At 32.8% G+C, this 72,089-nt stretch overlaps 6 protein-coding genes and 1 long non-coding RNA gene across 12 annotated transcripts; 2 read left to right on the top strand and 5 right to left on the bottom strand.

The window, feature by feature from the left end:
• The first annotated feature begins 3,289 nt into the window (after positions 1-3,289).
• Positions 3,290-5,095, top strand: LOC107949670 (uncharacterized). Its single transcript, XM_016884398.2, has one exon. It carries the CDS (start codon positions 3,597-3,599, stop codon positions 3,765-3,767), a length of 171 nt encoding a protein of 56 aa, XP_016739887.1. The 5' UTR covers positions 3,290-3,596; the 3' UTR covers positions 3,768-5,095.
• Positions 5,096-6,220: 1,125 nt separating this feature from the next.
• Positions 6,221-8,776, bottom strand: LOC107949668 (putative glycerol-3-phosphate transporter 1). 2 transcript variants are annotated; one of them, XM_016884397.2, is made up of 3 exons: positions 8,620-8,776; positions 7,087-8,164; positions 6,221-7,011 (listed from the first exon to the last, which is right to left on the bottom strand). In XM_016884397.2, the coding sequence occupies exons 2-3, from the start codon at positions 8,099-8,101 to the stop codon at positions 6,446-6,448; spliced, it is 1,581 nt and encodes a 526-aa protein (XP_016739886.1). In that variant the 5' UTR covers positions 8,102-8,164; positions 8,620-8,776; the 3' UTR covers positions 6,221-6,445. The 2 variants fall into 2 exon arrangements, with proteins under 2 accessions (XP_016739886.1, XP_016739885.1); XM_016884396.2 differs by having other exon boundaries at positions 7,087-8,172; positions 8,620-8,763.
• Positions 8,777-22,626: 13,850 nt separating this feature from the next.
• LOC121215422 (uncharacterized) lies at positions 22,627-23,097 on the bottom strand. Its single transcript, XM_041089899.1, has one exon. It carries the CDS (start codon positions 23,095-23,097, stop codon positions 22,627-22,629), a length of 471 nt encoding a protein of 156 aa, XP_040945833.1.
• Positions 23,098-33,868: 10,771 nt separating this feature from the next.
• Positions 33,869-37,003, bottom strand: LOC107949671 (uncharacterized). 2 transcript variants are annotated; one of them, XR_001697847.2, is made up of 3 exons: positions 36,832-37,003; positions 36,040-36,131; positions 33,869-34,343 (listed from the first exon to the last, which is right to left on the bottom strand). XR_001697847.2 is itself a non-coding variant. In XM_016884399.2 (3 exons), exons 1-3 carry the CDS (start codon positions 36,530-36,532, stop codon positions 34,328-34,330), a joined length of 399 nt encoding a protein of 132 aa, XP_016739888.1. In that variant the 3' UTR covers positions 33,869-34,327. The 2 variants fall into 2 exon arrangements, 1 of the variants encoding a protein (XP_016739888.1); XM_016884399.2 differs by lacking the exon at positions 36,832-37,003 and adding an exon at positions 36,242-36,532.
• LOC107949672 (uncharacterized) lies at positions 36,836-41,103 on the top strand. Of its 4 annotated transcripts, none has more exons than XR_005911371.1 (6): positions 36,836-37,014; positions 37,257-37,551; positions 37,635-37,996; positions 39,354-39,422; positions 39,544-39,821; positions 40,396-41,103. It is a non-coding gene; the product is annotated as an uncharacterized lncRNA (long non-coding RNA). The 4 variants fall into 4 exon arrangements; XR_005911373.1 differs by having other exon boundaries at positions 36,874-37,014; positions 37,175-37,551; XR_001697848.2 differs by lacking the exon at positions 36,836-37,014 and having other exon boundaries at positions 37,314-37,551; positions 40,396-40,436; positions 40,821-41,103.
• A 3,945-nt stretch (positions 41,104-45,048) lies between these two features.
• Positions 45,049-52,751, bottom strand: LOC107949673 (structural maintenance of chromosomes protein 2-1). The gene is made up of 21 exons (XM_016884401.2): positions 52,609-52,751; positions 52,170-52,522; positions 51,331-52,011; positions 51,007-51,150; positions 50,603-50,893; positions 50,338-50,523; positions 50,095-50,259; positions 49,943-50,002; positions 49,713-49,775; positions 49,437-49,528; positions 49,096-49,192; positions 48,838-48,954; positions 48,504-48,722; positions 47,966-48,106; positions 47,725-47,892; positions 47,464-47,648; positions 47,222-47,315; positions 47,057-47,145; positions 46,675-46,900; positions 46,042-46,116; positions 45,049-45,494 (listed from the first exon to the last, which is right to left on the bottom strand). The coding sequence occupies exons 2-21, from the start codon at positions 52,485-52,487 to the stop codon at positions 45,375-45,377; spliced, it is 3,531 nt and encodes a 1,176-aa protein (XP_016739890.2). The 5' UTR covers positions 52,488-52,522; positions 52,609-52,751; the 3' UTR covers positions 45,049-45,374.
• Positions 52,752-54,433: 1,682 nt separating this feature from the next.
• Positions 54,434-57,351, bottom strand: LOC107949674 (cell number regulator 6). Its single transcript, XM_016884402.2, has 5 exons — positions 57,096-57,351; positions 56,904-57,005; positions 56,033-56,147; positions 55,463-55,728; positions 54,434-54,889 (listed from the first exon to the last, which is right to left on the bottom strand). The coding sequence occupies exons 2-5, from the start codon at positions 57,003-57,005 to the stop codon at positions 54,668-54,670; spliced, it is 705 nt and encodes a 234-aa protein (XP_016739891.1). The 5' UTR covers positions 57,096-57,351; the 3' UTR covers positions 54,434-54,667.
• Positions 57,352-72,089: the final 14,738 nt, after the last annotated feature.

The following is a 72,089-nucleotide window of genomic DNA, read 5'->3' as shown; positions in this document are numbered from 1 at the left end:
TTGATCTAATTTAAGTATAAGTCTACTAATTTTGATAAATAGTTAGAGAAAATAAAATATTTTAAAAGCATTGAAAAAAATAAGTGGAAACATTCAATTTTAAAATATTAAGTAATTAGATAAAATAGGGTATTATTCGAATATGACTAAAAATTTCATCAACAAACAATCATTAATTAATAGTAAAGAAAAACATTTACAATTTTTTAAGCATTATTAAAATCTAATAATAATAAAACTAAGGAATATCAAATTAATAATAAAAACTAAACAAAACCAAATAATAATGAACATCATACGTTTTTAATGATGGAAACAAAACATATTGATTAATATTAAAATATTATTTTTATTAAATTTTTAGATGTTATTTGAATGAAAAATGTTTTGTTAATACATATATTTATAGTGATACATATTAGTTTTAATTTATATATAACTATAGCACTCATTAAGTAATTATTGATATAAAATAATTAAATTTATAATTAAATCCAATTAAGTGATAATAATTATCAAAAAAAAAATGTAGATAACAAAATTTGACCTTTATTATTTATCGATGAAACATTGATAGTAATAATGACAAGTGGTTTGTTTGAATGAATAACCTCGGTTTTTTTTATTTATGACATGTTTATATTTACATTAACAAAATTAAAATAAAAAAATACAATCAATGGTGTCGTTAGGGAGAATGTGTGCCATAAGGCGATGGATGGCGGTCGTGTGGAAGATTTTTACGTATAACCAACCGTACCACCGGAGGTGCATCTAGAGGTGTCGGCCTGTAGATTTCCTCCTCTTCGTCATCATCGCCTGAGTATGTAACTAGCGCGGCCCCCTTGGGTGATTGTATCTTCAGCATCGACACCCATCATCATCTTCTTTCGTGATCGATTGTTACGTCGTCTTCGTCTACCATTGTGTATCCGCCACTCCCTCGTCCACTAGTTGGGATGACGAGCCACCCCCATAAAATAGTGATGCGCAAGTTGTTTGAGTCACTATAGGCGTGAAACCATAAGGTGCCCTAAATCTCAAGTACGCTGGAGAGGTACTGGGCATCGACATCGTCATCGACTGCTGCATGGGAACTTGCATCGGTGGCGGTGGGTACGTTGGAAACTGTCCCGACACTAGGTTTGGCATTGACATTTGTGTAGGGGTGCAGTATGCGGAGGACGTCAGTGGAGTGAAATATGTACCTGCGGGAACAGAAGAATCAGCCATGTGCAACGGTGGCCTGTAGAGCGGTAATGCTTGTGAAAACACATGGTTAGGTAATTGAATGGGAATACCTGGAGGGAAGTGGCCCGAACATTGCATAGCCATAGTCGGCGCATCTTCTACTGGAGCAAATGACTAACCCGTCTTACGACCGCATCCCCTCCTAATTTGCTATGATGGTTGACGTGACCTCTTCGTCCAAATTTGTCGACTCCTCTCCTCCGGTGATAGCAGATACGACTTATCGACGATTCTAAACCATGCCAAGTAATCATCAACTGTTGCTGTGTCCGCTGAGAAAAATTGTTCGCGAACGGGTATGGATTGCATCCTATGATCCCACGCTTCGATGTGCTCCTCATGCCGCACTAACCAGTCGATGTTGTCCTTCCTCTGCATGTCCACCTTATGCAGATCCTTCAAGTCTTATGGTGATAGTGAAATTTGTTGCCTCCACTCGAACTATCGCAACATTCAGTCTATTTCGTACATTTCCACTGTTGCATACACTATCAACGACACCTTTGCGTCCCACATCTATCGATTGCACAACACTTCTGGTGGGATGCAAGATATGACATCAGTGTCGGTGTACGACATCCATTTAAACTGATAAGCAACATTGTAAATATCGTTATTTATGAATTTTTTACGAATAATTACGTAATTAATATAGGTTCGAAAAAATAGGTAATTAACCTCCACTTCCAACCGTTGATCTAACAAAAACTTAATATCTTCTAGAACCTCAGGCAGTCCCACGTAACTCGGCCCATGGTTCCACTTGTATAAGTGATATGTTAGTCGAAACGTATGATAAAAAATTATTGTACAAACTACGTATTTGTTAATAAATGATGTTTACCTTGTCACCAACGAGAATATATATGAATCGGTCACCTTGGGACGTAGAAACGGTAGTCGCCATCAGACTCACGACTGCAGTAGAAGCAAACAACCGCCGATTGACGCCGACCTCGGGTTCGTGGCCCGACACATCTCCTAGTATAACATGGACAATATGGCAGATCTCCAACTTAGTTTCCGGCAATCATTGAAGTCCACTAGATGTAGTAACCACCTTACGTGCACCAAATTTTGAGATTTGTCGGGTATTAAAATGCCCCCAATTAACCTTATGATGTATTCATGGACGTATTATTGTATCACTTCTTCCGTTCGGTCTTCAAAGTCTTCAGGGAGCTCGTTGAAATTACCCTTCAACCAGTTTATCAATATCCGACCACCTTTGAACTTATTTGGGACATTGCCCAATAGTGATCAGCAGAGGGTCACTTTGCTCGAAACAATCTTAAATCCCGTTATAACTGACCCATCTACTGGCAGACCAAGTTGTAGCGCTATGTCTTCGGGTGTGATTGCACACTCGCCGCATGGAAGGTGGAAAGTGTGTTTCGGGCCTCCATCTTTCCACCAATGCGCTGATTTGTTGCAAATTGAGTTTATAGCCCTCGGGCATGCTAGACGCATGCAAGAATCCAACTGCTTGCAAGTGGCCATGAATTTTAAGAATGCTTTCCTATATTATGGATGAAGCCTTCCAGAACACCATCATCCTTATACTTACAAAAATATATATAATTATAATAATAATTAAATTTAACATTATTGAAATTAACGAAATTTAAATTTCAATCTTACCATTACTAATTGGGTGGCGAAAATATTCTTATCGTCGAAGCAAATTAGAGAGGTGACCATTCGTGAGAAATCGATTTAAAAGAATAAAAACGAGATAATTAAAAAATAATATTTTTAAATTAAAATATCAAAAATTATTAAAAACGAGAGAGTTGAGAGACTTGAGACAGTTTGAGAGAATTTGAAAGAAGGATGTGAATGAAAAAAAAATTGAAGGGTATTTGTAGGGTAAAAAAAGTTGTTGGCAACAACGTTCAAAAAGACGTTAGGATTTGACCGTTAGCTGGAAGACGCGTCCAACTAGGCTTGCTTTCCATAAAACTCATCAAGCTAGACGCACTTTACAACAAAATTGACTTATATCCCTAATTAAAATTAGAACATACCCAAAACCCTAATTTAGAAAAAAAAAATCTGCCAATATGCCTTATGTTGCCAAAAAATACAATAACTGTTATAAAAATTATGCCAAAATTCTTTAAAATAATCATGCACTCAACAATTGTTGTTGAGATGCTTAAGAGTATTTACATGTTTTCCCGTCACAATTCCGGATGCTTCCAGAAACTTATTAGTTCAATCTGTAATAAAACCCTAAATCCCTAAAAAACCGATTCTAATATTCAACCCCAGAAAATCTCCTATCTCTGGCCCTTTTACTCCTAAATTTCGACCGCTCTGCATCTCAAATTTCAGTGCAGATCATGGGCATAATAAAAAGCAGTTTTTCGTTCATCGTAGGAACAGTTTGCGGGGTTTACGTTGCCCAAAATTATAACGTTCCGAACATCAAAAAGCTGGCCGATACCGCCCTCTTCATGGTCAAGCATGTCGAAGAGAAGTACCGTAAGCCGAAGAACAGGGACGACGATTAGCTCCACTATACGATTCACTTTTCTGAAACTGGTAGAGTCAGCAGGTTCTATTTTATTTTATTTTTCTCTTCAGGGAAACAAAAAGGAATTATTTTGTCGGATCAAATACCATATTGCGATTCTGTACATGGGGAAAAGAGAGGATAAATTAGTGACAAATTTGGTGCATAATGATAACTTAGTGCTCTTTCATTCAATTGGAGACGCCTAAACTTACATACATATTTTTTAAAGCGTTACGTTGTTCTTTTTGGCTTTTGGAATCTTATGTTCATTGTGATTCTGGGACTATGTTGAATTTGGGTTTTTTCTTTCTTGAAGGAATGAATGCAACACCGCTAAAAAAACTCCTCGAACCTACCCTTATTTGATCGTGCGTTTGTTCTTTTCACATATTGAAAAATCAAAATGTTCCATTAACTTTGGTTTCGGGCTTTGCATAATTGGCTATTTTGTTGAATGATGGAGTTATCTTGGGTTTGAAAATGGAAATTGTGTCGGCCTTCTCCATTGCCCGTGATCATACTTTTTCGAATTAGCAAACTGTTGATGAGTTTTGAATCGTTATGTAATGCAGCTGCCATCTAGGTTAACCACTTTGACGTAGTATTAGTTTTAGTATTTTTTCTCTTTGGGCCTTGCTTAAATTGAAGAAGGAAGAATCTTACCTTAATTTATAGATGTGAATGGTCATTGTTTCTTGCACCTGCATGCTTGGTGGTTAATACTGCGTCTTAATATGGCTTTGACATTTGTTTTACAATTTTCTCTATATTGAAGCGGATTGTGTTGTTCCAAGGTCTCTGCCATAGCTTCCATGTTGTAGTTGTCAAATGTTACATGGAAGCATTTATATTTTCTGAGTGTTGTAGGCGGAGAGATCTAGTATGGCTTTCTACTAGCTATTGACATGATTTACAGATAGGTGGATGGTATTGCTTTCTATTTCAAGTTATGTGTTTGTTCCATGAAAGCTGAAACATTGGGCAAATCTATATCTACTTGAATCTTTCTTCTGTATGTCGACTCTACCTAATCTGTTTGCAATGAAACAATTAATATAAGTAGTGTTGAAAATAAATTGCCGTCAGCTGCCTCCTGGTTCAGTATTGGTAAAGAATGAGGAACATGGAAATGCTGCATGTTGAAACTTGAATGTTTGGCAAACCCATGATTGTTGTGCATTTTTTGTGAGTACTTTATATCAATCCTTTTTGTTGTTGTAGTAGTTTTTGGTGTCCTTTCTATGGTGAACACCACACCAGGGAATTAAGAGGAACATTGGAGCCTGAGATTATTTATTAGGGGTCAATATGCTTTTGTTTATAGTTTTGGTTAGTTAAGCTATCCATACTCTTGAGATATGTTCATTGATATTTCCAAGTTCTTGCATTTCATTTACTCTCTGTTGTATTGTCATCTAATTTTTATTTTCATTCCTAATGAGTTGAGGACATAGTTCATATTTCAGAAAGTTCTTTAATGCTGTAGATTTGAATTCTAAAAATAATGGATTTGAATTTGGACAAAGTTAATTTCAATCTAAAATTTGCCTGAGCTGTAGTTTTGGGTAATGTTTAAATTTTGGTGAAATTGAGCAGGGTTTTATAGTAATTAAAAAATTATAAACTGTTCTATTATCAGTTTTTTTCCCTAATGCAATGGTATTAATACCCGTTTTGAACTGAGTTTGAGTTCATATTTTTTTTAGTTATCGCAAATTACAATATAAAAACATATTATTAAGTTATCAAAAATTGTGTAAGCATATATATAATACAAAAATAGAGATAATTTTTAGATGTCCAGAAAAGAAATTGTATTTTTCATAATCAAGTCATGATATAAAACTAGAAACAAGACCCAGAAAATGGCTAGCAATATATAGATTTTTACTTTAAAATGGAATTATTAAAATTTGATGTTGGACTCAATCAAATACAAATTCGATATCCAGACAAACCAGGTACTAGTATAAGAAGTAACAATTGTAATCAGCAATGAAATTGCAGGGGAAATTTTGATTTAAACAATGGTGGGGTGCAGCACCCTTTTTTTGGCAAATCTGATTGATAGCAACCATTTATTTGTTTTATTAATGCTTAGCGCTGCAAAACACAAGTGGGCTGGTCCTTTGTGAAATACATGGTGGATAACTTAAAAGCTATTTTCAGTCGAGTTCCTGTGGACCAATTTTCTTTCATTTCATCTCTTTATTTTCTGCACATTTTCTATCTATTCATGCACCTCTGGACCGGGTTGTGAGATTGGGACATAACTTTCTTTCGACCAAACCTTGTTTCTTTAGAATTACTCAAGATTTCGTTTTCTTGAATCCTGTCACACAAACAAGGCAACTCTTCTTCACCGCAACCTGCTGGATATATGGTTTCTTTTGGTTTTACTTCCAATTTTGTTGGCCTATAGGCTGTGTCTGAACAAAAAACAAAAACTAGTAATAAACTATGTATGATTATAAAATATATATACATATATAAATACAGTGGTGGTCACTCCATGGTAATTAGCATCATGAAGAAGGCTACAAAAATCTTCTAGCCCAAGCTATGATTTAAAGGTATCTTCCTCTTCATCTTATAATCCGAGGTGAAGAAACACTATGAAAATCATACAAGCTTTATACAACTGCAGTTTCTGTTGCTTCCCCTGCAAGTAAATCATACATTTAGTTCCGGTTCTTGAGATCTTGATTGCGATCTTCCTTGTGATCTTGTTTCGGAAATCCTAGCAGCTACCTCGGCTACTACAAGCCTTGTCAGTAGCAGCCCTGCAACTAGAGCTGCTGCCATGAGCATCGTAAAAACCGCGCTCCAGCTGTTGGCAGAGATGTAACCGGTTAATAATGGTCCAATTGCAGCACCAACAGAACCGGTTCCGTCTATGATTGCTGTCACAGTTGCCAATGCCTTTGAGTTCTCATTTAATGAACTATGTGTTCCCAAATCGGCTGAGACGGCAGTTGTTATAAGAGCATAGGGGCCATTTACAAACATGCCACAGATGAACATGAGAGCTATGTTCATTGCCAAGGAAATGTGTCCGTAACTACGATAGAAATAGAGGGCAGGGATAGCACAATACATAAAAGTTGCTGCTGTTATGGCTCTGGCATCTAGCCGATCCGAAATGTGTCCTGCTAAGATTCCTCCAAGCACCCCTCCGACATCGAAAAATGTCGACAAGTTCCCTGCTGTCTCATCGGATAAATATTTTCCCTCAATAGCTGCAGATTTATGAATAGAGAAGAGAATCAGCAATGAGTCAATGAGTATTAAAAAGTTGAAATAAATTAAAATACCTGTATGACTAATGTAGTATGGAAGCCAATAGAGAAATGTGTAAGCAACTAATTTGGCAAAGAAGAGGCAAAAAGCAAAAGGAGCAACCCCTGGGATTCGCCATGCTTCTATGAACCCCACTGCATTTTCCTTCATCTCAGTATGTGAGCCCAATAGAGGCTCTGTTACTCCCTCTTTCTTCTTCTTAGGGGAATCTACTGCATCATCTTCTTCTTCTTCTTGTCTATCAGCTCCAACTGATTCAGGACTAACAGGAAGAAGAAGACAAACCAGGATGCCCATGAAAGCAATAAGCAAACCAGGCACAACAAAGGACCAACCCCATCCATAGCTCAATAGTGTTGAAGCAATCAAAGAACCAGTAATGTTCCCAATAGACGTGTGGGCATTCCATATGCCCATAATTAGCCCTCTTTTTTTCTTCCCGAACCAGTTACCAACTACTGCAACAACCGAAGGCCATCCTGATGATTGGAATAGACCAGCAATCATTTGTACTATGAGGAAGTAGTAAAAGCTATGGATGTTAGCCCAGTACCCAACACCAAACAGTGAAGTAAACAAACCAGTTCCAATCATTCCCACCGTTAGAAAGATCCTTAAATTCATTCTATCACCCAAGTGTCCGGAGAAGTACATCCCAATAGCATAAACTGCAAGAAAGGCCACGTCGAGTTGACCAAGCAAGGCTGTCCCATCGGATCCATTAAACGGCGCCCAACCATCTCCTAGAACCCATGAGCGTCTTTGGGTTTCAGCAGGTGAGCTAAGGTATGTTATCCTCCATGAGAACTTGAAGCCTGCAGCAGATGACTGGGGATCAAGGGCACTCTTGACAATGCTGGTGGTTTTCCTTGTTGCATGATAGGTAGTATAAGCGAAAAATGTTATAATCAAGACAACTGCTTGATGAGTTTTATAGGAAAGCTTTGCTCTCTTAATGTATTCCCAGCATCGAATCCCAAGTGGCTTGCTACGGCTTCTCTCAGTAGCCAATTCAGATGGTGAAGCCATGTATTTTGATTCCCTCGAGAAATTAGAGCCTCCAGCTTTCTCCAACAGGCCAAATACAACAATCTGGACAACTATGAAACCAATAACCAATGTGAGACTGCAATTCTATAAGCCAAGAATCAACAAAAGTATTAATTGAAAAAGAAGAGCAGATAAGCAACACATCATCGAAGAGAAGATTGCATAAAATTCGTCGAATTCAAGGCACAAAGCCGATGCGCTATTGTTTCCAGGGAAAAAGAATTGAGACCCCAAATTACTCTCTATAGAATAACTACAGCAAGAAAAGCTAAATAGTGGGTCAAATTGTTGTCAAAGTTGAATACAATTCCAAAGGTGAAAAGGGGATTCAGAGTTGAGAAACAACTTGAAAAAAGAAAGAGGCTTCTTCAGTTAAGAAAAGGCCCCAGTTTGTATGGAAGTTAACTGAATCTTGGAATAGATTCATAATAAGAAAAGAAGCAAACAAAAGATGATGGAAACAGAGAGATGAAGAGCAAGAAAAAAAGATTTATTGCCTGTTGCTGAGTTGAGCTTTGATATGTAAACAAAAGTGAGAAGCCAGTGAATGGAAACTGTTGGTTTTCTTCTCTGCTTTTTATTTTTAAAGTCGTTAACCAACCAAAAGCTTTCCAATCCCAGCGGGAGGATGACGATAATAATTTAAAGACTTGAATTGCCAATCATACCCTTACGTAATTTCTCATTTCTATTTGGCTTAAGATGACTTAATTGCCCCTTTACAGTTGACACCCAAAGCATCATTCTCAATGAATTGGGTCAAGTCTAAGTGTTTTGGACCAAATTCCCATCAACACCCCTAACCCTTGATTATTTTGCTCATCATGTTGGATTATTATTTATTTGTGTTAAATTATGTGAATGTTAATAAAAAATTTAGGCCTTTTATTTTATTGAATTTAGAAATTTAGATCTTAAATTTTTTTTCTTAAATTCATTGATCTAATATCTTAAAGTTAAAACAATTAATTTGATAATCTTGTAACAATCAAAATAACATTGAAAATGTTTATATGAATTTTTCTTTTAAAAACATTTATTCGAACTCATCATGATAATTTTTTGTTGGAATATTGTTCTTAAGAAAAATTGACGTCAACAATTTTATTGAAATAATTAACAATATTTAGAATAACTAATGACATTATAAAAGTAGAAAGATCAAATTATGTCAAAAAATAAAATATATAGATTAAGTTTCAAGTTTTAGCATAGTATAAGGCTAAATCTAAAGTTTGATTATTGCCTTATAATGTCAAAAAAAAAAAAAGTTTGCACCAAGTCAAACCTAAAAGAAATAGAAAACTACTTACCCATCTCTAAGACCTTTAGGGAATTAAATTATATATAATAACGTAATATTTTCATCGAAAAATTAATGGTATTAACTATTTTGACTAATTAATAATAGTGAAAAAATACAGGGACCAAATTACATTAGAAATTAAAGTGTAGCAGTTAAATTTCAAATTTAGACATAATAGAGATACCAAAATTGAAATTTAATCATTTTTCTAAAATTGAAAAAAAGGGTAAAATGTACGCAAACCTAAAAGAAACAGAAAAAGTATTCAAATTATATATAATTGAAAAGTTAATGTTAGTAACTATTTAGACTAATTAATAACATTATAAAAATATAGGAACCAATTTATATTAAAAATTAAAGTATAGAGATTATATCTTAAATTTAGACATAGTAGAGAAACCAAAACTAAATTTAATCATTTTGGTAAAATGAAGAAAAGAGAGAAGAAAGTGACCATAGTTTGGGTGTGCCACGTGTAAATGTCATGGCGGCTAAAACTTAAGTCTAGCAAACTCTTGAAAGATACAAATTCTCCCAGAAATTCTCTAAGGCATTGAGATAAGGTAGAAGCAAACTCAAAAGTGAAAGAGCAACGAAAAAAAATTGAAAAGAAACAAGAAAACAATGCACACCAAGCGTTTAAATATATAAAGAATATAGGGGTTGAAGCATATTTTAATCTATGTCAAGACAAAGAAAGAGAAATTTATAACCTTGTCTTTTGACGTGGATGACAAATTTTGAGCTGACTGTCATAGGTGATATAAGACTAAAAGTTAATCTAAAATAATAAAATGTGTTGTTAAACTCTATAAGAAAAGAAAAAGTTGTTTATTCCAATACTGTAAGTAGCATTATATATGTTATGATTTGCATAAAGTTATGTTAATCCTCATTAAAAATATCTAATTGGATATGCAGACATCTATTAAAGATGCAATTTACATCAAATGAATCTATTTCCATATATGTTTTCTTACTTTAAAATAGAGGCGTGTATAACATTATCTGCTATGAATGTTGAATTTGTGGCAATTGTTCTTAAGTGTTTGGCATAAATTTTTTTTGAATTATTAGGGATTTAATAGATACATCAAACATACTGATGAAGTACCATTCTAAGCTACAATTGCATACACAAAGGATCCCAAATATCATTCAATGACCAAACACATAAATACCAAGTATAATCATATGAGAGACATGGTTACACATAAGACAGTCAACATGTAATACATATCTATGCATAAAATTATTATAGATTGGCTAATGAAACCAATACCCAGAGATTATATTATAGACATGTTATACCTATAAGAATCTATTCTATTTGCTAAAGTGTTCAAGTTTAACAATGTGTACTTATTTTATGGGTTAATATGTAGTTTGCCCCTTGAACTTGTCTAAAAGTACCTAGTTGGTACCTACACTTTTTTTGTACATAGTTGATACCTGAACTTGTATTCTGTCATCTAGGTTGGTACCTCTGCGCTAATACTGTTAGTTTATGCTAACTAGAGGTACCAACCTAGATGGCGAAATACAAGTTCAGGTACCAACTAGAAACTTTTGAACAAGTTCAGGGGGCAAACTACATATGAACCATTCTCTTATTGTTGATATAGAACTTTGTTTCATAAGAGCATACACATGTGTAAATATATATATGTTTACTACATATATAAGATTAAAGGTATGTTGGAAAGATGATTAGCCTTCTCAAACAAACAATCACCTTTATGGTTTAGTTTTAGATAGAGATGAAATTAGTTTTAAGTTTTAAAATTGAGAGCTTGAACAAGATAATGTATTAATATGAGGTTATATAGTGAAGAAATTATGAATGAAAAACAATAAGAGATTGCCAAGTGAAAATCATATTGTTGAATTTATTAAGAAAGAAGATTTATGGACTCAAGTTAGATACTAAAGTATCTGAACTATCATATGTATAGTATTGATATTATGATAATTATATGCACTCTAAGGGATAAGGGAGAGTAATATTGTAGCACGTGTTTCATACTAACGTGCATTTTTTTTATTAATATGATTAATTGAAGAATTGATCTCTGGTTCAAAGTTGTCTGAAGCCCATGAGATTAAGTAGGATCTTTGTTTAAAACACTTACGACCTTTAGTTGTTTCTTGAAGTTTCAGTTTAATGTTAGCTATCTTAAAATTTTATTAATGATCATCTATGATTGATCTAACCAAACATATTTGTTAGAGTTGAGTGACTTGAATGCTTATTAAAATAAAATACAGTGGTAAAATAAAATAAAAGTAAAATCCATATAGAATTATACTTATTTTATTTTATATTGATTAGAATAAGGTTTTTCAACCTTACTACACTTCATCTATTTGACATTGATTAGAATAAGGTTTTTCAACCTATAAATAAATGTAGTCTAAAAACCTCTTGTATCATTCGAATTCGACATTAGTAAATTTTCTTCTCTTCTGTCCGTGGTTTTTTCTAAAAGGATTTTTCACGTAAAATCTGTGTGTTTTCTTTTTCTTTTTCTTATTTCTTTGCTATCGTTCTATATTGCCATTATCAATGTTAGTTCTACAAACTGGTATCAGATCTTTTCGGGTTACTTGTCTCAATTACGGTAATAGTGACAATGAAGTATGATATTTCGCTGTTGGATCGCAACACCATATTCGCGTTATGGTATGTAAAGATGCAGGCAATTCTTATACAGATGGATTTGGAGGATGCCCTACTAGGGTTAGATAAGATGCCTTCAACATTGACGAATGAAGAGAATAGGCATAAAGATCGAAAGGCTTTAAGGAGATTACAACTGCATCTGTCGAATGAAATTCTATAGGACGGGTTGTAGGAGAAGACCGTCGCTTCATTATGGAAGAAGCTTGAGCAACTGTGTATGTTGAAAACCCTAATTGACAAGCTGGAATGAGGCAGCATCTTTATGCTCATCGTTTGGAGGAAGGTGCGTCTATGCATGAACACTTAATTGTGTTTAAAAAAATCTCTTAGACCTAAAGGCCATAGAGGTTCAGTATGATAAAGAAGATTTAAGATTAATTCTACTTTATTCATTACCCCCTGTCTTATTCAACTTTTAGATATACAATTTTGCATAGCCATGAATCTCTCACAGTTGATGAAGTCTATGCTTCATTGACTTCGTATGACAATATGAAACATCTCATGGTTGGGTCCGACTCTCTGAGAGAGGGTCTCATTGTTCGTGGGAGACAAGAATGAAATATTGATGATAATCGTGGGATAACACATGAACAAAATCCTTACGTTAAATCTAAGGGTAGATGAAGATATTCAAACAGAGGTAAAACCTATAACTTCTGCAAGAAGAAAGGGCACATAAAGTTCAAGTGCTATAAGTTGCAGAACAAGATCGAAAGGGAGGTTGCGAATTAAAAGGGAAAACAAATAGAACAATTCGGTGAAGCTGATGTAGAAGAAGACTACAGTGATGGTGAACTTCTAGTTGTTTCTGTCGATAACTCTAAAGTGAGTGAGGAGTAGATCCTCGATTCTAGTTGCACGTTCTATATGAGTCTTAACCGGGACTGGTTTACAACATATGAAACTATGTCTGAAAGTATTGCTTTGATGAGAAATAATGCTTCATGTAAAATCGCATGTATTGGCACGATCAAAATTAAGATGTTTGATGGAATCGTTAGAACACGTAGTGACATACGGCATGTACTATAATTAAAGAAGAATTTGATTTCATTAAGTACTCTTGATTCAAAAGGGCACAAGTACACAGCTGAAAGTGGAGTTCTGAAGATTAGCAAGGGTTCCTTCATTATGATGAAAAGGAAGAGAAAGAATGCCAAGCTATATGTGTTGTAAGGTTCAACTATTATTGGTGATGCAACCGTCACTTCTTCTTCCTTATTAGATGATGATGTTACTAGGCTTTGGTATATGCGTCTAGGGCATATGAGTAAGAGCGACATGACAAAATTGAGCAAAAAAGGACTTCTTGATGGACAAGACATTAGTGAACTGAAGTTTTGTAAGCACTACATTTTTGGGAAAAAAAGAGTTCAATTCATTAGAGGAATCCATAACACAAAAGGAATACTAAATTATATTCATTTTGATATTTGAAGACCATCTAGAGTGCCTTCGAGGGGTGGAGCTAATTATATGCTGATGATTATTGATGATTTTTCCAAAAAAGTTTAGGCATTCTTCTTAAAGCAGAAAAGTGATGTGTTGTCCACGTTTAAGAATTGGAAGATTATGATTGAGAAACAGACAGGAAAACAAATAAGCATCTCCGCATAGATAATGGTTTGGAATTTTGTTATGATAAGTTTAATGAATTCTACAAATCAGAAGGGATCGTGAGACACTTAATAGTTCGCCATACTCCACAAAAAATGACATTGCAGAACGAATGAATAGAATAATCATGGAAAAGGTTTGATGCATATTGTCGAATGCTCATTTACCAAAGTCGTTCTAAGCTGAAATGACCTCTACAACATGTTTTTTATTAATCGGTCTCTATCTGTCGCCATTGGGAAAAAGACTCCACAGGAGGTATGGTTTAGTAATCATACTAACTATTTTATTTTGAAGATTTTTAGGTGTCCTGCGTATGCTCATGTTGATAATGAGAAATTAGAGCCTAGGCTTATTAAATATTTTTTCTTAGTCATAAAGCTATTGTTAAATGGTATAAGTTATGGTGTCTTGAAACGAGGAAAGTTGTAATTAATAGAGATGTTATTTTTGATGAAACTACTATGATACTTAACTTATCTCTTAAAGACTCTTCTAATAAAGTCCAACAAAGTTTAAACATACATGTGAAGTAGGTAGGGCTTCAGATTAATTTAGGATCTACAATAGATTCTACTTCTCAGGTTAAAACAGAAACTTAGAGTAGAGTTTCTTCATCACCACAATCAGTACCACAATATTCTATTGTCAAGAGCAAACCTAGAAGAGAAATTAAACCTCCAAAAAGGTACATCGAGGCTGATCTAGTTGCTTATGTTTTAAATGTGGCTGAAGATATATGTGCAAATTAAGAGCCATCTACTTATTCCGAGGTAATTAATTGTGAAGATTCAGAAAAGTGGATGTTTGCCATGTAAGAAGAGATGAAATCGCTCCATAAGAATAGAACATGGAACCTAGTGAAGTTTCCTAAGGGTAAAAAGGTTGTTCGAGGTAAATAAGTGCTCAAGAAGAAATAATGGACTCCAGGAGTTGAAGAACCCAGATATAAAGTAAGGTTGGTTGCAAAAGGTTACAGTCAGATTTCAAGTGTAAACTTCGCAGATGTGTTTTCTCTAATTGTGAAGCATAGTTCGATTCGAGCATTGCTTGGTATTATGGCCATATATAATTTGGAGCTTGAGCAGTTAGATGTAAAAACAACATTCTTGTATGGGGAACTTGAGGAAGATATTTACATGCAACAACTAGAGGGTTTTATAGTATCAGAAAAAGAGGACTAGTTTGCTTGCTGAAAAAGTCCCTTTATGACTTGAAATAGTCACCAAAGGCAATAGTACAAGATGTTTGATTCATTTATGACTACTCATGATTTCAAAAGAAGCAGCTTTCATAGTTGTGTTTATTTTAAGAAAAACAATGATGATTATTTTGTATATCTACTCCTTTATGTTGATGATATGTTGATAGCAGCTAAAGATAAATAAGAGATAAGAAAGGTTAAATCCTAGCTTAGTGAAGATTTTGAGATAAAAGATTTGAGAGCAGCAAAGAAGATACTTGGGATGGATATTCTCAGATATAGAACAGTATGTAAATTGTACTTAAGCCAGAAATGGTACATTGAGAAAGTTCTTTGCATGTTCAATATGCAGAGTGTCAAGCCTATTACTACTCCATTAGCAGCCCACTTCAGACTTTCATCGGCTTTGTCTTCACAATTAAATGATAAGATTAACTACATGTCACGTGTTCTATATTCTAATGCAGTGGGATCTCTCATGTATGCTACGGTTTGCTCACATCCAGATTTATCATATGCAGTTAGTACAATTAGTAGATATATGACGAATCCCAATAAAGAATACTGGAAAGCAGTTTAGTGGATTTTCAGATACTTACGATATACTATTGATATTTTCTTACAATTTGGAAGAACTAGAGATGGAGTCATTGAGTATGTTGATTCTGATTTTGTTAGAGACCTTGATAAAATAAGATCTCTCACAGGGTATGTCTTTACTTACAATGTACTACTGATATTTTCTTACAGCTTGGAAGAACTAGAGATGGAGTCATTGAGTATGTTGATTTTGATTTTTTTGGAGACCTTGATAAAAGATCTCTCACAAGGTATGTCTTTACTATTGGGGGTTGCGCAATCAGTTGAAAAGTCACTTTGCAAACTGCAGTTGCTTTGTCTACTACTGAAGTTGAGTACATAGCGATTACTGAGGCTTGTAAAGAAGCTATTTGGTTAAAGTGACTCTTTGGTAAACCCAGTAAAGACCTTCATATCAGTACAATGTTTTGCGATAATCAAAGTGCCATCTTCCTTTCGAAAAATCAAATGTTTCATGAGAGAACAAAGCACATTGGTGTTTGGTATCATTTTGTGCGTGATATTATTGCTTGTGGAGATATTGTTGTGAGCAAAGTTAGTACTCATGAAAATCCTGTAGATATGATGACTAAGTCATTTTCTACAACCAAGTTTAAGTTGGTGTTTATTGTTGAAGAACACCCCTTAAAGGGTTTCGTGGAAGATGTGAAGAACTTGTTTGTTGAGAATTCATCTATTTTATTTTAACAAGTAGAAGATGTTAGAAAAGTTAGGCATGCCATTTTAAATCGTGAAAATTGACAAAGGTAGTTACAAGCAATGGTGTTTAAATAATATCAGAATAGTCGGTTGGACAGGGACTGATCGAGGTATTGGTCTGAAGAATACTATTGAATTGGTTGGACTAAAACCCAATACGAACCGATTGAACTAACTAAAAAACCGATTAAACTGATAGTTGAACTGATTTTTTTATTTTTAATATTTTTATAATTATTTAATTGAATTGATTAGACCAATGAACCAATGACCTGATCAATCCGATTACTAATCCAATTCTAAAAATATTGATTACAACTTACAAGTGAAAAAGAGAGAGGAAGTTTTAACTTCCTCGTTAACAATAAAAAAGGAGTTAAATATCTTTCTTAAAAAAAATACTGACTAACTAAAAAAATAGAAAGTTTAAATAATTTATAAAAGTATCGTTAGGCTCAGGGGCGAAGTTAGAAAATTTTTTAAAGGGTCGAAATAAAATTATAATTTTTACGATAGTAAAAATATAATTTCATCATTTTAATAGTCTATATTTGTATAATTTTTAAATGACTAAATTAATTTTTTATCAATTTTTAAAGAATCAAAGCACAATTTTATTTTTACTAATTTAAAATTTAAAAAATTAAAAAAAAATTCTGTGGCAACCAACCCGTAGCTACCCCACTGGTTAGGCTCATTGTAAAGAAGAAAATGACAGGCAAATTAGCGGTTATCCATGTATGAGATTTGGCCATTAGTATATAAAATGATGGGATACCATCATTGATGTAATGTGATGTTCGGCCACGTCGGAAAGAAATTGTCAGGTCGACATGAAAATCACAAATTTGAGAAAACAAGGCTCCCCATTTTTGAAAATATATTTTTCATTTTTTTTCATTTTTAAAAATATTTTTTATTGTTTTTGAAAATTGAAAAATATGTTAGGTAATGAAAAAAATTATTTTTAATAATGAAAAAAATTAAATACTTATTTTTCTATAATAGAAACATTTCTTATTTTTAACAAAAAATGTTATAGATTCACTAATTTACTAATTTAATTATGTATTTATTATAATTGTTATAGATTATTACTCCACTATTAAATAAATAAATCATAAAAGAAAGAAACCCTAGCGGGATTTAATATTAGTAATATACAAAAACATATATAATAGTATTATTATTATTAGGATAAATTATCAAAATAGTCACTTTTGTTTGCCTTAGGTTACATTTTAGTCACTTATGCTTGAAATATTACGTTTTAGTCACTTACACTATTGTGTTGTAACATTTTAGTCACTGAGCCGTTAATTATCATTAACGATGTAACAGTAAGTTGATGTTACATTCTACAATTGGTCCCTATATTTTTCTCATTTTGAGCAATTTAATTTTTTTCTTTTATACTTTTAACTTTATTTTTTATTTTTTATTTTCCATTCTCTTATGCTTCTCCCTTTGTTTTCCTTCTTTCTCCATTTCTTTAATCTAGTTTTTCTATGTTTATCATTTGTTAAAATTAGTCCACAAGCTTGCCTCACTCAAAAAAAATTAAATTGTTCAAAAAACAAAAGTATAGGGATTAGTTTTAACAAATGACAAACATAGAAAAACTATGTTAAGAGAATTGGAGAAGGGGGAAAACAGAGGGAGAACCAGAAGAGAATGGAAAAAAAAAAGGAAAGTTAAAAGAACATAAAAGAAAAGATATTAAATTTCTTATAACGAAAAAATATGAGGATCGATTGTATAAATTAACCTAAAATTTTTGTTTGAAATGATGATTTAACGTGTCACATCAGCTTACCATTAACGACAATTAACGGCTCAATGACTAAAATGTTACAACGCGATAACCTAAGTGACTAAAACGTAACATTTCAAACATAAGTGATTAAAATGTAATATGAGGTAAATAAAAGTGGCTATTTTAATAGTTTACCCTTATCATTATTATGTTGTTGAAAATGGAAAGGTATGGTAGAAATGAAGAAAGAAAAGGAAGGTATTAGTCTTAGGGTATTTTTCGCAATAATTATAGCAAAGACAATAATAGATAGCAGCCTAGCTGTCATGTTGAAAAGCCAGAAATAAGTGAAAGTGAAAGTTGGAAAATAACATTTGTATGTGGCTATTACTTCTCTTTGTATGCTTAACAATTATAACTATCGCATAGTGACGAGTCCACACTAGAGGTGCTCATGGGCCGGGCGGTCCGGCTCGACCCGACGGCCCGTCCGAAATATGGGAGGGTTTGGGTAAAAATATAGGCCCGAAATATGGGCTTGGGCAAAAAAACGAGGCCCATTTAGAAAATGGGTCGGGCCTCGGGCACCACTTTTTTGGCCCGGCCCAGCCCGGCCCGATATAATAAATATATTTATTTTTAAAATTTTTTTAATTTTAAAATACTTTTAAAATACTTTTTAAATTTTTTTTAATTTTAAAATATTTTTAAAATACTTTTTTTAATTTTTAAAATAAATTTTTGGTATTTATTAAAAAAATGGGTCGGGCCGGGCCCGGGCTTATGATTTTTTTCTCGGGCCAGGCCTGGGTAAAATTTTAGGCCCATATTTCGGGTCGGGTCGGGCCCGAGCCTAGGACCCCGATCGAAATTTTTTATGGGCTCGGCCCGAACCCAGCCCGGCCCGACCCATGAGCACCTCTAGTTCACACGCAGTTGGGAAAGTGTGACCTCAGCTACACTTTTTGTGTTCTGCTTCCACTAATAAAGAGCAGCAAGCAAGTAGGTCTTTGTTTTCTGCAAAGGCACAGCATTGCATCTATTTTGGGTGTTGGAATATATGTGTGGTTAAAGAAGTTTTGAAAAACGAGGAGGGATAGCCGACTGTGGGGTTTTTTTACGAAAATAATATTAAAAAAATAAAAAAATATCAAAATAGTATAATTTTTTTATTTACAAAAATGGTACAAAATTAAACAAAACATAAAAGTTGAAAAAAAAAGCTGAGGGTTGAAGTGACAGGACTCTGGAGGAGGGCCTGCCAAAGGCGGCACCAGAGGTGCCAGTGGCAGAGGCGACACCAAAGGTGCCACTGCGACAGGCGACACCAGCCTCTTATATTGGGGGGACCAATTCGGCTGAAAGAGAAGAAAGAAGGAGAAGAAAGAAAAAGAAAGAAAAGGAAAAGAGAAGAAGAAGAGGGAGGGAAGGAAAAAGAAAGAAAAAAAATAAGGAAAGGTAATTTTTTTGGGTATTATTTTAATTTTTTTGTATTATTTGTGTAAAAAATCTATGTTATGTACATTGTATGTTTTATTATTTTATTTAGCATATATTTTTTTATGAAATTTATTTAGCATGAAAAAACCCATGTTATGTACATTCTATATTGATTAGATATATTTTTTATGAAATTTATTTAGCATGTTGTAAAGAGTTTTTTTTACAAAAATAGCATTAAAAATAAAATAATAATAAAAATGTTTAAGAAAAAATAAAATACGAAAAGAAATAAAAAAAATGGAAATAGTATATTCATTGAAAGTAATAAAATCTGAAAATAAGAAAAATACGAACAAATGGCCAAAATAAAGGTTTTTTTACTAAATTTATATAAAAACACACTAAATTAATACATTTCAAACATAATGTACTAAAATAATGTAAAATAAGAAAATAATATGTTTTTTGAAAGTAATAAAATACGGGAAAAAATACGAACAAAGGGCCGAAATAAGGGTTTTTTACTAAATTTATTTAAAAAACACACTAAATTAATACATTTCAAACATAATGTACTAAAATAATATAAAATTAGAAAATTAGAAAATAGTATATTTTTTGAAAGTAATAAAATCTGAGAAAAAATACGAACAAAGGGCCGAAATAAGGGTTTTTTACTAAATTTATTTAAAAAATAAAATTAATTCATACATTTCAAACATAATGTACTAAAATAATGTAAAATAATAAAATTAGAAAATAGTATATTTTTTGAAAGTAATAAAATCTGGGGAAAAAATATGAACAAAGGGTCGAAATAAGGGTTTTTTACTAACTTTGTTTTGAAGTTGCAAGCATCGCAATGGCTCGATTGATTAACGACGATCCTCACATATCTGATGTGGCTAATAATATGTCAATATATTATTATTTGTTAATCACGGGTTCTATTAAAAAAGGATATACGTAATATATAGAAATAAATCATGTTATCCTAATATTTATTTTTTGTAATTTAACACTATCAGGGCTCGTACCGCGTATTAAGGGGCCAGGTGAATGGTATAGGATATCCCCCGGATGAACGATTGATGCCCTACTTGGAGCAATCTAGATACGGGTCAGCAACATTGATCCGGACGTTCGACTTGCGGTACGATTTAATATCTGCACTAGTGGAGTGGTGGCGCCCAGAGACCCACACTTTTCATTTTTCATGTGGGGAGTGCACAGTGACCTTAGAGGATGTTGCACTGCAGCTTGGGCTCCCAATCGACGGGAGTCTCGTAACAGGAGTCAGTGCATTTGCTGAGCTGGCTGCACTATGTTATCAGCTACTAGGAGACTCGCCAAATGATGATGAGTCAAATTTTACGGGCTTCAAATTTACATGGCTGAAAGGCAAATTTGGACGGTTATCAACTAATGCCACTGAAGGAGAGTTGGTTTGCGCTGCTCGAGCGTGCATCATGCATATTATAGGAGGAGTACTGATGCCCGATTCAAACAACAACAAGGTTCATATCATGTACTTACCTCTATTAGCTGATTTGACTAATGTTCGCTCGTATAGCTGGGGCTCCGCAGTTCTGGCAGTGTTGTATCGGGAGCTTTGTCGGACGACAAAGCCTACTGTTGTAGACATAGGCGAATGCCTTACATTGTTGCAGTCCTGGGTACTTTATCGGATGCCATTTTTGACATCGGTTACTCACCAACCATATGTTTATCCACTAGTTAACAGGTGATAAAATATAACTTGTCATTAATAGCAAGTATACTATATTAACTGATGTTACCAACCATACTATATTTGTTTTTGTAGATGGAGTATTTATCTAGGTACCGGGAGGTCGTACACTGTCCCGAAATATCGACTGATGATCGAACAGCATGCCGGGGAAGGGGTAATCTATTCTAATATTCGTGACATGTTACTTTCTATATCTTACTCACACCGTGTTAAATTATAACCATGTTATTAATCATGCAGTTTATATGGATGCCATATCGTAGACCGGAAATTGCAGCTATGATACCCTCGTCTGCCTACGTTCATTCTCAAATGTGGTACACTAACGCACCAATTATAAATTTCAATCTAGTCGAGTGGTACCATGGGGATCGAGTGCTATGACAGTTTGGTTGCGTCCAATATATCTCGGATCCGCCATGCGATGTAAGGGTGGTTCACGGCATCAACAAGAGAGGAAAACCGCAGTTGAATTGGGGGTTAAGTACCAGAAATTTGTTGCGCTGTGGAACAATCGGATGGGTCGAATACCTCAGATGGTTATGGCTTCCGATTTGCAACCATCATTATAGTACATACAATGGTACTCTAGTTGCGGAAAGCCATATCTACTTAGAGGGCAGTCGACTGTAGTCCCCCCGCACATACAGCGACCTGAGGCATACGAGCCAGTGGCTAATATGGAGGCGGAGCCTGCGACAGATCCTAATCCCGAACCAGAACCCAAGCCGGAGCCCAAGCCAGATCTCGAGCAATCACATTCACATGGGGATTGACATTGCTATCATCCAGATTTGGCGGGCAATAACTATTTTTCGAGCTTGTCAGAGGGCGAATACCATTACGAGTTTAATATCTTTGGATCGTACCCACCGCAGTACAGCACTCCCAGCCCATATCCACAGCATCATGGGACTCCTTCCGGTTTAAGTTCGTCGATGTCGATCGAGTCACATGATTTTTCCTCTATGTTTAGCACACCCCCACCTGCGCCTAATGAGGATGTTGGTTGTCGCGATCACCCACAACGTGACCGTCGACCTCCGCATAGGTATACCCCTAGGACCACATCATCGAACCATCAATTTTAGGGGTTTCTTGCACTTTTTTATACATTACAAAATTTGTACTTTTTGTATAAATTTAATTATTCTAATTTTAGGTGTGCTTACTACGGAACTTTTTTTTCCCTTTTTGCATTATATTAAAGCTGAATTTAAGGTTAAATGGCTTCATTTTGGATATAATTTTAATTATTCCAAATGAATTATACTTTTTATAACTTAATTTGGAAACCTATAAATAATTATACTTTTTAACATTATATTAAAGTTGAATTTAAGCATAAGCATAAGCATAAGCTGAATTTAAATTAAGGGGTGTTACAACAACATTGCAACATTACAACATTACACATAACAATTTTATAGCATAAGCTCAATTCCGACCCGATCCTGACGATTGTCCAACATGATAGTTTCGTTGAGGGCATTTATTCCGATTATGACCATTTAACCTGTATAATCCACAACGCTTACCGTCAGATTTCTCCCTAATGTTCATTTCATTATGGATTCTGGATGATTGCGGACGACTTCTTGGATTCCTGCGTATCCCTCTGTCTGGGACAAGCTTGAAAGTCGTTAGAGGCACCTTCCACGTAGACAGGTCAGGCAAGACGGGGAACTCATTTTCCCAGACACGCAATGTGCGTTTGAGCGTGTATACATCATCGACAAATTGTTCAACATTAAGGTTCACTTTAGCACACGCTGCCACGACATGCGCACATGGATAATGAAGTGTTTCGAACCTCTTATAGTCGCACCGTCTATTCCGGAGATCAACTCCATAGGACCTAGGTGGTATACCGGGTCGATGACCGATGGTCTCAGTAACTCGAAACATTTCCAGACGTCGTTACAACCATTGCATCCCTGACATCTTCGACAAACACGTGTCCCGCCTCCATCTGGTCAACTTGTTGCTGACCTATTCTTGGCATCAAGATAGCCAAACTGTAAAATGTAGCCGAGAAGACAGATGCAATCGGAAGATATCGTGTTTTCAACAACACAGCGTTGACCCCCTCCACTAAGTTTGTGGTCATTTGACCATAACGAAAACCCTCGTCAAAACTTTAAGCCTATTGCCACGGCTCTATTGTACCCAACCATTGTTAGAAAGATGTGTTTGTTTGACCCTCCATGTCACTCTCAAGTTGAATCATTCTTTGGCGCAAAATATGTGGCTCTAACTCGTACGCTGTATACATATTAAGAAAAGATAAGTTCCAGTAACTCGATAACATAAAACATTACAACTTATATTGAAAAGATAATGTTATCATTTACCTATTGTCACTACTTGTCTCTTTCAGTTTGCATTTTTATAATCTTTATGGAAGTTAGCCGCAATGTGATGGATGCAGTAAACGGATCTCTATGGCACACCGGAACGCCTAATTGCTGCAATTAAACATTTCCCTCTATCGGAGATGATGTAAATATTATCGTTGCTAATAACATACCACTACAGGTTGGTAAGGAAGAATTCCTAATATTCCAAGTTCTCCTTATCTACGATGGCAAATGTTATCAGGAGCACGTTTCTATTGCCGTCTTGAGCAACCACAAGAAGTAGGATCTGTGTATATTTTCCATATAGTCAGGTTCCATCCACCTGCACAAATGGCTTGCAATAGGGAAATGCCTGCACACATGGATCAAACGTCCAAAACATCCGATGGAAAATTCTTTTTCCCGGCTGTGATTGGTCGTCGGGGACGTAATAAGGTCTTGTCTGTAACTCAATCACAGTCCCCGGTACATACTTCCGCATAGCAGCTATCCATCCTTGTAGCTCGTTATACGACGAATCATAATCCCCATACAATTGCTCAATTGCCATCTATTTAGCTATCCACGCCTTTCGATATGATACTTGATACTAGAATCGTGCTTGCATTTCGGCAATCAGTACCAAAACTTTAATGGTCGGCATGTCCTTCACCATTGGCATGATACACGTACAGATAGTTTTCGAATCAAGTTTTCGATGATCTTCTGTCATACGTGTTGATGTGCATGTATGAGGCCCAACAAATTTTCGTATCTCACACATCTGCGAATTTTGAATAAATGCATCTTGTACCCGCCAATTGCAGCCTTCCGCTGCCTTCCAACACTCTCCAATATATATTGTCGGTTTAGACACTGCAACTTTATAATCCACTAATATGTTCATGTTATACCGTTTAATAGCAAGTACGCACTCTTCTTTACTTTCGAATCTCTAGCCTACGAATAACTCCTCATGATCAGAAATTACGGCCAGCCGGTGAGCAGGAACTATTTCAGGTTATTCCGGGAACTCAGCTACATGCGCTGCGTCGGGGTCTATGAGCGACATGTGTGGCCCAGGATTATTGTGTATCAAAATACGTCGCATCTGGTTCCCGACCGAAGAAGTGCTAATGTTTCCATCGTTATTCACATATTTATCGTCAATATCATCAGATACATCATCCACATCGGGATCACTGTCACTATTGACCTCTTCATCATAATGATCGCTACCATCGTATCCATCATCACCAACCACATCAATATCAGGTGTAATATTCAGATCGATACTGATCCCATCTATAGTCAATTCACTATCAACGTACGATATGGGAGCCACCATGCACGATTTTTGAGCTCCGTGTTCTTCACCATATGCATTGACATCTTTATTTTGCTCCATACCGGCTTACTCAGCAAATAAGTGAATCGGTGCATTTTTGTCACTCCCATTCCCACAGTAAAGAGCGATCATTGTCTCCACGTCTTCGTCGTCTACAAGTTCCATTTCGGTGAATTTGATCGGATTTGTCGAAACTGGAAACTTGTAGAAAATTTTTGATATCCTTCTCCCACAACGTCTAACAATTTTTGCATTAATGATTCCCTTCATATCATCCAACGAGACATTTCTATTAAATCTCATTGCTATTTGTTGCCGACATTCAAATATACATCCAACAGTTGTTGTCAAGATGATTCCATCGAAATAAACGCATACAAAAAACTTATCATCCATATTCAATATCCAATTTGTCAAAAATAAACAAAATTTCAAAAAACAATCTCGAACAGTAAATAAATTACTTAAATAAAAAATTTAATGTTTCAATATGCAATTTTTTTCATTCTTAAGCTCATACTATTTCAGTTATCATTTTGTACATGAACAACGTTTAACCACTAATCCTAATAACTAACACAATAATAATAATAATAATAGTTTTTTACTCAAAATAATACTAACTAATAATAATTAGGGTTTTACTAAAAATAATAACTAACAATAATATAATGTAAAAACTAACAATCATACTAACTAAAATAATAATTAGGGTTTTTACTAATCCTAATAACTAACCATAATAATAATATTAGTTTTTGACTAACAATAATACTAAGTAACAATAATTATTAATAACTAAACCCTAAAAACTAACAACAATAATACTAACTAAAATAATAATTTGAGTTTTTATTAATCTTAATAACTAACAATAATAACTAAACTAACAACAAAAAACAATAAAAATTATACAAAAAAACATAATAACAAGATAATCCATTATGTTTTAAAAAAATACCTTATTTTTTCTATTTTTTTTCTTCTCTTTCTTTCTCCTTTCTCTCTTTTTTTTTCTTTTTCCGGCACCACCTTCTTCTTTTTCTTCTTCTTCTCCTTCAGCTGAACTGAATCGGACCTATTATAATTGAAGTGGTGTCGCCTCTGCCACAGGCACCTTTGGTGCCGCCTGTGGTAGGCCCTCCACCAGGGTTTCAACTTCTTTTTTTTAACTGTTTTTTGTACTATTTTTGTAAATAAAAAAAGCTATACTAGTTTGGTATTTTTTTTTAATTTTTTTGTATTATTTTAGTAAAAACCCGCCGGCCGTGGGTTGTTTAATATTACAAAAGGCGGGTGGCATATCCAACAAATATTACAATTTTTTAAGAATTTTTTAAAATATATAAATTAAATTTTTATTGAGAGATAATTTAAGGTTTTATAAGTAAATATGAATATAAATTTTTTATTAATTTTAAAAAATTTAAAATACCCTCAAAATAATATAATTTATTTTAAATTTTAAAAAATCATTTTTATAATTTTACTATTATAGCTTAAATAAGAAATATAGATTGTATTATCATAAGGTATATTCTTCCGGCCTCTTCCCCTAGCTTTGAGAATGTGGGCCACCGCAGCTAACTCTCGCTGCCAAATTACGGATTAGTATGAGTGGGGTTTGACGTCGAGTTGTTGGTTCCAGGTTCCCCCACCAGCTTTCCTCCTCAAACTCACCACACCAATTAGTGGTTTGGTTCGAGAGATGGTGTTTGAGTTGTTAAAAATTGCTTTTAAATCTGATGATAAACGATCAAAAAATCGTAAATTACACATTTAATTACTCGAGTTCATTTATGTTTCTATTTTGTTCATTATTTAAAAAATTTGTTATTTTAGTTACTCTTACTAGGTAAGTTATCAATGTCAGTCACTCTCATCAATTAAGTTGTTAGTTTTAGTCACTCTACTATTAAAACGGGTTTGATCACCAAACAAAATACTGACATAGTCTGGTATAACAACAAAATTAACTTTTAATGTTTACCCATTTTATTAATTTAATTTTGATTTTGAAAAATATGACAAATTTAACCTTTAATATTTGCACATTATACCAATTTAGTTATGGTTCTAAAAATTAAGAAAATCTAAATTAAAATTCAAAAATACATATAAATTAAAAAATTATTAAAATTTATAAAACTATATAAAATACTCAAAAATTTATATAAAAAAAAATAGGCATTAACCCCCTAAGAGCACCAGGAAAGGTTCCCTCTTTCTTTTAATTGTATGGATTCTTCGTCTTTATTTTTAACTTGTGGTTTTGCAAATTATGTCTGATGATGAGCAGAGATGCAAAGGTATTGTAAGAGAAGAAAATGGCACAAGCGATGGCTAGAGGGAAGCATCAAAGCAAAAAGGTGAGAAGAAATAACAATAGAAAGATGGTGGGGGATGAGATGATTTTGGATTGTAGGTGATTTGCAATGGAATTTAATTTCCTCTTTAGCAATATTATCTAATTAATTACCTTCAAACTCTAAAAATTCAGAACTCCTCTTTGTTATTATTTTGATTCGAATAAATAATCTAAATTAACAATCAAAACTTAAATGAAAAATTAATCCATTTTTACGTAGAAAAATTGAAAATATTTGAGAGAACAAGGAAGAAAAATTGGCGTTGATTGAGAAAGATGAGAAGGAAAAGTGTGGACTTTGAGCGAAGGAAGGAGACAAAATATATTAAATTTAATCATTTTTAAATATATTTCTTTTATAATTTTTTGAGTATTTTTGGATTTATATATATATTAATTTTAATTTATGTTTTTCTTAAATTTTAGAACAATGACCTAATTGGTATAATATGTAAATATTAATGGTTAATTTTTTTTTCAAAATTGAGATTAAATTAATAAAATAAATGAACATTGAGAGATGGTTTTGTTATTATACCATGCCACATTAACATTCTATTTGGTGATGAAACCTATTTTAATGATAGAGTGATTAAATTGACAATTTATCTAACAAGAATGACTAAAATAACAAAATTTTAAAATAGGTGACCAAAATAAAACTACGGGTAAATTCAGGTGACTAAGTAAGTAGTTTATCCATAAAGAAAATATGGCAAAAGAAATGAAGAGAAGAAGCTGTGAGATGAGTTGAAGAACTTATTGCAACAAGGAGGGCTGTGGTCCTAAGGACTGGAAGATCATGAAAGCTGTTGAACCAATCTTAATGGGAATACTCACTCCTTTTAATATTTATTTGGGTGGGTTTGGAAAGTTATATAATAATTTATATGTTTCAACTTATTACATTTAATGTTTAATCATATATTTTTTTCTGTTTAATTTAATAATAATGTGTCATGTTATTATTCATTGATGATACATAAGACTTATAAATCAACTGTGCATCAAATATTATTCTATATTATAAATGATTTATATTAAACAATATATGTTATTAATTATTTATATGTTTAATGTTAGAGAGAGAATAATCCAAGAAATGTAGAATGCTAGAATAATTACATAAAATTGCATATGATGGTTATTTTTCTTGTTAATTTTATTAGTAACTATATTGTCGGATACTCTTTTAAACCTGCGCAACTCCATCCCCTACTCCCATTTATAAAAAAATATTGTCAAATACTTTACTAGACTAACATACTATATAATATGGTTTAATTTCAAGTTTTGTTACATGCTAAGAAAATTTTTTCCTTAAGGATTATTTATAATTTTATAATTATTAATATTTTTTTAGAATTTAAAATTACGTAATTGTGTAATTACAATTTATATGACCAAAAGTGACATAAGAAAGTACAATCTAATTACACTTTATCAATTGAACACATCTATGAAAGTAGAATTCATTGTAACTACAAGAGGGAGCAATTATTATCCTAATAATTATACTTTCTTCCAAATACTTTATGGTATCCAAACGCACCATTATAATTTGGGTTGAGTTTTGAGCACACTAATTTCATTTTTAGTCCATTTTCCACATTATCAATTTTTATTTTTATTTTTTAAAGTTAGTATGCATGCAATCTATACAAATAATTGTATTAATTTAATGTACAATAATTAATTTATTATTAGGATGAAAGTACAATAAATACAAAATGTGGCATGTACATATATAGAAGTGACACATATCCAACCGAAAAGGTGACCATTAATACTATGTACTTATAAGCTAATGACATGTTCATGGTTTTATATCTTTATCAAGGATAAAGGTGGGGGAATTATTAGGTTGAATGATTGCATGGTTTCACAAGAAATTGTGATGAATAAAACTAATGGATAAGAAGATTAAGCAGCAAAGGGAGAATATAATGTTGACAGCTGAAGAGGGGATAATGTTGGAGGGTATGAACAATTAATTATCATTCTTGGGGACATTTTAATTTGGCCTTCTCCGTATAAATGGAACTTCGAAGAAAGTACGTAGAAATTTCCTCCAAATCAGGGTGGGGTGCGCTTTGGACTTTTGCATTGATTGATTCATTTCAACATGCCTCTCGATGCTTCTTTGGTCACAGTTGGAGGAAAAGGACCTATTCCATCACAAATCTGTCTTTTTAGGGTGTTTTGGTACATTAACAGCATAGCAAAGTCTAACAACATATAGATGACATGCTATTAAGAAATATTTAGCGCGTTTTTTGTTCTATTAATGTATTTTGGTATCATTCTATTATGCTAAAACACTTCAGTGTCATTCTATTATGATATTGCACTTCAATGTCATTCTGTTTAGTTATTGCACTTTGGTGCATCTCTTTATTATTTCCATATATCTTACATGTTCTATTCAGTCTAAATAGAGAATTTATTTGATAATAAAAGACACAATAAAGATATGATCAATATGACATGCTTATGTGCTAAATGAAAGAAAATGACAGTGAATTGAATTATATTGAATGAGTTATAATACGAAAGTTCTAATTTTATTATGTACTAAAATTATTTAATATAACTTTAATGTGCATTATTTACTTTTATTTAATGTAAAGGTAAATTTAACTCTCATTGTACTTATTAAACTTTCATAAGCTTAATACGTTATTTTTCAACGTGTAGGTAAAAACTTAAAGTGAAGTTTTGTTGAGGATTAATCACTTCACATCACATCACATCTCAAGAACTTGGAAAAGAGCATGAAATCTTCAAATTTTTTATTTAAGTTAATGGCATGTACATAGGTGAAACAATGTTGCAAGTAAGTGGGTGTTTAGTTTTACTTATACTTGTGTTATATGGTGTTTTGACTAGGTAAATATAATATATTACATGGTTTATGAGTTTTGGTTAATGTTTGGACTGATTGGGGACAATTTGGTATGATTTAGAAGTGTTTTAAAGCAGATTTTTCAAGTCTAGACAAGTCTTGAGACATGAAAAATGTGTTTTGAGGCACAAAAACTTCAAAGCTAAAAATCTATAGTAACATAGTCATGTCTCAAAATGTATATATTATGTTTTAATTTTGTAATACATTATTAATGAAATATTGTATATGTATAATAATAATTTAATTTAATTAATACATACAATTAATCTATGTATTACATGGGTAAGAAAACTAAATATATATATTGATGTATTTCAAAGCCAAGACTTGGCAACAAGAGTGAAGGATCTAGCAGTTTTTATATGATATATTAAGTAGTTGATTGAGTTGGTATCACCCATTAATTAGGTCCCAACTCAGTTATGAAATTATCAAATACTCAATCATTTTATAAAAGAATAAATATATTATGAACTTATTTTTAATCTTTTTATATAAAATCTAGAAAAATATTGATATTTTAACATTATTATTTTAACTAAAACTTCATTTAATGTTTTATAAATGTTATTAGTCGGTGGGTAAGATTGATGATGTAGGAGGGTTTGGAAAAGGTGGACTATATTCCAATATTGGAGTATGATTAGATGTGCACGTAGATTTTAAAACAAGAAATTGTTTAAGAGTGACAAAGTCTACCATAAAAGTAGGTTAGGTGGATGGGTATCGATAAGTGGTTGATTTTATATTTTTAAAAATGACGTAAGTTTAAATTTTAAAAATAATATTATTAAAAGAAATGATTACAAATCACGAAAGTGGATCGTAAAATAAATATGGTGAGTGTAAAGTGGACATGTTTTCAAGTGGAGTGGAGGGACTAAAACTTAATATTGTGTAAGGCGAGGGCTAAATGCGGAGGGAGTCATATGCCAGCCTCAGATTAAAAATGACATATAAAGAGATAGGCATGGGCTTTGAGATTTTTATTTATTTTTCCATGGGCTAAGCTTAGTGACTTCTTTTCAATTTTCACATTTAGCAATGAAGTATAAAAGCATACCACTTCCTATTTTTTTTTTAATTTTATAAATGGATTAAAAGTTTGATAAATATATTATGAGATGTAGTAAAAAAATAAAAAAAAAATAATTGTATAAATAAATGTCATTCTTTCAACTCGTTTAGAATTTTGGTTCAATTAGTTTGATTTAGGCAAAATTCGGTTTATTGGGTTATTAATATATAAGAATTGAACCGGTTGAGTGCATGTGTAGATTCACTTGCTAGATTCGAAATAAATAAAATCTAGGCAATGCACTTTTCATAGGACAAATATATGTCTTTTGTAACTAAAACCCCTAATCAATTTGTGATTAGAAATGTCAATAATCAGACTTGGACCCTACAAAATTCCTAGAAGAAACACTCTTAGAAACGTTAATAATTAAGGAAGAAGAGAAGAATCACTCCACTCCCAAATAAACTTGCTTCACATTTCAAATTTACTCAAATATCTCTAATTTGATTGGCCAATTCTTCTTGCATAATAAATTTTAAAAGAAATATAAACTCCTAAAAATAATAAAAAATTTGACACTAACAATTTAATAAAAAAATAAGAAATTTAAAATTCCTCAGTCTTATGTTACCGAAACTCTAATTAAATGAATAAATAAAGTTCTAAGTAACATAAAACTCTAAAACATACTCAAATCTCATCAAAAAATGGGTAGTTGATGTTTCAAACCCTCCTAGGTTAATATCACTAAGTGAAATTAGTAAATTCAATTACAACTGATGAAGAAACTAATATAGAAGACTTACAAAAGTAGCTAGCTTTTCTCACTAAAAATTTCAATAGGGCCTTCAAAAAGCTATCTAAGAATAATAAAGGAAATGAAGATGGTCAAAACTTCAACAAATGCAAAGGGAAATTTCAAAGAATCCAATGTCATGAATGTTGAAACTATGACTCGACAAGGAAGAAATCTTTTAGTGTGACTAGAGTGATGAAGATGAAGAGGATGAGAACCTAAGTAATTATGTTGCTTTTACTTTTAAATTGGTGAAAAAAGTTTCAACTGATTTTGACAATTGTAGTGATACGATGCAAAATTTATAGACAACCATGCTTGACAAATGGGATAAAGTAATGCATGCACTAATGGGTTGAAACTTATTCAATTAAGTGCACCAAAGTTGATGTTTTTCAAGTATCTTGAATGGGGTCTAAGAATTTCTAAGTTGAGATATCTTTATAGAGACTGAAGAGCTATCTCTTAATTTTAAAATTCACTTTGAATCATCTTCTTTCGCATTGGGAAGCTCAAGTTATTAGCGGTTTACTGAAGATTGTACAGCCATAAAATTCTAAACATGATTATTACCGGAATTATGAGTTTGGGAATTTAGGTAAGCTTTTAAATCATATTAGGTCCAATTTGTAATGTTTAATTATGGTTACTTATAAGCCCAATTATGTATTTATCATGTCAAATATTTATCTATTATGATTTTTTTTAAAACTAACCACTGGATTTATTAGATGAGTTAAAGAAATAAACATAATAAAGACCTAACTACACAATAACCAAAAAAGAAAATAAAAATCCAGCTAAAATAAAACCATCTGCTTTGAAAACCACTAAAATCGATGGTATTCTAGGGGCCCAAAATTAACCCTAATTACCCAGCTGGTTTGACCAAGCCTCTTCTCTTCGGGCCAGTTCTTTATTGCTTTTGAAAAGTACTATTGAGAAGTGTTGTGGAAAAGTGCTTTTGAGAAGTGCTTTTGAAAAATTTGAGTGTTTGGTATTGCTGTCAAAAAGTGCTTTTGAAGAATAAAATGTCCATTTTAGACATGATATGATAAAGTAACAAATATGTATTTAAATAATGTTCAAATTAGTTAATATTATGATATTTTAGCAAAAATATAAAAAATAATTTATTATAACTTATTGTTAATATTTTAATATATAATTTTAATTTTAAATATTTCTAAGTAATTAATATTAATTATTTACTAAATTTAAATTTAAATATAAAAATTAAATATTTGTAATTAGATATTGACACAATTGTATTATTATAAAAATTATTTTTTATTTTTAATTAATGTTTTTAACACATTTGTATTATTTTATTTTAAAATGTATTTGAATATATAACTCATATTATATATTAATATAACATAGAAAATATAAACCTAACAAATTAAAATGTTACATATATTTGGATTAAAGTTTTAAAAAGGGATAATATTTATATACCAAATATAAAACATTAACCAACCGAAAATGCTGATTGAAATTCTTTCTTACTGGACAAAAGGATAATCTTCATGGCAAAATATTATTGTGTGAGGTTGCATGCTTTATTTGGACCTGCAATGACTGCAGGGTTGGTCTTAGCTAGGATACTTATTAAATGATATGTTCACAGCTTCCAATTCAGTTTTTCCTTACATCACTCCTCACATAAGTAGTTTTGGTTGCATTCAACTTTAACAAGGCTGGACATTAGGAGCTTTTTGCCACTCGAAACCTGTGTACTTTGAAGCAATCAGGAGATTCAAAAATCATTTATCTTTTCTCGCCCTACTCAAAAAGAGGTCAGAAGTGAAAGTACTCAAATATTGGACAAAAAGAATCACTCAGGTATCAGGAGTAAAGTTCTGATGAGGGAAAACTCAATATTGGGGACGCTATGCGTACGACACATAATAACATATATTTATACTATAAGGCTACAATTTAAACACAATAAACAGATCTGCCATGCCAAAAGAGCACATCCACAAGGCAGTAAGTGTAGACCACATAAAATAACATAATAGATAGGATACCAAACTCAACATTCACAAAAAAGCCTAAGCTAACTCTGGGTCTTCACTATTCAAAATATCTAACACTAGGCAAAACCTGTTTACCAAAACTTAAAAAGCAGTCTAAGCCACAACAGGAGGCTTAGAAGCAGCAGAGAGCTTAGACTTCCTCTTTGCTAAACTCTCACAACCGCGCTCCCTCTGCTCCTTCAACCTCATGGCAAGCAATTTCTGGTACTCAGCTGCCTCAACCTTGGCCTTTGTAATTCTTTTCTTCTTCTCTGCAATTCTAGTTAGCTTCCTCTAGAGTGTCAATGGAGTTGCCAACCTCTGGATTTTTGGAGCTTTACTGATCTTCTTGCCTGCAAAACCAGAAAAGTTATCAGCAAGTAATAGTTACAATCAAGAAATCATCATTTTCACCAAGCCTGTATGATTCTAGCTGAAACCCAAAATCCAATATCCTACTTCTAGCATACACCACGCATGAGTAAATGGTAAAGCAAAACATGTTTCCAGGAATGGAAGTAAACAGATTGTTACAGTGTACAAGCTGTAGTGTTTGCAAAAGCCAATCATGAAAATATTGGTCAACAGATTGTTGTAGCACATCAAAATCTTGTTGCAAAAGATTGTTGATATTAGCAAGAAGTAAACTTTGGCCTCTAGCCTTAACAAGTAATGTGATAAGAGAAGTTTCCAACCTAAGTTAAGTCTAAAAAAATCATATAAAATGAAAAAGAAAATGGGGGAAGCAAATGTTTTAGTCGTTCACATCTGAGCCTAAGAATCAAAAGAAGTTTATAAGAAGAAACTCATTAACAGACATTACAAACAATAGGCTAAAAACAAACAGATCTGATAATATGGATCAAACCATCTAACCAGTGGCACTGATTGGTCAATAAATTTACATTAGACGTTTCTAACTTATGAACTTTGAACAATGGATGAGGACCAGCATTTGCAACTCCATGACACCATCATATTTTACCATTAAAATGGGGTTTAAAATTTTAATCAATATCTTGTGAAGTGCATTAATTCAATTATGTTAACCATTGTATCAAATATCTACTACATGAATGAACTAATCCTTCCAGTACTAACAAATTCAAGAACAAAACAAACATTTTCAAGCCCAGTCCAAATACAAGAAGAAATGATCACTTCGGATCTTATCAAAAAACAGAATGAGAGTAAAATAAGACAAGGAGAGAAAGGAAGATTGAAACAAGAAAGGAAGAAAGGAAGATTAAAACAAGAAAAGAAACCATAGTTGAAATCATTTGTCTCAAGAAATACCAGCTTAAATTAACAGCTTCAAACTCTTAATAAGATCATAGATGAGCAGAGGAAATTAAGAAGCTGCTACCCTCCGCATTATATGCCTGTTTAGGACATATTAAACACCTGCACTAACTGATTGGTGAGGATCTAGCAATCGCTAAAGCAAAGCAGAGCAAATCAGTAAAGCAAAAGAGGCATAACAGAAAAAAGGAACACTAATTCTGAAAGAATTACAACACAAGTTCAAACATGACAACACAAGTTCAGCAATAGAAAGTTATCAGGAAGGAACCATGATTCGTTATATCATTATTTAAAGAAACAATCATCCTTTACCATTACAACTAGAGAATCATATGCCTTCTCTAGAATGCAAACTTTGAATGGGAATGGGGAAAGAGAGCCTAGAAGCGCAATCAATAACAGTTTAAATCTACACTCCAATCCAAAACCTAAACTAGATGGCATCAGTTTCTCAAGAGACATCTCATAATGATGCTGCCAAAAAAAAACACTAATAATAATAAAGAACAAAGATGCAATAAAGGTTAAGCAATTTATCAGGCTAGAAATCTTGGTGAGGGAATTCAAGAGACTCAGCTAATGAAGACTTATTTTTCCATCAGAGAAGAAAAATGTAAGATGTGTGATTCTACCACATATTATCCTAGAAAAAGAATACTTCCTCTTCAATTGATTTTCAGATAATACTAAAATAAGGAGCCAAAACACCACAAAATTGCAATAAAAACAAAACCCACTAGCTACCTGTTATTTGAAATAGAATTGATGTGATAATCATGAGCATGGCCATATACTCGTCGACATCTAGCCACTAGGTTGGTCTCCTGACTTGTTACCTAGATATAGTGAAGATTAAAAGTTAGTACAGAGTGATCAAGAAGCATTTAGACAACAAAAGAAATGTTCATGATTACTCAAAAACAAAATCCTAACACTCTCCTCCTACCAGAGAAAGAGAGAGGATGGTTTCCTGAATGTGGGTTTTGAATGGGAGAAGAAAATCCTCCAAAGAGAAGCACCGGTGGCAGAGAAGAGGAGAAAATATACAGAAGAAATAATGATAAAAATCAATCCCATAATAAAGACAAACAAAAATATACAGAGAAAAAAAAGATAAACTCATCGGTGGTGGAGAAGAGGAACAAAGAACCAGAGACTTCTTCAGTGGAGAAGAAGAACAAAGAATCGGTAGAGGAACAAAGAACCAGTAATGAAAAGAGATGGAAGCAAAGTGCATTTTGGATGAAAACAAAGAACCAACGTTGTTTGTGTGTTGTGTGGCTAAAAAAGTAAAAGACCAGCCCAAAAGCACTTCTTGGCTGAAAAAGCTTAAAAAATCTCCTTTTTCATCTACCCAAAAGCACTTCAAAAACGCTGGAAATTTGCAAGAGATGAAGTTCGTTCTTTATTGCTTTTCAGAGAAAAGTGCTTTTACATGTAAAAGCCCATCTCAGATGCAATAAAGAACGAAGCCTTCATCTCTATCATTTCCATTTTAGCTTCTCAAAGAATACACTGTTGTTTTCCCCAAGGTACCTTTTATGCCCCATCTTTGCCCCAATGCTTCATCGGCTGATTAAGATTCCCTCCTCCATTTTCCTCCTTGCAAACGGGGACACTTCTCCTACCAGACAGATTTGCTTTTTCCTCTTCATACCCTCCGTTGCTAGCATGTGAGCCAACCCATTTCTTCCTCTTCCAGTATATGAGAAACGATAGGTACGGAAAACTTCATTCAATTTTCTAATATCTTAGATGTAAGCACTAATCACTGATTCATCTCTCCTGTTTATATTTGTCTTTTATTATTATTACAAGAGCATTTCCCTTAATCTCAACCCTTTGAAATCCTAAATCTACTTCTATTTGTGTCACCTAGAGACATGCAACCGTTTTTACCGCAAACATTGATGAAATACATTTGTTGATTATTGTTTTCAAGCCTAACACCGTCCTATCAGGCCTCCTCACTACCAGTCTTGTACACGACTCATTTTTGCTCCTTTGAAAAGCTCCATCAAATTTTATTCTGATCAGATCTGACACCGATGGTCCCTATCCTTCTAGTACAGGAATTCTAATAGATAAGCGTTTTTTAACCTCTCCCCATTCTTTTGTATATTTTTTCACCATTTCCACTATTTATTGAGCCAGTTGATTATGTCTTTCATGTAGGACCCGATTCCTAGACGTCCAGATTGCCCAAATAATCTCGATTATTAAGCTCTTCTACCCACATGTTCCATTATCTAATAGGTATGTCATTCATTCCCTACATTCGACTACTGAAAGATTTTGCGGCCACCAAATTCCTAACTTACCCCATTCTTCCTTTGCAGTTACACAATCCCAAAACACATGTTCAAGAGTTTCGCAACCATTCTAACATATGGGGCATGTCGTTTCATTCCCTAGTCTCCTGAAGGCTAGGTTGTTGAGAGTCGGGATAAAATTATTAAACCCCTTCCAAATTGTAATTTTAACTTTGCTAAGTGCTTCTGTATGCCATAATTTATTGTAATAATTTCTGTAAAGATATGGCTCATTGTTTGTATTGGTGTCTTGTATTGCCTTCTTGTACCCACTTCACATTGTATATTCCCCCGTCGCTTCTCTTTTCCATACAAATTTGTCTTCTTGTGGGTTTTTCGAGAGAAGAATACATAGAATGCATTCTACATCTTCAATCGCAAAAACATTGGTAATCAAATCCTCCCTCCATTATTTGGTTTCTTGAATAATCAAATCTGACACTCTAGTTATCGAACTATTTGTAACCCGATTCTGAACTTTATAATCTACAGATTCAGGGATCCATGCATCATCCCTCACAGATATATTCTATTATTCTACCCCGTTCCAACCATCTAGCACATCCTGAATTTAAGGAAGCCCTTTGTGGCCCAAATACTCCTCCATGTATAAGAATGATTATTCCTTCTAAGAACGTAGATAACGAGTAGTATTTCACCTTTAAAGTCCAACTACACAAATGAATCGCTCGCTTATCTTTGTGCTTCTACCAGAAGAATTTACTAATAATTACTTCTAATTCGCAATAAACAGAATTGGGTAATAGAAAACGTAACATCAAAGAAGTTGGTTTAACCTGTAAAATACTCTTTATAAACACTTTTTTACCTCCCTAGGAGAGAGGCTAGATACACCAGTTGCTCACTCGATTGCATAATCTATCTTTCAACCCCTAAAACGTTGCTTTCTTTTGTCGTCCCACCATACTAGGTAATCCAAGATACCTTCCAGTGCTCCTTTTGTGTCAAACCCTTACAGATTAGGAGATATCGTTTCTTGTTTGTTCCTGAACATTTGTACTAAAATAAATGACTTTTCAAAATTGATGCACTATCTAAAGCAATTTTCATATTCTTGCAAAATCTCATTCATTATCTGTGCCCCCTACTTGCCTCTCCAAATAAAATGCAATAGTCCACAAATAAAAAATGCGTGATCGCGGGGTGTAATGTCCCAAAGAATATGAATTGTTATTTGTTAAAAACTAACGCAATTAAGTGTCTATCTCAGTGGTTAGTAGTTAGTATGTGTTTGGGGTTTGGTCTTCGGGTCTTGTTGTGAGAAATTGAATTTATTTTTGTTACTCTTTAATGGGATGTTTGTTAATGGTGTTGGATGAGGTTTAAAATTCTAGAAAAGATGGTAAGTGGATAGAAGTGGGTTGTTAGAAGTTAGTTTTGGGTTGGGGATTAAGGTGGCTTAATTATAAGGAAGTGGATCTTATTTTATTTTATTTTTTTCAAACTGTTAATTTGGTCTCCATAGAACGACACCCCTGTTCACAATTGTTTCTTTATTTTCTATTTTTCACGCTGCCTTCCTTCTTCCCCTTATTTCCTTTCTTTTTTTTATTCTATCCATCATTCATATGAGCACTGTGTGGTGTCACTAGATTTGAGCGTAAGTATTTTGGGTGTTATCTTTGTAATTTTCTGTGGTAAGAGCTTTAGTTTTAATACTCGATTTTCGTTTGAGAGTGATGCAAACTATGTTGAATGATGATTATGATTTATTTCTTCTGTTAGGAGAGATGCATGGAACATTCGACTAATCCCTAGTGAATTAAACGTACGTGGATTGCTATCTTCGTGAGGGTAAGAATTTAATTTGAGGCATGAGTCAAATTTTTTCATTAAAATGTGGTTGTTGTTAATGTTGATTCGTATTTTAAGTGTGAGAAATCATATTAACTAAGCTTCTTATTGACGTATATAGATTTTGGGTTGCTCGTGTTGGAATCAGTGTCGAGAAATACTAGTGTGTAACGAGAAACTCGAAAATTGGTGAATGACGAAAGCTAAAATTGGGGCCTGTTGATGCCACACGATCGTGTACCTGGCCGTCTGCGACACATGACTGTATGATAGGCCGTGTGCGAGGCCGTGTGAGCCACACAATTTATGCCATTTTGGGCCGTGTAGGCCCAAATTTCAGAAAATTTTCCTAATGTCATACATATCGTCCCAATTGACTATGGGCCTTTTGTGGGGACGGTATGTGTTTATATAAGCTTTAAAGCATGAAATCTACTAATTTGTTAGTATGAAATTTGACATAAATAACGTCTAAATGCATGTAATGTAATGTGATATGTATGATCTGTTATGCATAAGCATGTTCAATATCTGTTATACCAGCATGCATGACATGTAAATTCCGGTATCTATTATTTCTATTATTTCTAGTATTCTATTTATATCTGGCTATGGGGCGGATTATGTATTATGTGGAGGAAGTGTTCTGTGTGAGGCGTTAACTCGCCATTATACTGGCAACATTGCTGCGATTATTCTGAAAAGTGTCGTAAGGACACTAAGTTGTGTGTAGGGTTAGGTGGGTGTTTTATACCCTACATGGTACGCTGGAATGATCAGAGCTGGTGTGTAGAGGATGGGGGATCGGATTATATTTATCTGTATTTGTACTACTTTGACATGATTCTGATTCTGTATAAGAAATATGACTGTATATGTTCTGTTGGGTGATTAAATTTGAATTTTTGTTTCTTATGAGTTACACACTGAGTTATAAAAAAAAACTCACTGTTTGTTTGTTTGATAATTTTAGGTAGGCTTCAAACCTATGCGAATCAGTGCGACGAGAGCTCGGTTATGTCCACGCTTCCGTAAACTCTATTTTGCTTAAATTTCTCTTATTTAAAATTCTGATTTGAGAGTTTTGTAATTTTTGAACTCTCGAGACATTTGAAATTATTTTTTCTTTGGATTTTAAATTTTGGATTTTTGGCTCGACACTCGATGAAACGATTTTACTAAAACAACTGTTTTCGAGAGAGCAAACTTGATTTTCTAAAATAAAACATTTTAAAAATTTCCGCTACAAAATACATGATTTATTTTAAAGATGTAAGCGAACAATGATTTTAATTAAATAAGTTTTCAAATGAAGCAGGTTCATTTAAATAATAAAGATATACGATGTTTTTCAAAATCAAACATCGGGTTTATAACTATTTTCTGTAACATTTCCAGATTTGGACATAACTTCTAGGCTGGGTTTGGGGTGTTACACGAGGCTTCGCCTATAAACTTTTGCTCCCTTCGTTTGCCCTATCCTTTGCAAGTCTTAGTAAAGCGGACAAACCCTCACTACATATTAAGAATAGATATGGGCTTAGTGGATCTCCCTGCCTGAGCCCTTTTCCCGATTTGAAAACCTCTCCTACCTCTCTATTAATTTCCATTGTATATGACACACTGTTAATACACTTCATTATAATAGAGATCCATGAATCAACAAAACTTATTCTCAACATCTTCTTTCTGAAGAACTCTTATTCAACTCTATTATAAGCTTTACTCATATCTAACTTTAGAGAAAAACTCTTTATTCTCCCTGTTCTCTTATTCTTAAATGAATGCAAAACTTCATAATCAAGTAAAATGTTATTTGTAATCATCCTCCTAGGAACAAAAGCGCTCTGTGCTTCGTCAATACAAACATCAAAGACCTTCTGAAATCGATTAGCTATTATTTTCGATATTATTTTATAAATCACATTACATAAGCTAATAGGTCAAAAATGTACAAGACTATTCGAATACGCGATCTTTAGTATAAGTACAATATGAGTATCATTGAATGGTTCCACAAAAGTACATTCATTGAGAATGCTAAGGCAATGATCACCTACCTCTCAACTAATAATATGCCAAAATTTTTGGAAGAACAATGTCGAAAAACCATCAGCATCGAATGCCTTCATTGGGGTCATATCTTTCAAGGCCGCACAAACTTTGTCAATCTTATACTTGGCCATGACAGTCCTATTCATATTGTCCATAATGCGTCTTTACACCCCTGACAGAATATGATTTGTATTTCCCATACCTTGTGACTTGAATAGCTTGAAAAAATAATCCTTCACAATGTCTGTCATTCTTGATCTATCTGACACAATCTAACCATCCTCTCCCTATAATCCCTTAACCTGATTCATTCTCCTCCTTTGAGTTCTCGGTCTGTGGAAGAAAGTCGTATTGCGGTCACCATTTTTCAACCAATTCACCCTTACCCCGTGCTCCCAATATAGTTCCTTATTGTCAATCTCTATATTTAAATTAAGCTTTCCTCCAACTAATGCATCTAAAGCCTTCTCATCCCTTTCCATACTATTTAGTTGGTCTAGTTTCCTATACAACTCTTTTATTACCCCATTTTGACTCTTTTTTATAGATGTTGCCCATCTTTGCAACCCTTTCATCATGAATTGGAGCCAAATTTGAATCTCACCTTTGCTTAGAGACCATAACCTTTTCATTTTTGCTTCACATGAGTCCTCCAATGTCCACCACGCCTTAAATCTATACATGTAATTTTTCATACTCCTTTCATCATTTTTTAAGTTTAATAATAACGGGCAATTATTAGAAATCAAGTGATATAAGTAAAAAATGAGGGAATGTTAACCACCATGCTGAGTTTGTAACCCCTCGGTCTAACTTTCTCTTATATTATTATGCTCCAATTTTCCTCTCTCCTATGTAAACCAAGATCCTGTGTACCCTAAATCTTCTAACTTGCATGCGGATAAAACTTGTCTAAAAGCTTCAATTCTCCCTTCCTCCCTCATTATCCCTTCTCTTTTCTCAAAATAGTACAGAAGTTCATTAAAATATCCATAAACCACTTACGGTAGAGTTTGATCTTACCCTAACCATTTTAGAAGATTCCATGTCTCCTCCTTATACCATAAATCAAAAGATCCATAAAAACTCATAAATCTTCATCTCAAGCTCTTCTCTTCTATGATTTCTACATTAATATGATTCTTTGAGAAATTCTTCAAATTAACCATTTTTCTCGAGATCCATCTTATACTAAGTCCATGTCTTGTTCCTTTAGCTGAAACATCGATACCATGATGAAACCCACTCCTCCTCCTTACTCTCTCCATACGATTCTAATCCAACTTTGTCTCCATAAAAAAGACTATTTGGGAATGATATGATTTCAGCACATGATGAAGTCTTCTCTATGCCCACGAACTCCCCAATCTATGGGCATTCCAGCTTAAGATTTTCATTACGTCCGATCAGTCTGCCCACTAGCGACTGTTGATATCTTATGATAATTACTACTATCCTGCTGCTCATTGCTACCAATTGTATCGGCCAAATCAACCTCATTTAAGATATGTTGTCCATCTCTTGGCCTCTTCTTCCCTTCACATTCTTGCATAAGGTTATCTTTCGCATCATGTTCTATCAAATCCCTCCTAGATCTGACTATCACCTTTGATTATGGATAATTCATGCTACTGTTAGTTTCTTCCAATTTGAAGCCCAAGATACCCTGTGAATTTTACATGAATTCCACTCGTCTTCCTTTTCCACCTTCTTTCCCAAACCATTGTCTATACCTCCAAAACCCTAAAAAATCTTCATTGTCATCCTCCCTCAACCATACACTTGTTACAGTAGTAGCTTTTCTAAGGTTTGCCCACAATGAAAGATCACATCTCATCTCCAACTCGTTCCCCCTTCTCTTATCCTAATCGGACAAAAGTTGTCACTATGGCCTAAACATCCACATAAAAAACAAAACAATTTTAACTTCTCATATTTAAACTTCACATAAACCTACTTCGAGGAAGAGACCATAATTTTCTTGCGTTGTTTGAGGGGCATCCTCACATCGATTAAAACCTTAATCCTCATATAGTTTCTAAAACCACCATTGATCTGCTTTGTGTCATACTCCATAAACTTCCCCAGAAATTCCCCAAACTATTTTGCTATTCCATTTAAGAAGAAACCATGTGGGAGGTCATGGATTTGAACCAAAAAATAAGATAAAACTAAAGAGACTTCTAGCGGATTCTCGTTCTCGCCTAACTGGTAAAAGAGCAACAGATGATTATTAAAAGTCCAGGATGCACCCATTTATAACTCTATCAATATCCAGTTTTTGATAGAACTTACACGAATATCTATTCTCCCCCAAATCTGAAATTAAAACTCCCCCAAGTGGATGCCACATATTGTTTCGCATTGTCGGAAAGTGCACCACACTTGTCGTAAGAAAGCAGCCAACCAGACAATGTTCATACCTCGATGTATTTTTTTCACCTTCCCCATTGAATTGCCATACCTCCTCATCTTTCTCAATCCTTAACCTCGCTAAATCGTTTTCCATTGATTTATCCCCACAGTCTTACTCCAACAAACTCTAGATTTGTGTTAAAGGTAACTAGAATCAAAACCACAACCGAAAGGAAACCTAAAGAAATGTATCACAATAGACAGACAAAGAGAAACAAAGACGTGCCAGACAACAGATTATAATTATTTTTAACCAACCTCAATAATTAATTATTATGAATTTTTACTTTAACGTCAATAGTTAGAGTTTGACTAAACCTAAAGAGGTTTAAGTTTTGTTTTATAGGATAATTGAGTGGGCCTTAGACAATTTAGTAATTACCTAAGGTTCAAATAGGGCTTAAACATGCCTATAAATAGGCAAGCATGGCTAGTTACCTGATAATGTAATTTGCTTGACTTTTTATTTTATTTTATTTGTTGATAGAGCTTGATTTTTTATTTTATTTTATTTTTTGACAGAGCTTGATTTTTTATTAATAAAATACTTTAAGGGATATTTTTGCTTCAAGATTAGTTTCTTTTTTCTTTCTTCTTCAAGATTGTGAAAGAGATTCATATTAACTTTAGCTTGTCTAATTCAAATCAATTGAGAGGATTGATTAAAGACCAATATAGTTTCTTTGTTAGTGCAATTCACATCCATCTTTTATCTTCTTTTCATCAATCCATCTATGATCTTTTGTCTCTTTTCTTTAGTTCTTCGATTTTTGGAGTTCATTGGGTCAATAATCATTTAATTAGTTGAAATTTTCAAGTTTCCTCAAAGATCGCGCAAGCCAACTTGGTGCCCAAGAAAGCCTTATAGCTTGCTTAGTTTTCAAGGATGCTTCTACCTTCTTACCTTGTTTGATTCTTAAGTTCTAAATTTATCATCTAATTGTGGCAAAAAAAATTTCAAATTTGAATCCAAGAACTCTGATCTGAAAATTACCATTGCCAGAATTTACTTGAGTTGCAAGAAAGAGCCATAAACTTCAAGTTAAATGTTTGGACTCTTAAAGTTAAACCCCATCTCTCAAAAAAGCAAGTACTGTTTCAATATCAGTACTACTTACATTTGATATAACTACCATTTCATTTTCACAGTTAAATCTATAAGTAAGAATGTCCGCAATGCATATATGTAAGTAGAACACTTACTGAAGAGCTCAGTTCAAATAGATCCAGTTCTGCGACTTGCATACTCAATATGAATAAAGAAACATTGGTGTATAAAACTTGGAACATACACTACCAAGTACGCATCTTAAATATGAGAAGTTACCATGGTCAAGGATTTCTAGACCTCCACTCGCACACAAACTCCATAATTTATACAATCATACGTACATCATGTAGCAGGCTTCCGGCCTTCTCAGTTGTTGAAATTCACTGGAAAGAGGTTTCACTTGTTTTTCTATTTGTGGGTGGACTGGACGATCACCTGCTAGACTTAGATGCAACGGTCCTCTGGACTGTGGAAACACCATCCACGAATTTTGTTCGGAAAAGAACGTTGGCATTATTAAACATGCCCTCTTTCAGTGAAACAACAATAAACTGCAAGATCAATAACTAATTAGGCCCACAATACATAAGAATTTGTTTAGGGTTTATATATTTTTTACACCTCTATAATCCAATGCAAAGTTGGCCAGCATAGCATGCATCCAAAACCCATTGTCATTACCTATAACTTAACACGATTATGTATCCGCTACTCCCTAATAAAAACCACCACGCATTTTTCATTGGACATCCATGTTGATATAGTTTCATAAACAAATAAAAAACTAATGACTGTCGACTCCTAGATTTATTATAGTCTCTGTAGCCAAGGTAACCTTAGCATCGGGAAATCAGAGTTACAATCAGTCAATGCAAAAAATGATTGCCTTACTGAGAGAGTTAATGATCATAAAACATACTTTCATCCATGTTTTAGTTTCACTATTCAGTGTTCGTTACCAACAGAGCCAACTGCAGATATATTTTAAGGCATCAAATGAGTGCGCAATTTATAATTGTATAATTTTCTTTTAGAGTTTTATAATTCTAGAAACTAGAATTTCCAGGAGGGGAGGGGAATAACAAAGACTCATCAAACCTGGGAGTGCGGAAAGTGAGCCTTAATCATTCTCCCTATATTCTGAGTGTGGCTTAGATCTAGTGCAGCATCAACCTGTTCCAACCATTCCCATAAAGAGGTTAATGAACAATAATTTACTGAAAACAAAACAAAAGGTACGATATGAAAAGGCAAAACAAGAAAAATACAATTTCAGGAGAATAAACAGTTTATGGTTGTGCTAGTTGGCATATTCAAGCGTTTTTAGATGCAAAATTAAAATCCATTGATCAAATAAAAGATTCAGAAATTACTTCAAAGTCCAGCTTGTCTAAACAATCTTTCAAATATCAGGCTACAAATGCGTATTTTCTTGTTTCATGCCGTTACTATGCTATTTGTAATAATCTAAAGCATAGCATAATAACCAGAAACCTTGTATGGGTCTGGCAGAGGGTCAATATGAAGATGCCACTAGGAAATATCAATAAGACCAACTAAAAGGAGTAGAAAAAGTATGACTTCTAAACCATATCAGAACTCAGAAGTAATCAAATTGAAGTACTTCAATGGATCCGCTTTCATAAAAAAATGAAGTCACTTAATTTGGGATGAATGCAGATGGTTGTGTGGGCAGTAAAGTCAAATCGGAAGAAAAATAAAAAAGCATACTTCGTCAAGTATATAAAGTGGAGCCGGTTTAAACAGCAGCAGAGCCAAGATTAGTGAAAGTGCAAGTAGAGACCGTTGACCTCCACTCAACTCAGACAAGGACTGTTTCCAAACACCACCAAATGCAACACGGACCTCAAGACCATCTAAGAAGCTGCAGCCTTCTGGTGGTTCAAGCTTTGCCATTGTTCCCGGCAACAGGGTAGAAAAGATGGACCCAAAATCACTGAAAGTGCATTACAAAGGACGAAGCAAGATAAATCTTTTAGAAACCCCAAAATCAAAAGAACCATCATAGAGATCAACAAAACATCTGAAAAACGAGATTCCGACACCAAGTAAAAGCAGAAAGAAACCGAACATATCAAAGAGCAATGCTTACTGGTTAACTTTGACCCAAGTGACCTTTAGTGTTTCTTTCTTCTTCTCATCTAGCTCTTCAATTGTCTTCTTAATTTTAGATTTGTCGTTCTAGGCAGAGAAACAATAGGATAAGGAAGAGTGAAATGCTAAAAAAAACCGTTAATAGAGATTGAGAGCAGCCAACCTCCACAGTGTTTTTCTTCGACATCAAATCATTATACTCATCTTCAGCTTTCTCAAACATCGCCATCACTTTCTTATTCACTCTTTTTTCAAGGCTTCATGAAGGGGGAGCACAAAATGATAATCCAATCAAACCAAGTGAGCAATCCATTCTCATAATAGCAGAAGATGATAAGTATTAAACTGTTCTCGACTAAATGAACATGAAATATTTGCAAACAGAATTGGTCTAATTCTGCATACCTTGATTGTTCAGTTTGAAGCTTGTCAAGTTCTTCCCTTGCTTTATGAGGATCACGGGATGCAAAATCATAATCTGTCCCACTTCTGCCAAAAAGTTGCCTTTCAGTAGCAATCCAGGCATGCTTCTCAATCAGTTTGTCTACTTTCGTGGAGCAATCTTTCTGCTCCATCTCCATTTGCTTTACCTAAACGAAAAAAGCAAAGTTATATTTCGATGACTCAAGTGTCAGGACACCTACATGGCTGACTAAATAAAATTACCTCATTTTCCAACTTTTTCCTCTCAAGCTTCACGTTGCTAAGCTTATGCTGAAGTTTTTGCTGCTGCTTAAGAATACAGCTAATTTCAGAATCACACTCCTTCATCTTTAAACGAGCAGAATCCAACTTAGATTGCAACTGGTCATGATTTTTTTTTAAGGAATCAACCTGCACCACAGTATGAGGAAATGAATTTTATACCATAGAATTAAACAAGACTGAAAACAAAATCAGCAAATACCTTGGCCACTTGTTCCTGCATTTCCACATTGAGATTGTTAATTTGCGCTTTCAAAGAAGTCAATTGATTCTCTAAAGATGATTGTTCTTGTATGAATGCCTCCCGTTCCAAGACAAGTTTCTCTTTTTCATTTATATGCCCCTAAAAATACACAAAAGCAAGTTTCATAGATGAGTGAGCCAACATTATCTGGACAGAAAAGTAAACCAAAAAACTTGAAGCTCTAGGGAGGACGAAGATTTATCAATTACAAAAACAGACAGTAAGAGGCCTTCCATCCCCTCTAAAAGAAAAAAGGATTTTGGGTACTAGAAGTGTATGATCATGGAAATGGAGAAAAGAAAGATTGGTAGTGTCAATAACTGTAACCACATTACTGAAGTCCAAAAATATCTACACAAATTTACCATAACCTCTTTCTACCTCAGATATGAAGCTAAAATATAACAGCATCGCATAAAAAGTTCAAAATAATTTGAACCTTTGTTTCCTCGAAATGGTTACGGAACAACAAAAAAAAACAGTATTAAGATTTTACCTTGAGATCCTTTGAAGCTGACTGCATTTTAGCTTTTGTGGCCTTAATCTTCCTCTCCAAGTCTTTAAGTCTGCCCTCTCTATTATTATCATTATCCCTAATTGATTTTTCAAGTTCTGAAACTGTACTAACAAGTTTTTCATACAAAATCTGCTTTTCTTTAACAGTTGATCTTGCTAGTTCAAGTTCTTGCTCGATGCTCTTTACCATTTCTGCAAGCTACTTGCAACCAAAAATAAGGAGAAATTAAACTAATCACTCCCAAAAGCATCAGGATGTTGAATTAAATGAGTTGAACTGATTGGTTAAAAAACATAAAAGAGAAGTGCAAAACCTTATGATGCTCATTTTTCTCTGCCCTGTTTTGAAACAAGGAAAGATCATGCATTTTAAGTTCTAACTGTGCTTTAAGGTCCGTGAACTTTTTCTGAAGAGGCAGAAGGTCTGCAATCTACAAGATCAGAAACTGAAGGTAATACAAAATCGAATACAATGGAAAGTTGATTTATTGTGTTATTCATTCAATTAGCAATTTTTTTATCTAGCCCTCACAATCATATTTGGGAAAGAGAAGAAGCTGCTAAAGTATTACCTTTGCTTCAACTTCTGATAACTTCTTCTGGTGCACTGCAAGTTTTGATTCAGCCTCTGCCAAATCATGAAGTCGCCTTAGCAGATCACCACCACCCCTGTGGAAAATTATATCAATTTTTAATTAATACATATATACAAACTATTTGGAAAAAGAAATGTTCGACAAAGAAGTTAAAAGGAGAAATTATTCATTTATCAATTTAATTGCTCCCCGCCAACCCACTCCAAAAGCAAAATGAAACGATTAGTTTCAAAAAGAAGATGGAGAGATAGAAAGAATAAATCATACGCGTTCTACGAGAACCAAAAATCTTGAATGCTTGTAGCCTACTGATTTACCTGCGGCTTCCACCAGTTAAAAGACCACTAGGTTGAAATATATCACCTTCAAGGGTGACACTAGGAGTACGAATTTCCCGATTAAAAGCAACCTACAAAAGATTTGTTGAGTTGAAAAGAAAAACCATAACTGAATTCACAGTACAAGCAGTTCAGAGGCGACGGAGGATGAAGGCAAACTTTCGACGTAAGTTACGGCCAAAAAAGAAAAAAAGAAGTGAAGTGTTTTACATATGTTCAAAAAACAAATAGTTGGACACATTCTTATAGACATACCTCCTTTGCAGCTTCAGTGGTTCTACAAACAAAAGTGCCACCAAATACATATTCCATAGCACTCTGCAATATCATTCAAAACTTTCAGAACAAGACAACATTGAACAAAAAAAAATTTACCATCAATTTTCTTTCACTGCGTATAGAGGTTCAAAGTATATAGCTCAGCTCATCTAGAAATTGTCTATAGGCATCATGCAGCATAAGGGTAGAGCCTCTTCAAAGCATACCTCCAATTCCTTATCAAAGCCAACCAAAGAAAGTGCCAGCTTTGCATTCTCCTTGCCAACCTACAAATATATTATATAATGTGAAATCAAAACATAGAAAGGGACAGATTTGAAAATATAGTAATAGATTTAAAAGAACGCCGATGACTAACCAATCTAGTAGCAGACTGCTGGACCCTAGGGTGAACATTATTAGGTTGGATTTTGTTTAAAGGTATAATTGTTACTCTTCTTCGTAGTTCACCATGCTGAAGCAGTTGCTTTCCTGTATTTTCACTGTCAACGACCACATTAAATAACTTTCCACCTGCTGTAACCTACAAGTTGATTTGAAGGGTTACCATAAAATTCAATGGTAATGAACAAAAAAAATATATCATTCACATGCTGTCAACCTCTAAGGCTGTCATTGCTGAGCTATCCTTCACTTTTATTAGTTTTGCAACCACTCCTTTCACCTTTGTCCGGTCAAAATTTTTCACGGGATCACGATAATTGAACTGAACATTTGCTAACTGCGCTGAATGATCCCGTACTTCATCTTTCAGCTTCTGGATGAGCTCCAACTCAGATGCACGGTCCTACAAAAGTATGTCCATTAAAAAAGATTTAGCCAAAAGAAAATTCAGACAGTTCGCCAATAAGGGAGAGGAGTGGAACCTTTTGCAATGCTTCCATCTGGCCTTCTTTGTATGGAAGATTTTCCAACTCAATTTCAACTTTTTCCAAACCTTTTCTCCTAGAATTAAGCTCATTCTCCACATCAACTGCTTCTGCACGCTTTGACTTTAATTGGCGTGTTTTCTCTCCTAGCTCCTTTTCACAATGGCTAATTTTTGTTTTCAGCTGCTTCAATTCTGTTTCAGCAGTCCCAACAGCAACTTTGGCATCTCCTAGTTGATCCTCTAGACATTTCTCTTCATTTCCACTGCTCTTGCCAGCTAGGACAGCCTGCCATGTTCATTACACAAACTTCCTCAAAACATTTGGTTTACAAATGAATGCAAGAAATAAAATGCTTATAAAATTATAATTAGAAAAAGAATGACATAGCAAGTGTTTACCTGGTGTTCCTTTTCAAGATCTTCCAAACTCTTAGAAAGATCCTCAAATCTCTTGTTCAGATCAGCTGCTCCTTGTTCAGACTTTTGCAGTGCAATGGCTTTACCTTCAATAGACTGCTTTAAATCTTCAATGTTGTGAATGATCTGGGAACACCAAATGTTAAAATCAATCTTTTATGTGAAAATAGGAACAAAACACTAGAAAGCAGATAAAAACGAAACAAATTCAAGAGAAAATAAAACAGATTTTCTCTATGTTAGATAATTATAATGCTTGAGCCGATGCCAAAGAAACAGCAGAGCTAGGGGCCAGAAATCTATAACCTTTTCAGCATTCTCTTTCTCACCCTTGAGAGTATCCTCTTTACTCTCCAGCACAGACACTTCCTGCACTAGAGATTTAGATAGTGAATCTACTTCATCAGACAAGGTTTTAACTTCTCCACCCATAGTAGCTTCCTTTTGAGCAGTCAGCTTCGATATATTTGTCTCCATATCCTGAATTTCCACCTTTGTTCTTTCTGCATCATTATCAATTTCAGTTATCTTTGCCTTTACTCTTTCCACTTCACCAACCGCACTATCTCTAATCGTCTCTGCTTGAACATACTCGTAAGCAACACAAAACCTTTTAAGTCGATCCAGCTCCGCATTCCCATTAGCCCATTGCATATACTGCATCCGTTCTTTTCTTAACTTCTCCAAAGCAGGCAGTATTTCTTGATCAAGAAGCTTATTTATCTCATCTACCTTACTCTGTTTCTTTTCGAGTGTTTTCAATGCGAACTCTTTCTTTGTTTCATACATTCTTGTCCCAGCAGCCTCTTCAAGCATCGATAAAATCTCAGGAGGTTTCATATTTAAAACCTTGGTGATGCGACCTTGCATTATCAGAAAATGCGGATTATTAACATTAAGTTGAACCGAATGGAAAAGGTTCTGTACTTGGCTTGGCTGCGCAAGTTTTCCATTGATCAAATATTTGTTCCTCCCACCAACTACAATCTGCAGAGGTTTCAAATACATTTTCAATTTAAAAAAAGAAAAGAGTTCCATGAAATCATATAAATTAAAACTAAAGAAACGGGAAATCTTGCAAGAATAATTCAAATTGAAATAAAATTATAACTGAAATAAAGGGGGGGGATTTATTCGTGACCTACTTGTCGAGTTACTGTAATGTCAGAGTGATCCGCATAACCAAGTGGACTCCGAGATCTATCGGAGTTGTCGAAGATAATGGAGACGGTTGCCTTAGTAATTCCAGCTTGGCCTTGCTTGTAAACGAGCTCTTGAAGATTGGCAGCTCGAACTTGCTGCAAATTGGTGATACCTAAGACAAAGCAAATCGAGTCCAAAATGTTGGATTTTCCCGACCCGTTTAAACCCGTAATGGCATTGAAGAAGGGATCGAAACCAGGGACGACGGTCCTCGTGGCGTAGGATTTGAACCCTTCCAAACATATTTCCTTGATGTACATTGCGCCTCAATTGCGGGACTCAGAGAAGGAAAATCCTATAATTTGAAAGGACAAGAGAAAATGGAGAGAAATCGGATGGGATTGTGAAGAAAATAAGTATAGATATTGGAATTAGCTTTACCTGGGTTGCCCTTTGGAGGTCTTCAGATGAAAAAAGCGAGTGAGTTAAAAATGAAGGTTTCGCAGAAAAGTAAGAAATGGGAAGGCTTTGAGGTCATTTTAAATTCTGAAATTTTGAGAAACTGAAGAAAGAGCGGGAAATACAGATGTCAGAATTGTTTTAAAAATATAAATATGTCGCGGAGGAGGATGCCATGGGCCCCCGTATCACTTCTCTCACGCCCCAACTACAAGGCCTCAACACTCACCCTATTTTTTAGGTTTTACTTCCCAAACTCATTTAAGGCAAATTCTTCATTGCTTAAAAAAATAATACTTCTAATTTCAAAAACATTTTTAGAAGAAAAGTTATGCACAACAAATTATTTTTGGCTGAAATTTTTAACAAAAGTACTTCTGAAGATGAGAAGTTAAAAATTTTAACTTTTTATCTCCCAAAAGCATTTTTTCTCTCCCAAAAGCACTTTTAGTGTTTAATTACTTTTTTATCCCTTTAATAACATAATACTTTTTTTTCTTGGTGCTTAATTACAAATGTGTTAAAATCATTAATTAAAAATCTTTTTTAAAATACTAATTACAAATATTTAATGGTTATATTTAAATATTTAAAATATAATTTATATATTCTAATTAAATTTTATAAATAATTAATATTTATTGCTTAAAAATATTTAAAATTTATATTTTATATATTAAAATATTAACAACAAGTTATAATATTTTTTTATATTCTTACTAAAATATAATAATATTAACTAATTTAAATAATATTTAAATGCATATTTGTTACTTAATAATAACATGTCTAAAATAGACATTTTATTTCTCAAAAGCACTTTTTAACAGCAATGCTAAACACTCAAATTTTAAACTAAATTTTTCAAAAGCACTTCCCAAAAGCATTTTTCCAGAGCACTTTTCAAAAGTATTGTCAAACTAGCCTTTACAATCCAACTCAAAAAATTCATTTCTGTTGGTTCATTCTGTTTCTTGGTTTAATCAACTTTCGTGTTCGACTTAATTGATTTATTCAGTCGGTTTTCAATTTTGACATTTTAAATTAAATAAGCCCTAACTCGTAAGGCCAAAAGTTCATAATCTTACATACCCAAACTCAAATACCCATTAAAACTTAATACTCTTAAAAGCCTATAGCCATTAAAATTTAAAACCAGATACCCGTTAATATTTAAAATCCAAATTCGTAAATTTAAATTTTTTATGATATTCATTTTAATTTTTTATTATTTAATATATACATAAAAAACCCAAATTAATTTAATACCATCCATCCATCCCGCTCCATTGTCATCTCCTAACAATTGAAGTGCCAACTCCACATCGTTTCCTTGCAGGTCCAACGAAAGTTCATAACCCAACACTCAGTCTTCCAACAATCCAGATCCGTTTCAAGAAGACGCAAACACACAAGACATGACAGATTTAGACAATCAACATTATTAAAACATGCCTAAGATATGTATCCTACTGTGGCTAAAATTTTGACACTTACCCGACATAATACTTTCTGTTCTATTTATATATGCACAAATTAATACAAAATGGAAAGCGAAATTCAATATACACGAATTGCTATGCCTGGTTTATACATCTTTAATCGTCAGTAAATACAACTTAAAAAATCATAAACTTTAGCGCTTGATATAAAATCTCTAAAATCTTACTGCTACATGTTATGGTTGGTTGAAATGTTGATGCTGGTTTTGCATGGACATGGCTTAAACTGCAAATCTCCAGGTACCACTTCAATGGGGTGATAGCAATTGACAAAAAATCATGAAGGATTATGTACAATGAAACAATTAAAAACGAAGTAACGGTATCTGTGTATATATATATATAGCAAATCAAAAGCCTCGCTGATTAGAGAATTATCTCTCAGTATCAATAGATGTACCATAAGAAGAGTATGGAAAAGTTCTTTGTGAAGACTAACCAATTCTACAGAGAAACAAGGCATGAATATTTAAATAAAATCCCTCCAACACAAAAATCATTCAACAATATGCGCCATTTTTTACTAAGAATGCCGGAACTTAGAGAGCTTGCATCTCCAAGTTTGTGCTAGTCCCAGAGGGTGGTGGTGTGGAATCCTGGTTTTCATTATTGGCCGTCATCTCTTGAACAGGAGGAGGGTTGACAACAGTCATTGGCATGACAAAGTCATCTGATAGCCGTCCCTTCATCTCTCTATGCTCCTGGCATAAAGCACACCAGTGCATGCAGCAATGCACCATGCAAGGATCACAGGGTGAATTCTGCAATTAACAAATACAAGTCAGAAAATGTTAAAAGTAGAAGCTCTTACTCCCGCTGTTTTTGGGCAAACTTGCTACTGGATGCCGGTACAAATTAATAGACATAGTGAAAATTCAAATGTCAGCAACTAAAACTCAGGCATGGATATCAAATTAATTTGAATATGAACCAACATCATTCTCCACAGTCCGTGCCAAAAGACACAACAGGCTAGTGCATTAGTAATCTAGGTAAGAGACAAAGGATAGTTACTAATCAATACTAAATTACAATTGATAATATTCAGAAACAAAAGGTTTCAAGACGTTCAAATTGTTAGATAGAACTCTAAGACAAACTTTTTTTTCTTTTCAAATTTACTTCTATGGATATAAGCTAATTCGCTGATCATATAAACCATGTTTATTTTAGTTGGACCAAGTAATACTCTATTTTATGATAGTACACATGCTTTTTTGATAAAATACTGTGCCACTTTGGAACTACTTAAACTGGATAGTCTATATTTAGAAGGTTGTGCTTGTTTTGCATTAATAATAAGTGCATATGGGCAACGAAAGATTAGATACTACCTTGAGATGATACTTTTTCTGTAAGGATTGCCGAGAAAGGCCAGTATATATTCCACACATCCACCAAGCAAACAACAAACCCTCGTAAATGAGAAATGTTGTCTTCGGCTCAATACCATGGACAAAAGCTGTTGCAACTGCCAATGCAACGCCACCTTCAACACAAATAGCATGACAAATGCATGGTGTAGTCCAAGGCGTATCATCTCTCAAGCTCTCAATATTACGCCCAAATAGAACACATGGACAAAATAGTCCTGTCCAGCCTGCAGCACAAATCAATATGCTAATGTAAATCACAATAGCTTTAATGAAGGATAATAGCATAGAAGTGTCCTATGCTAAACTATTTTATTACAGCAGCTTCCTTATAAAAGTTTTCTCCTTCTGTTACACTCGTATAAAACATTCTTACAATCATCAAGCAATTGGAAAATGAGTCTGTTAACATACATAAAAATTTGTTTATTGATTCAAGTATGTAAACATTCTTACACAATTAATTAGAGTTTCTCAACAAATAACAAGGACAAAATCATTGTTTGACAAAGTAAAGACATATGAACTTACAACTTTCCGTATCTTCAGCACAGCCAAAAATTCCAGTTGTCCAAGGTTCAACAGCAGGAGGTTCAAAGTTTTCAGGTAAAGGCTGTCCACATTCATTGCACTTTCGGACATGCAACTAAGAAACAATCCAAAAGATGAGAGAATATCCCAATGTGCATCTCCCAACAAGAAAAAAAAGCTTCCGTTTTTTTTTTTTTTGGGGGGGGTGTCCTAAGCTGTATCATACTATGTTATATAAATTAATAACTATTATCAACCCTTACAAGTTCATAATTTTCTTGAGGAACAAGATCTAAGGGATAATTACTCCATTACTATCTAATTGGCGAGTGAAGCTCATAAAAAATAGAAAAAATAAATAAAGAAAACCCTTAATTATTACAAATAAAAAAAAGTTTAGCACTTCTTAGACACAAATAAAAGCTTTAATCCTAAATCACTCAATTAGTGGAAGATTTGGTCCTAAATTCAGCAATCAGCCAGATAAGTGTGTAAAAGATCTACTGACTAAATTATGTTTCCTATGCACACCAAGAAAAACCATTAAAACGTTTGACAAACATTTTAGAATCGGTCTTCCAAACAGATCTGAGTGTCCCCAAAACAACGCTTCCAACGGTTGATAGGTCATGCGCAAATTTGGTGGATTTCAAACAAATCTTTACCGCGATTTTCAAACTGGTTTCCAGACTATAATTATCAACCTAAAAAAAATAGCTATACCATCCTCTCATATCACCAAAGTGAGCATTCAGTAAATAATTAAAGAAAGTGACATGGTAAAGCAATTTCAAAATTCTAAGCAACAAGGTTCTCTCAATACAATTCAAAAAAAAAAAAAGAATAAAATCGTTTTGAGAGAGAGAGAGACCTGAGGAACATCAATGGGCTGATTAAGTTCACCAGGTTGGATATCCTCTAAAGGCGCCTGATCTTTTGTCAGCTTAACGTATCTGGATTGCGCATCCGCCATCTGATCCAAAAGCAAACAAGAAAAAAATTATTAAATCGAAAAAGAAAGAGGAGGCGTACGTACATAGCCGAGTCTTCAAAGTCTTACAACCTCCGAAATGTAGGAGATCTAGGGAGATGGGGGAATTATCAAAATCTCCGAAGGACTGATTCGGTTTATAAGAAATAAATGGTTAAAGGGTCAACTACAATTTCGTCTCTTCTCCAAGTTTAACTTACGTCTCTCGAGTCTCTCGGTATCTACAGTTTCGTCTATTAGACTACGCCAATATTAGTGCCCGCACGCACCCGGCGCCAATGACCAACCTAACCCTTCCCATGGACTTCGTTAAGAACCGGGTTCGGACCAGAATGACGTTACGTGTTGAAAGCGAAAGCTCCCACGTTTCAATCTCGTAGATTGACTACTTACTAATTTGGATACCCATCGGACTGATCATATATCAATGAAAATAATATTTACTCATTTTATATTTTTTTTATAATGATGTTTTAATTAGATATTAGTTTAAACTTTTTTTAAAATTAAAATGTTTATATAAATAATATATAAACAACTTAAATTTTGTTCCAAATATAATTATTTTTATAATATTTTAAATACATTTTATATAAATTTTTAAAGTTAAATTAGTTTTGTAAAAAAATATTTATAAGTAGTTTTAAATAATCTGAAAATATCATGTTAATAGTTTTAAATTTCTATACATTTTTAATTAAAAAATTGTAGTATGTTTTTAATCTAATTTTAAACATTTAAGTAAAATTTCTAATAATTTCGAAAAAGTTTTAAAGTTGTTTTAAATATGTTGTTAAAATATTTATTTTTTTCTAAATTCTGTTAAAAAAATTAATGTACAAAACATTTTTAAAAACAATTTAATTTAACATTTTAAACATAATAATTAAAAATATTTTCAAAATATTGATAATGTTTTTAACATTAGAATTTATTTAAGTGTTTATATAAATATGTAAAAATATTTAACTTTTTTTGGCAGTTTTTTAAACATAAAAAGGAAAAATAAAACAATTACTTTCATTTATTTTCATATATCTCTACTTTTATTTTGCAAAATTGTTGAATGTTAATTATAAATTTAGTAATAAATAATTTGACATATTATAAGTTAAGTTATAGTTTCCATATAGTTACAATAAGTTGATTTTTCAGAGTGCCAAATAATTAAAATTTTTAGTTTTTGTCAATATTAATTTAAATAAATGGAATTACAATACGTTACCAATACATATTAAAATTAATAACTTATTTTTACTAAAAAACTAATAATTTATTAAAATAATTTTTATATAAATTTTTAATGATGTGTGGATTTGTTATATTATCAATTAAATTTTATAGCATTTCAAAGCTAATATAAATATTTAATTTTTAAAAATATGATAAATATATAAATTAAAAAATTGTTATTGATAACAAATGTGAATTGATATAAACCCATATAAGTTGGTTTAATTCAATGACATGTTTCGTGTATTGAATATTTAATATTGAAGAGTCTATTTAAAAACAAAATCTATTTTCACTCGTGTATTTTTTATTTAATCTATCAAAAAACAACACAAGTTAATTGGCACAGGTGACAGGTTTAGTATTAATATTATCAAAGCTATAGCGTGGTCATCCCTATCCTTTTAGATCACAGTTAATAACTCTTCTAGTGGGTTATGTATGGGGTATGTATTAATATTATCGACTAAAATAATTAAATTTAATTATAATATTAACTTTAGGTTTCACTGTTTTCTACATTTTTCCTGCATTAAATTAAATACATGAATGTAATGAATAAATTAAAATAGATGTAAAAGACAATCGTCTTAAAAATATATATTTAAACTAAAAACAATTACCACTTCTTATTTCTTGTCCTGGGAAACAATGACAATGTTGAGGAAAATAATATATGGCTTTTTTTGGTTTGGCTTTTACAGCCAGTGAGGTACAGTTGGGGGAAAAATGGTGCCAATCTCACTGCTATGCTGTTTGGTTCAGCAAGTCAGTGCAGTGAGATTGCATCTCCACCACACTGCTTAGCTGAAAATCAGCTGGTGATTTCAGCAGCAATGGAGGTGCAGCGAGCTGTTGGTATTTTAACTCTCCAAAAATACCCTTACTTTAACTCTCCATATCTTTCCTCCTCCTACCGTGCTTCTCCTTCTTCAATTTGTGCAACCAGTTCACTTCACAAAGCTCCAGGTAAGTCATTCATCTCCTTCTTCAAGCTTTATTTGTTATGATTCTAATGATCTGGGTTTCTGCTGTTTGGACTTTTCTCTGTACTGATGGTGGTGTTTCTGCTGCTGCAACTTCTACCATTTTCAACCATGTTTGGTTGTGGTTGTGGTAGTGGACTTTTGTGGACTTTTCAACCATTTTCAACTTCTGCCATTACCGATCTTCTGCAACTTATGCCTTTTCTCTATAACAAAAGGTGGTTGTGTAGGTACAAATAGAAAATTTAAAGAGAAATGTGCTTAATATATGTAAAAATAAATCATATATGTATATTAATATGTATATTAATAGAAAATTTAAAGAGAAAGGTGCTTAATAGAAAAATTATTAATATGTATATTAATATATGTAAAAACAATTTTTCCAAAAAATATTAATAAATAATTTAAATTAATTATATAATTCATTAAAATATTGGAAGATACATTTTAATATTTTATTAAATGAATTTATAAATTCATATATTTTAATAATTTTGAAAAAGTAAAATAATTTAAAAAACTTCTATTATATATCAATTCTAATATGATGTCCTTAATAGTCATTTCCTATTCTCACATCACCACTACAACTGCATTTGAATCCAAACACACACTCCACCATTATTTCTAATCTCACCGCTATAGTGTCCAATCTCACCACTAAGTAACTAATCTCACCGCCACCGCTGTTTTTAACCTCACCGGAGCAAAACACACCGCCCATCCAAACTAAGCCTATGTTTTTTACTTAACAATGCCCATGTATGGCTATGTTTTGGAAATTTTATTTACGAAAATTTTTGTAATATTTGACTAAACTAAAATCTCTAATTTACAATTAGGAATTATGATATTATGAGAAACCTTATGTAATTTAGCCAATAAAATCGTATAATTATTTTTATTCTGATTTCTTGCTAATAAATCATACCTAATATAATATTAATTTAAAAAGAAGCACTCATAATCAATTGATATAAATGTTGGATGATTCCAACTTTAAATATAATATTATTATACAAACATATTTTTCATATAAAAAAACTTAGTTACCTAAATATTAATTTACCATATCAAATATTCATTTTATTTTTTTGGTATATTACATATTGAAAGAATAATTTATTAAAATTATAATTGCATATTATTGTAGGTGTAACAGCCCGTTTTCAGTGGTGCCGGAAACGGTGGTTTCGGAAATCATTTTTCGATGATTGAATCAATAAATCTTATTTATTAATATTTATGAGTTCACTATAGAGTTATATTGAAATTTGGTCCTATAATTTTATTGAACAGTTAGTGATTAAGGTACAAGGACTAAATCGTAAAAACTATAAAAATTAATTGATATAATTTTTTATTAATTAAATGGCTTAAATGGTAATTGAACCAAGGATTTAAATGGAAATTAATCCATTTGTCATTATAGTGTACGATTAAGGCATATTTTTAATTTAAAAATATGTAAAATAATGTTAAAAATAAGGTTAATAATCTGTTTAAACAATAGAAAAAGTGTCATCTTCTTTAGTTTTTCTTTTCTTGACCGAATATACTTCAAAGAGAATAGAGAAGCCATTGTTGAATGCTTCAATACAATTGGCCTTGCAGGGTAAGTCCTTCTAAGTCTATTTTTTGTAATTTTTATATTTTTAAAATCTCTGAAGCTTGATTTAGCTAGCTCGAGTATTAAATCGTAAAATTGTTAAAGTTTTGGAATGTTTCCATTGTTGAATTTTGAAGCTTTTGATGTTAAATGGTTAGTTTTTAAGCTTAAATTTGTAAAAGGACTAATTTGTGAAGTAAAAATTGTTAGTTTTGAACATAGGGAGTAAAATGAAAATATTTATTAACATGAAATTTTTGTAATTATAGATATTATAGGGATTTAGAGGGATGTGATTGAAATTGGATTGAAAAATGGGGCTTAATTATGAAAGTATGATTGTTTTGATTTTAGGGACTAAATTGAATAAAATATAAAAATTCAAGAAATTTTTGTAAAATGAAATTGGACTATTATGTGCATGAAATAAACTGTTATAAGACATTTTAAACTGATAAATTGAAATGAATTACCAGGTAGATCAAGATTTGAATCAACCAGTAAATAATTGAGGAAAAGGAAAAATTACGGAATAGTCCTCAACAATTGTTTTTGCTAGATAAGTTCATAGGGTATAGTTGCATATATAAATGCACTGTATGTGTTTGAATTATGAATTTATATACTTTGAATATCTTTTGAATTGTATTCAACATAGTACAAAAGTTGAGAAATGAACTTAATTGTAAAGAAATGAATTATTATGTTAAATGTGCCCGGTTGAACGTAAGAAAGGATAGGGTACAATTGGCATGCCAATAGGGTTATTTGTGTGCTATACAGGATATGATATGAGATGATATTGATGTATGGAGAATTCAATATTTAAACCGAAATCCAACATTTGTTGCAGATTACCGAGTTTTGTCTCTACGGAGACCACTGTTAGTGATTTTCTCTACAGAGACCCTAGTGTGTTTTGGAGGGATGTATTGTGTTATGAAAAATTATGCCTACTAGCTTAGCACTTCGGTACTTAGGTGTGTTTTGGAGTTATTGCTCGAACGAGCAATCTGGTGTGTTTTGGTGGTTTCACGTGTATCCGTATATGTTTATTGTAGTTCATCAGGCTAATCGAATAATGAAAAAGGGAACGACTGAATAATGATATGTATTGTTTTTGGAAATGTTTATATGATATAGAAATGATGTAATGGAGTGCAATTGACGAGTTTGATTGAATGGCACTGAATGGGACTAATCTGTACTGATTGAAATGTTTACGACTTGATTATTTGACATACTCACCTTGTTATTGTGAAATATGGTAACAGTAAATTATATTCATGTAGCTAATTTCATATGTTAGTTGTGAATTGAGGTAAGTTTACTGTTTTAACTCCTATGAACTTGCCAAGCATACATAATGTTTACTCTGTTGTGTTTTCTTTGTTTGTAGTTATCTTTTACTGAACGAGGAGATTGGATCACTTTGGAGCTCACAATATCAAGTGTTCAATTTGGTAGTCTTTTAATCGTTCTAAACTTGATTATGTAGCATGTATCTAAGAAATCTTAATGAATATGTGCTTACCTTGAATATTCATGATTTTGAATCTTAATACCATGTGGCTTGAAGGTTCACAAGCTAGATGTATAAATGTGCATAATGGCATGGTGATAAGTTATATTCCAAGTATGTGAATGGTTAATTTTGAATATGGAATGTTTGAGCTAATGAGATGAGATTGGTGTGTTTGAATTGGCATGGAAATGTCATGGTTTAATATGATGAATGGCAAGGTTGAATAGGTGTTAAGTGTTTAGGTAAGTAATGTGTTTTGATGCCAATTATAATAGGTGAAATTTTCATGTCAGAATTGTGGCTTGAAGTGTGGATATTTTGCGGTAATATTGGCATATTTTGGATTAGTGTTTTTTAGGTTTGGAAGTGTCTAAAACATCATTTGACTTGGTTTTGGTTTGAGCATGATAAGGTACCAAAATGTGATTTTTTACTTTCTAGTGATAAGTATCGATACCATGTATAAAAGTATTGGTACTTTACCAAATGAACAATATTTTAAACAAACAGAATGTCAAATTGGTATCAATACCCATATAAGTATTGATACTTATCTTTTTCAAGGAACAATACTTTTTGAAGATACTGATAAAAATTAGTTTGTTTTCAATTTTGAAATTGGCAGAATGCTAAAACGGTATCAATGCCTAATTTGGTATCGATACCTATGGATTTTAAACTGATTTTTGAAACATCAAAGCTATTAACGGTATTGGTACCTGACCAGGATATCGTTACCTATACTTAAACATTGAAAAGTATACAATTTGGTCCTTATTCATACTCGAGTCAACCTTAGAACTTTCGTAAGCTCGATTGAGATTTGATTTTGTTTGCATTATGTATCGTTAGAGGTGCTCATGGGTCGGGCGACCTGGCCCTGCTCGACGGCCCGCCCGAAATATGGAAGGGTCCGGGTAAAAATATAGGCCCAAAATATGGGTTTGGAAAAAAAATGAGGCCCGTTTAGAAAACGGGCCGGGCCTCGGGCATGTAACAACCCGGTTTTGACCCTAATCGGAATAGTGGTTTCGGGACCACAAATCCGAGTTTGAAAAATATTTTAATATTATTTTGTGTGTTTAAGATGTGTGAATTTATATGTGTGAAAGTTTCATGAAATAATTTTATTGTTTGTGTGCTTAATTTAAGAAAATGGCTTAATCACATAAAATGAAAATTTCATGGTTAAATATGAAAGTACCTAACTGTTGTTGTCTTTATAATTCGGAGGTTTTAAGTTGAAATTTAGCCAATAGTTATGGTAGTGGACGGCATGATGGCTAATATATATATAGTTTTTATATATATATTAAATATAAAAGTAAAATAATAATAGTATAATATAATGTAAATAATATAAAACATAAAATAAACAAAGCCATGCATGTTCATCTTTGGGGATAACCGAAAACAAGAAAAAGAATAAGGTTTTAAGACTTTGGACGTTCGGCCTTTGGTGTTGCTCAATTAAGGTATGTTTAGGTTTCAATTTTTGATAATTTTTACATTTCTGAGATTGTTGATTTGTGTTCTTTAAAGCCCATGCTTCAATTTTGTGAATTGGTGATGATTGTGAAATATGCCATTGATGAATTCATGAGTTTTGTGATGTTTGTAGGTGAAATATGAAATATATGTATTAGATTGATATGTTTTGTTTTTGAATTTTTGATGAAATGGAGTAATTAGAGCTAAATTGAGAAAATAATTTTTTGAGGGACTAAAATGCGAAATAAATGACATGCATATACTTATATGAGCTTAGTACATATTCGACCAAGCTATTGTACAATGAAAATTTATTTATTTTGTATTTTGTGAATAGGGACTAAATTGTGAAAAATGTGAAATGTCAGGGGCAAAAATGTAATTTTCCTATTTTATGTGTTCTTAGACTAAATTAAATGAAAATATGTTTAAATGAGATTTAATTGAATATGTTTAGATCAAGAAACAAGAAATCAGATTTAGATCGGGGGAAAATCGAAAGTAGTTGAGTAGCCGATCTATTAGTCGACGACATCCGAGGTAAGTTATTAAGCATATATATAATTGTATCATTTTAAAATCAGCTTAGTATCTGAGTAATTATGCTGAAATGAATGGTATATATATTTACATGTAGTGATAAAATTATTGAAATAAGATGTATTGAGTTGTTGACTTTCGACACTAAGTGTGTGAGTTTGATTATCGAGCACTAAGTGTGCGAATAGAGGTGTTCATGGGCCGGGCCAGGCCCATAAAAAATTTCGGCCCAAGTCCTAGGCCCAGGCTCAGCCCGGCCTGAAATATGGGCCTGGAATTTTTTCCAGGCCTGGCCTGGGGGAAAATTCCTAAGCCCGGGCCCGGCCCGGCCCATTTTTTAAATAAACACCAAAAAAAAATTTAGAAAATTAAAAAATATATTTTAAAAATATTTCAAAAATAAAAAAGTATTTTAAAATATTTTTAAAAATAAAAAAAATATATATTTATTATATTCGGGCCGGGCCAGGCCGGGCCCGGGCCAAAAAAGTGGTGCCCGAGGCCCGGCCCGTTTTCTAAACAGGCCTTATTTTTTTGCCCAAGCCCATATTTCGAGCCTCTATTTTTACCCATGCCCTCCCATATTTCGGGTGGGCCGTGGGGCCGGGCCGAGCCGCCCGGCCCATGAACACCTCTATGTGCGAACTTATTAAATATTTTCGAATAACTATTAGTATTGAGTATTTGTCTTATTGAGAAGTCATGATTATTAAAATGAGTAAATACTTAGAATTCTTAAGTAATAACCATTATGGTTGTATTTTAAGGTTAAGCTTTGTAGGTATTAAACCTATGTGGTGATTATATTTGGAATCATATATATATAATATGATTCTTTATATTACATGATGAGGAAATGCATAATGTATTTGGTCTTGTGTTTAAATTTGAAGAAATGTTTATGGTTGTGTAATTATATTGATTTTAGTTAAATCATAGTAATAAGTGAATAATTATCTTATGATATGGTAAGCTAAAGGTAAGATGATTTAGTAGTATGAATTGGTTGAATATTATTTGAGATATCGGTTTAAATAGTAGAGTTTATTTGCTTATAACTGACTAAGCTAAATTAGCTTACAATGTGTTTGATAATTGTTTTGATGTATAGATTTTGGTGATCGCTACGTGTTCGGGGATCGTCAGCTAAGCTCGTCACACTATCGATATTTTCTTTTGGTATTTTGCTAAATTGTTCTCAAATATATGGCATGTATAGCATAGTTAAAATATTGATTTTGGAACCAATGTGTATATGTATTTAAAAGCCACGCGAAAATGGCTTATCTCTTTTGGTTTGAATTCGGTATTAATGCATATGCTTTAATGGTCTAAAATGTGGTATATGTTCATGTAATTTTTATGCTAAAATGCTGCTCAAATTGGTATATATATGTTGCCCAATTTTGGTGAATAAATGTTGTCCAATTTTGTATATACATGTGTCAAATTTTGTGTATAAGTGCTGTCCAAATTGGTATATATATGCTGCCCAATTTTGGTGAATAAATGCTGTCCAATTTTGTATATAAATGCTGTCAAATTTTGGTGTATAAATGCTGTCCAATTTTGTATATATATATGCTGCTCAATTTCTGATGTATAAGAGTTGTTCAAACAGGGTAGATTACCTATGTTTGTAATATGTAGTATAGTTAGTAAATTGAAATGAAATAAATGCTTGGATAAATGTTTGATTTATGATATTAAAATTTGATTAGGTAAATGATAATGATATGGATGAATTGTTGAAACATGGTTATTATATGAAATTTGATTAAAGATGCATGTTTGATTTTAATTGGTTATGTGATAATATATATATATATACACATATACGGAATGAAATTTCGTGGTTGAGTTTAAAAAAAAAAAGGAAAAAAAAATTTTGAGTCGGGTTTTGATCGGTAATGCCTCGTAACTCTAATCCGACGACGGACACGGGTCGGGGTGTTATAGGGCACCACTTTTTTGGCCCGGGCCCGGCCCAAATATATAATAAATATTTTTATTTTTTTATTTTTAAAATATTTTTAAGATACTTTTTTTATTTTTTTATTTTTAAAATAAATTTTTGGTATTTATTAAAAAAATAGGCCGAGCCGGGCTCAGGCTTAAGAATTTTTTCTCGAGCCGAGCCTGGACAAAATTTTAGGCCCATATTTCGTGTCGGGTCGGGCTCGGGCCTAGGACGCGGCCTGAAATTTTTTCTGAGCCTGGCTCGAACCCGACCCGACCCATGAGCACCTCTATGTATCGTGCATGCATTAATTTTAATAAATGATTATTGAAATGAATTACTGTTGTAATTTGATTGTGAAATGCTCCGATAATTATAGTAACATTACATAACTCGAGCTCGATGACCAGGCTGTGTGAGGGGTGTTACAGTATGTGATGGCATAATTCTATAATGTTATATTTTAAAACCACAATTTTCCTATTTTGGTTAAATATGTATATTAGAGATTGAATTTTTAAAATAATATGAATTCTTATATTAAGGTTATATTTAAATTTGAAAATAAAAATGAAGTATGAGTGTTTCTTTCTTAAATAATATTATAATAGGCATGTTTTAAATAATTATTTTGCATCTTTTGATTTGTATTAGGTATTATTATTTTTTAATTAATATCAATCTTCAACTTTTATAATTAAAATGTCTTTTTAAATTATACTGTAGGATGGGAAATTAATTTTCTTTTTTTCATACGTTTTAAAATAAAATTTCCATAATATTTTTTTGGTAGAAAAAAATCATAGCATTATTAAAAGAAAGGTCTATTAGATAATTAATTTGTATTTTTAAAATTAAATGATTTTAAATTTTAATTATATTTTAATTAATTAATAATTACACGTGACAATTTTATATAATAACAAATTATTAAATATGCCACATAGGAATGTTTTCTTATATTGAAACATCGGATTGTTATAGTATATATATATATATATATATATGATTACAATTTTTTCTTTTCTTTTTTGCAGTTTTGGGAGAAGGAAAAGTCTCATTCAATTTCAGCCATCTTATTAAAATTTTAAAATTTAGATAATTTGAATTTGAAATTTATTATTTGAATTAAATTATCGCATGAAAATAAAATTTATGTAAAATATTAGTGAGGTTTTAGTTGGAATGGTGAACTTAAAGTTTTAAAATATTTGATATTTTAGGTTCAAATCTTGTATATTTATTTTAAATTTAAATTGTCTTTATATAATTTATATAAGTATTAGTATTGGAAATTTTATTTTGAAAACAATGTCGAGATGCATAGCAGAAGTTTAAAACTTTCTTTGAAATTGACTAGTTGTGATATATATAACAATAAACCTATTACGTGAATTATACTTGTGTTTTTGGATTATGCAGACTTAGTTGTTCTTGCCTACCACTCGATATTCTCTACTAATCTCGACATTTGTTTGTTAGAGTGTGAGCTCGAAAACATTTGTAAAACTTTCAAGAGCTAAAAATCGAAGACGAACTCTATCAAAATATAGAATATTTTTGAGAAAACAACTTGACTATATTTTGATAGAATATCAACGCAAGTGAAGTGAATTTTTTTACTTTGTCCTTAATCTAGAGAAAATAACAAGAGTCTCAATAGAACAAGGTGTGACCAAATAAACATATTTAAATAGAAAAATCGACTCCTACTAGGAGAGTACATGAAGGGGCGGCGACACCCCTTTCTGGGACTAGGGTTTGCCTCCCCTACTACTAAGTCGAGCTTAGTTGGGCCTTGCCATATATCGGGTCAATTATATGTGTTATTTGGTATTTAAACCAACTCATATAATTTATCCAACCCAATAAATATATTTCCTATGCTCAAAATATTATTTATTCATTTAATTAATTAAATTATTTTCAACTCAATTATAATCTCATTAAAATCATGATGACTTTACCGTATTAGAATCTATGAGTAAATTAATTTAATTTTTGTTCTCATTAAACCATGATGGCATAATTAATTTAATTTCCACTTTGAACTTCAATTATTTAATTAAAATAATTAAATAATAATTAAAAGAAATTATTTTAATTTCCAAATTGTCTTTTTTTTCATAGTGAGAAAATGCATTCATTGTAGATAGTGATGAATGTGATCTATTTCTCTAGTGCGTCGTTTCACATTTTCATATCATCGATTCTATTGCAAACCATTAAGATTATAACGAGCTAGCGGAGGGTCCGATTTGACATATATTATTAGGGCTCAAATAATTTGTAATTAAGTTCCGACTCTTCGTCTATTAATGACAACATGATTTAGTCATGGAGTCGTTCTACTAAAGTACCATGACTGAGCTTTCCTAATTATATAGCATTATTAAAGGTACTATATTAAGTGCTTGTAATGCCCATTACACGTCTCAATGGTTGATACAAACGTGAGACACTAACATGGAATTTTCGGAGCAAAACCAATACTTTATTTAAGAAAATAAAGTTATAAAACATTTTTTTTATAAATTATAGAAAAATATTTAAATTCTATTCAAAATGAATTTCATGCTTCCAAAACAAAGTTAAAAAATCTTATAGTGCCAATTAAAACAAAAGAACTAGGTAATTTGTAAAATATGGGAATGTTACTTAATTTGTCAAAGGTTACTCAAATTCTTAAGGAATTTATAAGAAATTAAGCAAAACAAAAAAGAGTAACAGTACGTTAAGTTGCCAAGCTCCCGCCTAGGTAGTACTAGATTTATAATTTCTTCACTAAAGAGCGGCTTAGACGGCTTAAGCCACCACTCAAGTGTTAATGTAGATAATACTAAGTTCATTAAGTTGTCGCCTAGGCGACACAAGTTGTCTCTCAGGTGGTATTGAAACTGTTTACAATTTTTGCATATTCTTGAACTATAACTAATTTCTTAAGTCTTCAACCACTACACCATAACCCAAGTTTCAAGTATTATTTAACATATGAAATAAGCATATTTATACAAGTTGATGCTCTAAGTACATGCTATTCACATTAAAATATTCATATTCATCATGAGATTTAGTATACATGCCACTAATATAATACAAATTACACTTTAACATTTGAAAAACAACCTTATAGGATCATTGGATGATGCGATGCTCTCTAGCTATCATAGAAACTTCTCGACAAGTCCGTACCTACATGTTTTAAACAACTAATACGTAAGCTATAAAGTTTAGTAAGTAACAAGGATAATCAAACTTTATACTGAGTATTTATTAACCTTGAGTCCTTTAGATGAATCATCATTTCAAGTTTATTTAAGCCACATTGTTACTATTTTAGACCTCTCATGTGAGTTTGCAAGTTAAGCTCAACTTATAGTTTGATGATTTATTAATGATTCCCATTATGCATGTGTTTCCAATTTTGACATTTGATTCATTTATGAACCTCACCTTTTTCAATTTTCACCCCTAAGGACTTACACAATTATTAACTCACATCAATAACACATTAAGGGTTTTAATTAAACCACAATTTGTTTAAATGTTTTGATACACCACTTTCTTGAATGTTTACTTTTCCATTTAATTTCTTTAAAGTTAATACCCTTTTAAACGAAAATTTGGACTTTGTACAATGGTTTATAAAGCATTTACAAGTAGTGTTAATAGCATCTATTCAACAGTTCGAGAAGCAGAAATTAGTTTAGTTCCATAAAGGTCATAAGTAAAAAAAATAACATCTGACAATTTCAAAAATTCATTCATACAATGATGAAATTAGTTTAAATTCAACCTTTAGTAAGCCTAGAAAAACAAATAGGGATACTAGGGACGACTTACCTGGAACTACAATAATAGGAACGCCGAAGCATAGGTGTTCGAAGACCAAAATAGGATCAACTAAAGTATTAGGAGAAGGATAACCAAAATACAAGTAACAAGAGTACCGAAGTACAAATCAAGAGTCCCTATTGGCATGTCAATCGTATCCAAACTATTTATTTAAGCTACCAAGACCTTGTTACAAGATTTTTAAAATATCAATAAACACATTGACAACGCCCCATTGTGCATGCACCAAGGTTGAGAATCAACACAAAAACAATCAATGATAGGGCGGTATACTACAAGTGTAACAGGTCGAGTTGTAATATTTTTAGTATTACAATGGAACACTCGAGTATTCCAAGGATCGAACCCAAGAGAGTTCAAGGACAAAGTAATTCCTAATTGACAAGCATGTAACAAAGAAATCTAGCTAACTACTCATTAAGTTCTATATTACGATAATTCATGATCAGGGTTAATTAAGCTAAGTAACGCCTTAACACTAATGAAGACCAAATTGTAAAACAAGCAAAATTACACAATTAACAATTCAAGAAACACAAGTGTTCGATTGGATTCCATGTTGTTTATTAGTCTTTAGATTAGGGATCTAAAATGTTTAAACTTCCAATTGGCTTAATTTTACCTCCCAGTCACCATTCTACCAAATTTGATGATTTAGTTCGGTTTATCTCTCGACCCCACCAAAATAACTCGAGCTAAACAAATTGATGCTCAATAGGATCCCCTCTTGGTCTCACCTATTTATATGTTTTCTTAGAGGCGTCAATTTTAAGTTTTGAATATTATTCAATTTAGTTTAGTTTTTACAATTTAGTCTCTGTACCAAAAACTAACCAAACAACATTTCCATCAACCAACAACCCTAAACTTAGTTACCTAAGATCATTTCCATAAAAATAGCAACCTAATAAATGATCAATTCATACATTTTTTAATGTTGGCAACAATGGAGGTCACAAATACTCTCAAAGATCATATTTTTAAGCTTGAAAATAAAATGAAGCAAAGATTTATTAAGAACTTAGGATGAAAATGAAAATATTAGGTAAATTTTGAGTACTAAAGTGTAAATAACACCCATCTACAGTAATAAATAACTAACATCTAACACCATAAAAGTTTTAAAACTAAAACCCTAAATATGAAGAAGACAACAACTACTTAGCTAAAAAGTTGATAAGAAAGTGAAAAGTAAACAACCCTTGAGTTCTTTACCAAAAGTGGCTTTTAACTTCTGAATACAACCCAAAATTTTGGACCAAAATGCCCTTGGACATTGTATTTTGATTGGTGTCGAACAAAAACTACCATTGTAGTCAATTTTCTCATCGTCATGCATGGTACCACGATACCCAGGCTCTGGTGTAACAATGCCCAACAAAGTATTGAAACTAAGAGTCTTAGGGATCTTGTTTCGAAATACCCATCCTTGGTATCACGATATCACTAGAGTTTGCCTCAATTTTCTTCACTTCAGCACTGTCAACGGTATCACGAATTCCATGCCTCAATGTCGCGATATCCCCTCTAAATGATGATTTTTTCAAGTTAGAGTCATTATTGACTTCCTACATTAAATCAATTTTATCGTTAGGTCCTCGTGGCATCATTGGGCCAATTTGGGTCTCAAAAGGGCATAAAACTAACAAAAACCATTTATTAACAATAAAAGCTAAAAATATTTTCATAAAATAAGTTTCTACAAAATATTTTCATAATCTTTCAGCCGTTTCAATATTTTAAGTTTGTATCAACATTTACTTTCTTATCTAAACCACAATTTTCAAACATAAAAATATAAATTCACAATACTATACTCAATTTAATTTCAATAAATTCAATTAAACATAAAATAAGTGTCTAC

This window comes from Gossypium hirsutum, chromosome D03, assembly GCF_007990345.1.
Source record: "Gossypium hirsutum isolate 1008001.06 chromosome D03, Gossypium_hirsutum_v2.1, whole genome shotgun sequence".
Lineage (NCBI taxonomy): Eukaryota > Viridiplantae > Streptophyta > Magnoliopsida > Malvales > Malvaceae > Gossypium > Gossypium hirsutum.
This window is presented reverse-complemented; position numbering and strand designations above follow the sequence as displayed.

Bases quoted from the DNA above. Each gene is read 5' to 3' on its own strand.
- LOC107949670 (XM_016884398.2), top strand. From the start codon at position 3,597: ATGGGCATAATAAAAAGCAGTTTTTCGTTCATCGTAGGAACAGTTTGC.
- LOC107949668 (XM_016884397.2), bottom strand. From the start codon at position 8,101: ATGGCTTCACCATCTGAATTGGCTACTGAGAGAAGCCGTAGCAAGCCA. The intron at 7,012-7,086 runs GTATTTTAATTT...ATAAATCTGCAG, and splicing joins ATACTACATTAGTCATACAG to CTATTGAGGGAAAATATTTA.
- LOC121215422 (XM_041089899.1), bottom strand. From the start codon at position 23,097: ATGTTTCGAGTTACTGAGACCATCGGTCATCGACCCGGTATACCACCT.
- LOC107949671 (XM_016884399.2), bottom strand. From the start codon at position 36,532: ATGCACTTTGCTTCCATCTCTTTTCATTACTGGTTCTTTGTTCCTCTA. The intron at 36,132-36,241 runs GTAGGAGGAGAG...CACTATATCTAG, and splicing joins CCATCCTCTCTCTTTCTCTG to GTAACAAGTCAGGAGACCAA.
- LOC107949673 (XM_016884401.2), bottom strand. From the start codon at position 52,487: ATGTACATCAAGGAAATATGTTTGGAAGGGTTCAAATCCTACGCCACG. The intron at 50,003-50,094 runs GTTAGTCATCGG...ATATATTTGTAG, and splicing joins AGCAGTCTGCTACTAGATTG to GTTGGCAAGGAGAATGCAAA. The intron at 48,723-48,837 runs GTTTTGCACTTC...GGTTGCAAGTAG, and splicing joins AGAAAAATGAGCATCATAAG to CTTGCAGAAATGGTAAAGAG.
- LOC107949674 (XM_016884402.2), bottom strand. From the start codon at position 57,005: ATGGCGGATGCGCAATCCAGATACGTTAAGCTGACAAAAGATCAGGCG. The intron at 55,729-56,032 runs GTAAGTTCATAT...TTTGTGCTGCAG, and splicing joins TGCTGAAGATACGGAAAGTT to GCTGGACAGGACTATTTTGT. The intron at 54,890-55,462 runs GTAGTATCTAAT...TGTTAATTGCAG, and splicing joins AGAAAAAGTATCATCTCAAG to AATTCACCCTGTGATCCTTG.